Below are 50597 nucleotides of genomic sequence, written 5' to 3' on the forward strand. Positions count from 1 at the left end.
AAAGTTCCAGCATGTGTCTCCACAGTAAGCTGAATTATAAAATGTGTGAATAGAGTTTCTAGGTGAAAGTATTTTTTTGACGTGCCATAGAGCTGCCATTGAGCCCCATTATAAATTTCTCAAATTTGAAAACTATATTTCTAAAACTATGAAACATTTCAAAGATTTATTTTCAGGCAAACCGTGTCCACCGTAAGATGAACCTAAATAGGTTTAAATGGGGTTTCTAGGTGTAAGTATGTAGGACTAGTAGCATGCCAAAGTTTGTGCTATTGCCATTGATAATGCATTGGGCGTTTAAGTTAAATATTTTGACAGCAGAAACTGCCTGTCATAATTTCCCTCCCTATTCCAAAGCCCCCCCAGGTACATTATATATTTAAACTATTTTCAGCAATGGTACACTTATTTTTTCAGTGGGTAGATCTTGTTGAGCTGGTCATTTTGAAAGTAGATCTCACGTCATAAATGTGTGGGCACCCCTGATCTACACTAATAGCTGAATATAGGAGGGGCAAGCCAAAAAAAAGAAGAGATTGTATGCCTTCACCACCAAGGGAATGGACTTATTGTTGACCAAAGTATGGGGCCACTGTGTACTGACCACCAGTGGTCCTTGAGGGGGTTCCAGGTGGTCCCCAGCTAAATGATGGCGAGTTGGTAACCAAATGGACCCTTATAGCTCTTCAACTCTTGAGAGCGTAAGATGAAACCAAATGGACCCGTACGGGTCTATTTGTTTTCATTTTACTCTCTCAAGAGTTCAATTATTGTTCTGAATTGCTTAATTTACAAGAAATCTGTACAATTACAGAATGTAGAAGAACTGTTATTTTGATCGTTTGCCTATTATCTCTCCTAATGGTACCAACATCAATACAGCATGGAATTGTGGACAAAATAACAAAATATTCTTTAGTGTTTGGTCTGAGAGGCTAAATGGTCCGTGGCTCAAATGCTGAACACATAATGGACCATGATGTGAAAAAGGGTTGAAAACCACTGTATTAGATTATTAGTACACACAATGCACCGTCTGTTGATGTAAAAGGCCAATCCCCTAGCGTTTGTTTTCCGTCCTCTTGCGGTGCAGATGAAAACACTTTAAACAGCTGGGATATGAAAGCGAGCATCTTCCAGGACATTTCTGAGTGGGTTTACCGTTGCTCCCACCGCAGCGTTGTGAGTGTGCATCATCTGGACGGGGGAGGGGGTACATGTTTTTGTCTTCAGGGTGGCTTGTAGGTTGCCCAGCAAGCCAAATTACATCATGATGACGTCCTCCGGTGACGTTCAGGATATTATGGGGATGATACAAGCTCACACATGTGTCACATCACGACACATTGTGAGCTTGTATTTCGGCTATTTTTAAATTGCCAAAATGTATATAGGGTGAAGTGACTAACTAACATTTTCAAATAAAGTACAATATTTGTACTCTGAGAAGTAGTGGAGTAGAAGTAAAAGTGGTGGAAATTGGAATTACTCAAGTAAAGTACAAATACCTCAAAATTGTACTTAAGTACATGTACTTTCTACCACTAGATTTGAACTGGAAAAGTGTTGACGGCGATACATTTTCCAGCTGGATGTGTGTCAGTTTTGTCAGCCAACACTGTACCACTAGTACCACCATGCTTGAGTTTGCCCCCATGCTGATCTTTGAGCTTCTGCTCAGCAGGGGTCTCTTCTGCTGGCAGAAATTCACACCTCCCACAGGAAGGGTGAGGGGTGAGGGAGGGATGCAATAAACCAGCTGTAATTGGCTGTGATCAGCCAGACCCATACAAGGATTTGGCTGATATACCGGCCATTATGTTACCTTTTGACTAAATCGGTACTGGCAATTATGTAGCCAAAAATACTATCCATCATTATGGACATTATTTGTTTGCTTACTTTAGGCTAAATAGAAACTATAGAAAGTGTTTTAATTACAGCGTTTTGACCGGTCTAGGCAATTACGTTACTTACAGTAACGTAATTGCACCCAAAATCTGGCATTCCTCCAGTTGTTGGGCATATACATTTAGAATAACCACTAAATATATCTGGGCAGAAGACATTTGCAGATAGTCTCTTCACTTTAAGCACAGCTGGCAACAACACAGCTGTTCAAAAGGTGAAAAATAAAAGTGCTTTCTGCTTTACCGCCTGGTCTCACAGCAAAGATATATTAGAAATGTACCTCCTCAGCTGAGGATGCATGAAAGCACCACTTAAAACATCATCAAAGATCATTTAGTGCATGGTTTCATCAACACCCCAATCCATCCAACAGGCAAGCAGAGCACAGAAGCAGCAGCTAAACTGCTTCCAGAATGCAGATACTGCCCTCTACTGCCCATTAGTAGAATTCACATCATAGAGCCAAGCAGCAAAAAATGTGTAGGCCTATATTGGTAGCCTGTCTAATAAGCCAGACTCAAATCACACTGTCGTGTGGTATTTGAGTCTGGAGATGCTGTGTATGGATCTTGTTTCCCGGGGGGCGGGTTCAAACATTTTCTCTTTGAAGCAATTGGTCAGAGCTACTGTCAGTCAAAGGTCTCAAGCATTGAACGTCACTGTACCAAAGCCCGCCCATATTGCATACCGTGTGCCGATTGGCCACAACACTTCTCTGGTGTAGGAAATGGGCGTACAATTGAGCCTCTCCAGACCGTAATCCGCCGGCAGGCAATTTTTTTTTTTGCCAACGGCTGATTCGGTCTGGCTTATTAGCCAGGCTACTATATTGGTACATTGGTGTGTCAGTGGTTGGAAAAAGTACCAATACTGCAATATAGAACTACTACGTTACAAGTAAAAGTCCAGAATTCAAAATGTACTGGAGTAAAAAGTATATTTATGTACTTCAAGTACGAATAGTCAAAGTACTCATTGTGCAGAATGTCCCATTTCAGGTTTTCAAATGCCTAGAAAACATTTCGGCCATTTGAAAATAGGCGATCTACAAGCTCACAATGCGCCACGATTGTGAGCTTATAAATCGGCTATTTTCAAATGGCCGAAATGTATACAAGGCTGAAGTGGTTAATGTATGTTTTGTAGTAATAATCAAAATGAACTAGTAACTAAAGTTTTCAAATAATTGTAGTAAAAGTACAATATTTGGATATTGGATGTAGTGGAGTTGAAGTAAAAAAAATTGTATATCACTCAAGTAAAGTACAAATGCTTTAGTGTAATTAAGTACAGTACTTGAAAATGTACTTAGTTACTTTCCACCACGGTGTGGTAGTAATCAAGAAAAAGGTATTGACCTGTACTTTTGTTTTACATGTACCCATTCTACATACTGTGAATAACATTTTCAATCAAACAATCAATCTACCGAGCAGATTATGAATTTGAATAATATTGTATGAATCCATGACAACCATGAACTAACCCATGGGTTCCCAAAGTGGGGTCCGGGGACCCCTAGGGGTACTTGACGGAGTTCCAGGGGGAACCAAATGGACCCTTATGGGTCTGTAACTCAGAGTGTACAAATGAAAACAAATGTCCATTTGTACACTCTCAGAGTTAAATTAACAGTGGTTTTACAATATAAATTGGGGTACCAGAGATAGAAATGCCATTAAATCGGGGATCCGTAGCCTAATGCGTGTGTAACTGGGGGTCCAGAGCTGTAAAAATCCTCCCTTATCGGGGTCACTGGCCTAATAAATGTTGATTTAGGGGTCCTTGACACAAAAAAGTTTGGGAACCACTGAACTCACCAATTGCGGTGCCACTGCCCTCCTGGGCTATGGAATCCAGACTGCTGTGGCGGCTCGTCGTCATCTTTCGGTGGATTTGATTGGCCCTTGGGAGTGTACACGGTGGGAAACGGGTGGATTTGATTGGTCCTTGGAGTGTACATCTGATGAGAAACAGGTGGGTTAGGAGGCTACTTCTGTCAGGTTTTAAACTGTTAAATGCATGCGGCCTCCAGTGGCAGTGGTACATCATTTCTAGGGCAAATAGAAGCATCCATATGGCAAATATGCCTTTTACACTTTTGAACTAAACCGTTGCTATTTTGGCCGTTGCTATTTTGTGCATGTCAACAGAGGGCAATGAGTGTGCCATGACATCATCTCTCGAACAGCACCAGAGAGAATTCATACAAAAGAGAAACCCTACCACTGTGTCCACTGTGGCAGTGTGGCACAATGTTCAGCCTGAGCACTTGAGCAGTACTCTCAAATAGCACCAGAGAATGCATTAGTTAGTTGAAGAGTTTGTATGTGAATGCAGCGATAACAGACACTTTGAACAGGCATAACTCATGCCTCGTGTGGCCAAAAGCCATGGAACTTGTTTACACATGTGCCTTGACTCATGTGGAACACGTCACTTTGTATGTGAAGAAATTTGAAGAAAAAAAATATATATATTATTAATAATAATAATAAGGGTAATACTAATAATAATAATAATAATGGAAAGAAAATTCCACTGCCGTACGTGGGCTTCCGACTTTAGTAAATAAACAAAGCTCTTGTTGTAGTGTAGTTGCTTCCTAATGTTTAAACCAGTGGTTCTCAAACATTTTCAAGTCAAGGACCCCCTTAATGTGTATGTTTGTGGACTGCCCCCCCCATCTGAAAAATATTTTATGCCCAGCCAGGGAGGCAGGGATTTGTGTTGTTAAAATGTTTCAAAATAGTAATGTTAAAGCCAAGGGCTCGCTTCTTTTGGGCTTGTTTTCATAGACCTGGTTGCATGTTTTCTCTCGCAAAACCTGGCAACACTGCCACACTGAGTCATTGTCCTGCACTGCAGATGTAGAAAGAAAGGGGAGATGCCATAAGTGGGCCCCATCAAGCCAGCAAATATAACACTTCCTGTTTACTTCCTGGTTGCGAGCTAAGTTGCGAGCTAGCAAATATAAGCACTTCAGAATAAGATCTCGTAATACTTTTTTAAACATTCATACATTTATTTAAAAAAATATATATGTATCTGAAAACATTATAGGGTAGAAATAAGCCACATAGCAGTAAACTGGTACAGCTGGCCGACTATCTGACTTGTAAACAAACACACTCCATGCGTCCTGTATACTGTGTAGCATAGCTACCGTCCCATCGCCTGAAGGGATGCGACGCTCTGATTGGTTCAGAAATGTCAGAGCCAGCGTTTCAAGCTGAAACTTCTAAATAAAATGCCCACCGTTTCCGTTTCACTACACCTTTAATGCAAAGAAGGAAAAAGATGCACATCCCACAGTTTCTAAATATGGTGCTGGACCCCCAAAAATATCAAATGTGTGGTCAGAGGTGAGGTCAAAAATTAGCGTCCACTATAGTCCGGAAACAGCACTTTTTTTTTTTTTTTTACCTCTGACCACACTAGACAGTCCGCCACGTTTTATTTTACACCTTTCCCACTTAGTGGAGAGTGTCAGTGGTGTTGTAAAGGAGGTCTCTCCGAACACATGCGTACATGTCAGACCAGTTGATAGAACCGATTTTTGTCCAGCGTATGATGATAATAACTAATAGAACTACTATGGTTGATTCGCTGCTATGCCACCAAAATGTGGAACGCCCTACCAACAGTCATTAAGACATGCAAATCCCTTGACTCCTTCAAAACCGCCCTCAAAGGGCACCTACGGACACCCACCCCTTTTTCCCCTCACTGTATGTTTCTTTTCCCTTTTTACCTCTATGATGAGTTCTAATTGTTTTGATGAATTGAAAATGGTGGGCCCTATTGTAAACAAGTGTAATGCTTTATGGTGTCGTCCACTCACAGTTAAAACTCTTAGCCTGCCGCCATTAATTAATCCCTCGATTGCGTATTGCCATGGTTTAATCACGCGTGACACTTACTTTGAAGAGCCAAATATCCGTATCGCATTTTACTATGAAACCATTCCGTGTGTGTTGACGAAGCTGGTGCTCGTTCTCTCGGTCGGTGGTGGAAAAAGTGGACCGCGAGTATCACAGCGCCTGCTACAGGCCGTTGAAAACGCTTGTCTGGGACAAAGCGTCCTCTGCAATGTCGCTTCTGTGAGATAAAGCCGTCTGAAAACAGAGCCGGCAATGTTAGTGGATGCACGCGCATTTTCAAAATGGCCGCGCCCATTGTGTTTTTTGATTGATTGATTGAAGAATGTATTAACAGTTTGCAGAATTACAGTACATTTCAAGCACAAACTCAATACAAAGGTTGTTAACTGTGAGTGGACGACCCAATTAAGCATTACACTTGTTTCCAACAGGGTCCACCATGTTCAAATCATCAAAACATTTAGAGACGTACAAATAGACACTTCTATAGACAGAACAGGAATTCATCAAAAAGGAGGTAAAAAGGGAAAAGAAATATATACAGTGAGGGGAAAGAAGGGGGGGGCGGGGGGGGGGGGATTCAGATTTTACGGGGGCCAGTTTCGAATTGCAGCCATCCGTAGGTGCCCTTTGAGAGCGGTTTTGAAGGAGTCAAGGGATTCGCATGTCTTAATGACAGTTGGTAGGGCGTTCCACATTTTGGTGGCATAGGAGCGAAAAGAATTTAGTCCCTTGTTTGTGCCGAATCTGGGTTGTACATGGTTCGTTGCACTCCCTCTGGTGTTGTGGGTGTGGACTTCGTTAACATTAAGGAAGTATCTAGACAGGTACATGGGTATCTTGGTGGTGTATCGAATCTTGTGGACCAGACCCATTGCAAGATGCTGTACTCTGTCGTCGACCCTAAGCCATTCCAGCCTGTCGAAGTGGGCAGGGGTGAGGTGGGTTCGGGGGGCTAGATCAAGTAGGAGCCTGACCAGTTTGTTTTGGGAAGTCTGGAGCCTGGTTTTAAGGGCCTTTGAGGTGCTGTGGTACCAGGAGGTGCATGCATAGTCAAAGAAACCCTGTACAAGGGCTCCTGTTAAGGTCTTCAAGGTGTTTTTGTTGACCAGTGAGGAGATCCTGTAGAGGAATCTTGTTCTATGGTTGACTTTTTTGATTACGTTGGTGGCCATTTTATCACCGGAAAGATTAGCCTCCAGGATGGAACCTAGGTAGGTAATTTCATCTTTACGTGTGATAACATTGTCACCCACTCTAACCAAGAAGCCATTTGCCTTGCTGAGATTACAGAAGCATAACAAAGCTAACGGACGGTAGATTTCGATACGATCGTATTAAAACATGCATTAATGAATACATCGCTGTTAAAACGGCTTTTCCGTTTGTGGCAGGCTACAAGATTCTACGTGTTAATATTCCTATGTTCCTGGCGGGTAAACGATTAACAGTTGTTGTATTGAGTTGTACTTGAAATGTACTGTAATTCTGCAAACTGTTAATAAATCAATCAATCAAAATTCAGTAGCATACATAGGACTATGATAACTATAATAGAATGAAAACACTTACCAATACATACCAACCAACCAACAATATAACTGGACAATAAATACCAACCAACAATACAACTGGACAATACACCTACCAATAAGGAACCAATAAAGAAATGTTTACTTTATCAATCAATTTTTTTGTAATATCAGAGTCTGGAAGTATGACTGAGAGCTTATTGCCACAGTCTTCTCATCTGTATGACGTGTGTAACGTGTTGCACTGTGTGGTAAACACTAGTTATTTCAGTAGCCCCAATATGTTCCGTAGGGACTGATGGAACATAATGGCACGGGGCTAGTTATTTCAGCTGCACTGTTACCTTATCAGCGTTGGAATCTTGTTTTGGTTTTGGTATGAACGTGCCCATGCACCGTGAAGCCTCCTTTTGAGCAACACGTTGTTTGTGACGTGAGTCTCGCATTGTCTGCGTCACTTCACGTCGTATTCACCTGTTTGAGAAATGACTATCAGAAACGCCTTGCACTGCAGCTTCACCCACGGATAAATAGTTTCCCAGTCCTGCATTTCCTTTTCTTTGCCATAGTCCTATTTTCTTCCCTTTCCTAGTTCCTACCTCCTGTTTCATTCACATTCATCATAATTTTCGCTAGGATGCTAACTTGCTAACAACTCGTGCTGTATTTCGTGTGTTGTTTTGGTGGGCGTTCACTAAACCAGCTGCGCAAAAGCGCGCATTGATTTCCCCCCTCTCTGTGCCCGGCTGTTTGATTGGCAGCCAAATGAGCCAGTCCTAATTTCGTTTTTGTTTTGAAAAAGAAACAATGTGTGTTGTAGAGCATCGTTTAAATGCTTAATTTATAGTTTTAATGTGCAAATGATTCATGAATAGTTTTTTCAATGGATTCAGTTAACCCTAGGGTACTCTTATTTTGAAGAGATCGTCCACCGGACGTACTTTATTTGCTAGCTAATATTTTTGGCAGCTAAACACAGGCATATAATTGTTCCAGAATCCTCGTTGAAGTTGAACTCTCCACTTTCCAGGTACAAAACGAGAATGTATGTTCTTGAATGGTTGAATACATTGTTATGATGTCTTGTTTGCGTTTCGATTAACATTCTGGCCGAATATTGAGTTGTTTAAAATAAATGTTATTGTGTTAGCTAGCGACTATAGCTAACAATGGACTGACTGGTCAGCTATCGCAAGATTCAAGAAACTATACGGTGGTGCATTCACACGGGCAGATGAGACGATGCAAAGACGCGTTTTGAGTAATAGAGTCCATAATATAGCCCTCTCATGGAGAAACCCGACAGGGATGCCCCCTTGGTCAGTTGGTCCAGGGACTATAACACAAACGCAAGCACAACCACCAAACGGGGGAGGAGAGGGGGGACGTACCTAACCAGATGATAAGAAAACAAAAAGAAAGCTACCTGACATACTGGAAAGAGACTACCAAAAATCATAGCAAAATGGAATGCTATCTATCACAAAAACGAGAAAAAAAACTGCCATGAAATGAAATGAAATGAAATCTATATTTTACCCAGGGTATCTGGGCTAAGCTCAAGAACTTGTTTCCAGCCAGGCCCTGCTCATAGAACACATTTCATCGTAGTGGTTGATGCCTTGTTCAAGGGCATTTCAGCGGTGGTAATTTTAACGTGTCGGACGGCTGGTTCGAACTGGGAACCTTCCGGTATCTAGACCGCGCCGCTATCCGTTCGGCCACCGCTGCCACAAATACCATTTGCAAATACCATTTGCCATACCTATTGGGAGAAATACAATAATGCAAACAGAGCAGCAATATGTTTGAACTGTTGCGACAAAAGAAGGTTAGCCAATGGAATACAACCACCCTAAGTGTGTGTGTGTGCGTGTGTGCGTGTGCCGTGCACTGTACAAAGCAGATGTCTACCAGTGAATCCTACAAATCGGCTGCCCTGAGGGAAGACCTGAGCTCTGCTGCCCCCTGGAGGACTGCTGCCTGCATGACTCCCATCTTCACCCTTGAGGATAACAACTACTGCACTGACACTGAGCCAGGCTGTGAGAGAGAGACACACACACACACACACACACACACACACACACACACACACACACACACACACACACACACACACACACAGCTGCTGTGTAAGGTTACAGGCACCCAGGCATTTATTTTTTTCATCTACATCTATAATTGCTCGTCAAATATTCCTTTATTTTTAATAATCAAATATGAATGTGGAATATTCGTTGACAGCCTTAGTCGGTACAGCACACACACACACTCTTAACCACTTTCATTTTCAAATGGTCTTGTTTTGTTTTTCATAGGACAAATGTCAGATCTATAAGCTTAAGCTATACGCTTGTAGATAGTAGCTAGTTTTGCTACTTGTGTGAGACATAATACAAAAAAACAAAACTTTTCTGCACAACAGCAACAATATGAACAGTAAACAATAATACAAACATACACGAAGTGTCACTTGACAAGAATGTAAAAATACATTACAATAATCAATACAAAACAATAAATCCTCTTGGCCAGTTCCCACTTGTAAAAGACTCTGTCTCAATGTGTTTTTACTGGTTAAATAAAAAAGGGAAAAAAAAGAAAATACATGTTTTGTTCTATGCTGATGTTACCTCCTCTCTTCTCCTTGTAGATCTCACACACATTCCTTGTAAAGAAGAGGTTTCCCCTGAACAGCGGGAGACGAGTCCCATTCTGGTCCAGGTGAAACTAGAAAATCCACAGATTAAAGATGAACGGTGGGAGATCAGTCCCAGTCTGGCCCAGGTGAAACTAGAACCTCCACAGATCAAAGAGGAACAGGAGGAGGAGTTACTTCAAAGACCAGAGGAAGCTGCAGGTCCATCGTTTGCACTACTAGTAGTAGTGAAAAGTGAAGATGATGATGATGATTATGATGAAAACAGACAGACAGAGCCTCTAGCCAGCACCTCAATTCAAGCTTGTTCAGTTTGTAAAATAGGACTTAGCGGATCTCAAGATCTGAAAATACACATGAGGACCCATATAGGGGAAAATCTATTTGCTTGTTCAGTTTGTTGCAAAAGCTTTACCCTTTCTCAGCGTCTGAAAACACACATGAGGACACATACAGGGGAAAGGCCATTTGCATGTTCAGTTTGTAAAAAGGGCTTTAGTCTATCTCAAACTCTCAAAACACATATGAGGACCCACACAGGGGAAAGGCCATTTGCTTGTTCAGTTTGTGGCAAAAGCTTCAATCAATCTGAACATCTGAAAGTACACATGAGAACTCATACAGGGGACAGGCCTTTTGCCTGTACAGTTTGTAGAAAAAGCTTTAATAAATCTACAAATTTGAAAAGACACATGAGGACTCATACAGGGGACAAGCTATTTGCTTGTTCAGTTTGTAGCAAAAACTTTAGTCTACCTAAAGATCTGAAAAGGCACATGAAGACCCATACAGTGGACAAGCCATTTTCTTGTTCAGTTTGTAGCAGAAGCTTCCGTCTATCTAAAAATCTGAAAACGCACATGATGACCCACTCAGGGGACAAGCCATTTGCTTGTTCGATTTGTAGCAAAAACTTCAATCAATCTCAATATCTGAAAACACACATGATGATCCATACAGGGGAAAGACCATTTGCTTGTTCAGTTTGTAGCAAAAGCTTTCGTCTATCAAAAAGTCTGAAAACGCACATGATGACCCATACAGGGGACAAGCCATTTGCTTGTTCGATTTGTAACAACAACTTTAATCAATCTCAACATTTGAAAACACACATGAGGACTCATACAGGGGACAAACCCTTTGCGTGTTCTGTTTGTAGCAAAAGCTTTAGTCTATCTAAAAATCTGAAAACACACATGAGGACACATACAGGGGACAAGCCCTTTCCATGTTCAGTTTGTAGCAAAAGCTTTCGCCATTCTCATCATCTGAAATCACACATGAGGATTCATACAAGGGAAAAGCCATTTGCGTGTTGAGTTTGTAGCAAAACGACCACACATGATGATTCATGATGATCCATACATGCTAGTAGTGAACATACTACTATATATGTCTTTAATAATGAGACACGGCTGTATAGTCCCTTTTAATTGAACAAACAAAATCTATATAACCATGTCATTTCCGTTGCTACTGCCAATTCTGACACTGACGAAGGCCTGCGCGCCGAAACGCGTTTGTCTGTCTGGTATGACTGCTGTTGCGGAGCACTATCGTCATTAAACAAAGACTCTTACTCGACTGAGAGTGCAGATTTTATTCATTTTCTATTGGTACCATATGCATCCATCACATTTTACAGCCATTCATTCACACCTTACTGCATGTGTACATTGAGTTCTCATTTGAAGGTGATGACAGTTGGCACCTGTATTCAATCTCGCACTTGATGGACTTGATTGTATCATATATACACACACACACCTCACTTCCTGTTATCTTGTCACAACACTGAGGAAGGCCCATCAGGCCAAAATGTGTCAGTTGTCCGTCAGAGGTGAATATACCATGTGAAAACCAGAGTAATGTAGTAAGAGAGTGGTGACACGCTTTGATCTCGCCGCAAAGCGGGTGCCTATGGGCTATAGTTCCAAACATTGCTCCTATGGCTGGAACTATTCCATTGAGTTAGAATGAGCACTTCCGCATTCCATTGTTACAATGAGAGTCAACGGGAGTGTCATTACTCTCTTACTAGATTACTCTGGTGAAAACTTAAGGACATTCCTTGTGTGCTGCATGGCTATTCCTTTATTCCCATTTCTACCTTTGAGACTTGCACCTATGAGACTTGTCTTCTAATTTGGAGTGTTGCAGATTTGCTGCCTTTGCACTTTCTGCATCACCTGAGTTTTTTTTTTTAAATCTTTTGTGATCATTCGCAGTCTTTTGCGGTTATTTGCCTTTTTTGGGCCTATTCGTGTGGTGGTTGGTCATGATTGTGTGGTGGCCCACCACACAATAATGGGATATACGGGAAACACTGCGGTATTTAATTTTAGATCTGATATTCATTTGATCTTGGCATAAAAATTGAGGTATGACACATTTTAACCGCACAGCTTCAGAAAGTAATTACATTTTTACCTGCCGTCCTTTCAAACAGCCCTGAAAATCCACCTTTCAGCATGGAAAAATTAAAAAAAGCCAATCTACAAGCTTGAGCTTGTAGATCTGCTATTTTCGCCAAATGTTAACCTGTATTATCCCAAGATCTGTTTGTGGTTCATGTGGTTTCATGGTTTTAACTGAGACTAGCTGAGTTCCATGTTATGTGGCACAATAGCACCACACAGTGGCTGTGGTCTGTTCATAGATAAGATCACAATTTCTGTCAATTCACTCTAGCCTCAAAACTCACAAAAATAAGTACATATGATCTCATGTGATCAAGATGTATGAGTCAAAGAAAAACCTAAATCATGCCATTAACATTATATCCCCAACATTATGGTCTCGATTATTATTTTATTAAAAAAATGATTTTGTAGGTAACATTCCAATTTGGCTTTATATAAATGCCTTCCAAATAGAGGGTATGCGCGTGACATCATCATCAAACCCGGAAGTTATGCAGGAACGCCTACTGAGTGGCAAAAAAATATTTTCTGGCCTTGAAAGCCCATACATCCAAACAGAAAAGTCCAATCTGATTGCATTAAACAACATTAAACAATGTTAAACTCACTTTGCATGTTGCTTTGCCACTCGATTTTCCACTCGATGTGCCATTCACTTTAAGCATGCGCATACCCTCTATAGTTATTCGATTGTCACGCGCAAAAAATATTCAAACAATCACCTCTGATTTAAGGTATACAACTTGGTTTGATCGGTCTGATGTTTTGGTTTAAAACAAAGATGAGATTAATAAACAACTTTATTCAAGGTTACGGTTTTGCCAACATGTTATTAAAGGCCAATTCATACTTCATCCGTTCGTGGGACGGCGTCTTGCGCTGAGAATAGCAGACCTATACAAGCTCACAATTAACCTTGAGCATATAGGTTTGCTATTTTTGGCACGCCGGTCCTGCTTAACTCTCCAATGTGTGCCCACTATGTCCAAACGAGAACACGTGTCAGGCAGGCCACACGGAGTATGGAGCAGCACACAACACTGGTTTCCCATCTCCTTTAGGATAGAGCAGTGCTTCTCAACCTTTTCAGGCTGTGGCCCCCCAAAATAATCACATTTGAACTGGGGACCCCCCCACCCTGACAAGCACATCATAGTAAATGTCGCTGTCGCAATTAAGACCATATGGAGATCCCTGATGTCATCAATATTAATAGTATTGGATATAAACCTGTTCTGACATTCCATATGTTGATCCTTCCCCATCCATCCTTCCTCTTCGATTTCTCCCTTTTGACTGATAGCCCCCGCTGCCACCCTAGATCTCCATATATATGGAGCTGACCTGTTCTGACATTCCATATGTTGATCTGACCTGTGCCCTCATCAAACCCTGTACACGCTCCATATATGGCCAGTGCACGTAAAGGGCGAGGTCGCTTCTCACCCCCAGGTGTCTTACTGGTGTTATTTATATATATTAAAAAGGTTACAAACTTAAAGTAATCCAAAGTACAAATCAGTGTGTGTTTTCTTTTTAAAACTTTAGACATTTTCTAAAAATGTCTAAAAAAAGGTAAATACATTTCCAAATTTTTCATAAATAGTGAAAGTATTAGCTGGTATACAAGCTCAGAATACACGAGAATTTGAGCTTGTAGATATTATAGGCTATTAAAATAATGGGTGGACGCTGGATGTCACAAACGTATATCAAAAACATGAATTCATTGTGGATATAATATAATATAATAATTGCGATTTCAATAAGGCTTAATTTGCACTACTCTGTGCAGTGCTCGGGTCCTATTGCAGCCACACACACACACACACACACACACACACACACAATGTAGGCCTATATATCTCTGATCTCTGCTGCTCTTAATCCCGCATCTATAATCTTGTGATGCGCGGCGGCTGGCTGGATGTTTCCCATAATTCCACCGGGCACCGGCGTGACGCAGTGAGACCTAGGAGTGAGACACACACCGCTATGCTGAGCAGCAGAAATACACCCTGTCTGACGTTCTGATGCGGAGCGACAGACACCTGCACGCGACGGATCACACAAGGTAAAATAATGTGCCCATGCTATTGTTTTTGAGAGAGAGGGAGAGAGAGCGCGCATAACGGACCATCTTTGTTATTATTTCTGTACTGAGTCATCCTCAGTGTTAACGCAACTCCTAGTCTGAGATTGTAAAAATGGAAGCAAACGGACCTGTACGGTATTGCAGAGTTTAATTGGACCCCCCCTATAATGTTAGATCATTCTACCATCTACCACCGGCGGTCTGCAGACGCGACGTTGAGAGGGTGATTTAAAGATAAGGTGAGTGAGTGTGAGAGAGGGGGAGAGAGACGTGGTGAAAATAGAAACGATGGAGGACTTTATATTAATTATTATTTCATAATGAATAGTGCTTGTTACGTTTTAAATGGAGTGTGTGTGTCGTGTCCCTGACTGACGTGTCTCGCCGCTCGCGTGATGTGTTGTCGACTCGCCACGCCACGCCACGCCCGGCCCCGGCGGCCCGGCCCGGCTCCGTCCGTTCTCCCGCTGCAGTGACGCTGCATTCAACCGGCACGCTGTCACACCGATATGTGTGACTCTGTTACTACCCCAAGCAAAAATCGCAGAGGGGGAGGGTGTTGCACCGAAAATTGTGACCCGCCGCCCCGGGACGGTTGCATGGAGGAGAATCGCGTGACTTCCACAGAGAGATGCGGAGAAAGTGAAGGAGGGATGCATGCATTTCACCGTTATGTGAAGCTATTAGTGCCATAGTGGTATAGGCCTATAGCAGCCTAGGATCGACTTATGACCTATAGGATAAGACGTTATGAATGTTTATCACGAAGTGTGTGTGTGTGTGTGTGTGTGTGTGTGTGTGTGTGTGTGTGTGTGTGTGTGTGTGTGTGTGTGTGTGTGTGTGTGTGTGTGTGTGTGTGTGTGTGTGTGTGTGTGTGTGTGTGTGTGTGAGAGAGCGAGAGAGAGAGAGAGAGATTTGGCCCACATCAGCGCAATAGGAACAGATTACATTGGGTCCCCCTCTAATCTGTCTGTAGTCTGTCTGAGACTGCATGTCTGTCTGTGTCGTCGGCATGACAAGACATATACTATATCTATCTATCTATCTATCTATCTATCTATCTATCTATCTATCTATCTATCTATCTATCTATCTATCTATCTATCTATCTATCTATCTATCTATCTATCTATCTATCTATCTAAGTATCTATCTATCTATCTATCTATCTATCTATGCTTCTAGTTTAACAGATGTTGACTGAACTGCAAGGGAAGGGTCACACCAGGCCACGGCAACATACTGTACTGATGAAAGTACACCTCTGGATTAATCTTGTAGAAGTAGCCTATATACAGTATGTAGGCCTATACTCGAGTATTTATCAAACCTGATTTATACTTAGTTAAGTTAGTTGTACGCTTGTGGTTCGGCACTAAAAAAATACAATATGAAGTATAGGCTACTGCTTTAACGCATTTAGGATTGAGGCAGATTCTAAAAACGCCGCAGCCTTCTCAATCCTGACCTACATTTTCTGAAAAACTTCAAATATGAATTCAAAAATTACAAAAATGTATATGTTGCTATTATATGAATGGGTTCCCGTCTTGAAGCGTAAGAACCCGGGGTTCCCAAACTTCCCATATTTATTTTTTCATTCTTTAAAAACCTTTTTTTCCCGGTCACATAAAAAAGTCACGAAATCCAACAACATTGTAGGCTACACGTACACGTTAGGCCATATACTATAGGCTCTATGCACATATTGTGGAAATAACTCTTCCTTCTTCCAGGCTCTTCTGACTCTTACCGGTGATACTAATTAAGGCTCTGTTCCATTTAGTGTACAGTGGTCCAAGGACCATTTTGACAGGAAAAGACTCGCTCACCGTATAGAAAATAGAAGTAAAACTCCTTAAACTGAGACTTAGGAAAATATGTTTTCTTTATTTTAACATGCTCATAAAGTGCTCGTGCTCAAAGTGCAATTTAAGTAGCAAACGTTTCGGTCTATATCTGGATATAGCACAAGGTCCTAGGACCGAAACGTTTGCTTTTTAATTGCACTTTGAGCATGAGCACTTTATGAGCATGTTAAAATAAAGAAAAAATATTTTCCTAAGTATTTTCTATACGGTGAGCGAGTCTTTTCCTGTCAAAGTTTCCCGTATGTTTTTGAGACCACCGCTATTGTAGTCAAGTTTGGAAAGAAAAAGGACGAAGAAAGGCGCAACAGTTTTCTCAGTGCTTCAATTTTCAAGGACCCCCATAACTCTGAGAGTGTACAAATGGAACCAAATGGACCCGTACGCTCTCATAGTTACACACCCGTACAGGGCCATTTGGAACCCACTGGTGTATAGTGTTTCCAGTGTTTGACCAGAATGGAACAGATCGGTAACACCTGTAAGGAAGTTGGAAGAGCAAGGAAGCTCTTTCTGAAGGATCAAAGTCTATTTATGAACGATTGCAACCTTTGTCAGTTGCAGGAATATAAAAGAAGACACATATCATGTGTTGTTTTCTAATCACTTGCTTTTCGAGGTGCACAATACATAATTTGATTGAGGATATAAACATTGGCACTATAGGTGTCGATTCTATCTAGTTGGTAACTTGGTATTGCAACATTTGGTTGCTAGATTTTGGTTACAATACTTGGCATGCTCTTTAGAAAAGCAGTTATCTTTCCGAGGTCAACTTGGTGCAGGAATACACATAACGATTAGTACTATAGTCTACTTAACGTGGTGGTATTGCATTTGCCACCACCCTCCTGTCAAAGCATGCTCACCAATCTTGCTATATTCACACATCGTTCATGCAGATGTGCCATCTGGGAGTCTCTCTCTCTCTCTCTCTCTCTCTCTCTCTCTCTCTCAGCTTATGGGGTCAATGGGCTGTTGCCACAGCAACACATGGGTCAGAGTGATGATGCTGTCAGTACAGAGAGTTAGATCTGCATCTAATCCATAAATCCAACCTTGCTGCTGCTCACTCCCTATTGCAGAAAGGACAGGACGGAAGAATGATGTATACATATATATGTATGTATGTATGTGTGTGTGTGTGTGTGTGTGTGTGTGTGTGTGTGTGTGTGTGTGTGTGTGTGTGTGTGTGTGTGTGTGTGTGTGTGTGTGTGTGTGTGTGTGTGTGTGTGTGTGTGTGTGTGTGTGTGTGTGTGTGTGTGTGTGTGTGTGTGTGTGTGTATGTATGTATGTATGTGTATATATATATATATATATATATATATATATATATAATGAACCGGTAGGGAAAGGTCACACCAGGTCACAGCAAACGCCTTTGGTTTAATCTGGTAGAAGTACTCATATGTGTACTCGGATTTATCAAGCCTGATTTATACTTAGTTGCACACTTTTGGTGCGGCACTCGAAAAATACATACAAGCAGAAAACTCTATTTATCGTTTTTGTTTGTTTCTTTTTTCATTCTTTAAAACACTATTTTATACTTTTTATAGCTATCCAACAAAACCACACAATTCTTAATTTGCTGACCGGGGTCAGGTGATAAGAAGCGGCCTGCTCACTCCTCATGCTCAGGAAGCATGAGCTCAGTCCAGGGCTCTCCCCAGGTTGGCAGAAGGAGAGTAGCGCCCAGGATTTCACCTTAAGTAATTGGTACCGGGTGAAAAACTGGCGTACAAAATTGTGGGATAAAAATTTAAGGTAAAATAAAATGGATCCTGAGGCGCAGTGGTAAAGTGCCTGGCCACCACCGCGGAGGCTGTGGGTTCAAATCCACCGTGGAGCTGAGCATCCAGCTTTGCCGAGCGTCTATACAAACCCAATCGGCCCATGTTCGGGTCAATTGTCCGGGCATTGCGTCTTCACGGTGGGGCCTGAGTCCTCACTGGTAGGTTAGTCAGTTGGATACAGCAGCGACAACACAGAAATGTGTGTGGGGAGGAATCATTTGGCATAGCAACAAGGCGGTAAAATGTTTTATAAAACCATCAATCCATGCCCTCTGTATGCTTCAAACACAAAAGCCTAGATCTACAAGCTCACCTTGTAGATCTGCTATTTTCACTGCGTTGTATGACAAAGTATGAATCGGTGTGTTCCTTTGTGTCTCTTTTAGGTGAATCGCCATGACAACAGAGCTCGGCGAACCGCAGGAGGCCAGCCACGCCACGCCCACAGAGGCGGAGTGTTTTCCTGAAGCTGCCGCTCATTCCACGCCCAAACAGGTAGAAATCATTCATACATACATACATACATACATACATACATATATACATACATACTAGTGGTGTCAAAAAATATCGATATGAATCGATAATCGATTTTAACATTAACGATACGACTACATCGATGCACGTGTGTCTGGATCGGTCAAATTAGCGTCTGGATCGGACGTTGGATCGATCCTAAAGTTGTGAATCGATATAATTCAACTAACTGCGGGAAAAACACAGATGTACAAGCCCACAGCGCTGTGCATTGCGACGGGTAGATAACTTGTAGATCTGCTACTTCCAGCGCAGGAAGGGCGCATGCTTATGACGCTCTTTAACTTTGCACCAGCGACAGTCACAACACACGAGCAGCAGACGGGGTGCACAGGCAGATCCGACACAACTTTATTGCACACATCTGTGCTTTCATCCACGCTTCCATAGCCTTTTAAATCTTATTTCCCATCCACGGGCACAAGCAGTGATATCAACAGCTTCCACCCGATCTGTGGTGGTGTTCTGTTGTCTGACGAGGGAAGCTACTAGCTAGTAGCTAGCATGGGAGCTAACGTTAGTTTAACTTCCATATAGTTAGAAGGAGTCCTCCTTAATAACACTATACTTTCCATCCGTTCCCCAACCCCTCACACTCGCTGCTGCGTTTACACGGGCAGACACAAAGACGAATGGGAATATCATTTGGAGCTTTAACAATGAATGATAGACTGTATCGTTGCGTCTGCCCGTGTTTAATGGTCAGGGTTTCACTGTCCACAGCAGGCAGTCAGACCTGTCAAACTATGCACTTCCAAAACTCAGAGACATGCCACCACCTATAAATTCAAACCCACCTCTGGAATATTGCTATAGCTTTCATTTATTTTATTCCATAGTCTTAGTTTTTCTCTAATAAAGTTGTTTTTATTTGTTTTCTCATGTTCCCCTTGAAAAGTGTCTTTAAGTACTCAGAGAAGCATATAAATAATATTATTATCACTATTATTATTACTACTTGTTTTATTGCCTATGCTTATGTAGTCACTATTCATTGATTCACTCATATCCAAATCCATTTGAAAAAAAAGCTCACTGCTCAGGTCAAATAGGCCTATTGATATGCGATTAAAATGTTGAGATTAATTAATCAATCACAACGCCTCCAATTAATTAGATGTTTTTTAATTAAGTCCCAACCCTATTCTTTATAGATCTAGCTTCAAATAAAAAATCTATAGAAGGTTAAATGTGTCAGATCGCAACGTATCGTATCGAATCGAATCGCATCGCATCAAATTCCATGAAGTTCCACAAAATCGAAATCGTATCGATTTGGACTGAATCGAATCGAATCGAATCGTTCTGTATATAAAATGTATCGACCCCGAATCGCATCGTAGCCCATGCGTATCGATACGTATCGAATCGTCTTGTAAGGGAGAGATGCACACCCCTAATACATACATACATACATACATAGTATGTACATACATACATACATACATACATACATACATACATACATACATACATACATACATACATGAGTGTCGCGCCTGTCACAGACATGCACAGAGCTAGCTCACATCCACATGATCCACTTATCAATTCAAATCACACACTCATTCCTTTCTCAGACCGTCTATCAGTCAGGACAGAGCATTTTAAGCAGTGACTGATATTATCAGTCTGTAAGTGACACATTTCAGCAGGTCTCTTATTTCGCCGTAACACCGACATGCTAGAGGACAGAGGACAGAGGAGGAGGCAGAAATTTGAGTGTTGGAATTTGCGTTACTGACTTTGACTTTCACCCATTTTCAGGGTTATAAACATATTGATTATAAGATGGCACCATTTCTGCCAACTCACTCTTTAAAGGGCTCCATTTTCGTCACCGCTAAACCCCTTATCCCTAAACTTCTTTGCCTTTTTTTTACTATTTGAAAAACATTTTTGAATAGTTCAACTAGCCAATCTACATTGACACATTGTGAGCTTGTAGACTGGCCATTTTAACTATTCAAAAATGTTTAGCAAAATAGAAAATAAAGGCAAAGAAGTTTAGGGATAAGGGGTTTAGCGGTGACGAAAATGGAGCCCTTTGTCTCAGAGGAGAGCTGTGGACAGTTCAGAAACCTGCCTACCAGTGACATCATCGCCGTCGGTAGGCTAGGCAGCTTTGGTAATATCAAATTCGATTTCACAATGGCTCTCTATTTCATCACGTTAACGTTCCAAGATAAAGGCTGTATAGTTTCTTTTGGCATGGGACAACAACGTTCACAGAAAGGGCATTTACAACATTAAAATACATGAACAAAATATGAATTTAATACCAGTGAAATATGACTCTTCCTCCTTTTGCACTTTCAGACTGGTGAGGGCAGGGCATCCTACAGCTATGGGCAAAGCTCATTGGCCGAGGACACTGGCAGTCATCTGTCGTCCACGAGTCGCATCGCTCGGTCTCCGGGCAGAACTCCTCTAATGTTCAGGACAGTACAAGTTAAAGTCACTCTGCTGGACCATACTTTATATTGCTGTACTGTAGAGGTACTACTACTACTACTACTACTACTACTACTACTACTACTACTACTACTACTACTACTACTACTACTACTACTGAATACTTTTATATACTACTGGATAATTTATGATGGTCATAATGTATTTGCAATAAATAATTCAAGTGTGTGTGTGTGTGTGTGTGTGTGTGTGTGTGTGTGTGTGTGTGTGTGTGTGTGTGTGTGTGTGTGTGTGTGGTGCGTGCCTGCGTGCGCAGAAGCGAGACAGAGGTTATGTATTATTTCTGAAGGTGTGTGATTACCTGAACTTGTTGGAGAAAGATTACTTTGCTATAAGCTTCAGAGATGCAGACAATAACAAGGTATCTATCTATCTGTCTGTCTGTCTGTCTGTCTGTCTGTCTGTCTGTCTGTCTGTCTGTCTGTCTGTCTGTCTGTCTGTCTGTCTGTCTGTCTGTCTGCCTGCCTGCCTGCCTGTCTGTCTGTCTGTCTGTCTGTCTGTCTGTCTGTCTGTCTGTCTGTCTGTCTGTCTGTCTGTCTGTCTGTCTGTCTGCCTGCCTGACTGACTGACTGACTGACTGACTGACTGACTGACTGACTGACTGACTGACTGACTGATTGACTGACTGACTGATATCGAGATGTTAATGATTGACTGACGTGTTGTCCTACAGATCTGGTTGGATCCCGTCAAGGAAATGAAGAGACAACTCCGAGGTTAGACACACACACACACACACACACACACACACACACACACACACACACACACACACACACACACACACACACACACACACACACACACACACACACACCGCCAACGCTCTTACCCATTCTAAAAGTTATGTTAAACCACAGACTTGCATGGCTTATTGCTTTTCTAAAATCTTTCCCAAATATGCATGAAATATTTTCTACAAGAAAGTAGTCCCTGTCACTGCTAGGATAAACCAGGTAGTTGCAGTGCAAATGCATGGAAGGTACCACATGATGTATCAAGCGGTACGTGTCTTGGTATCTTGTTTTAAAGTGATTTGTAAAACCTTGCACATGACTAAAAGGAACACTCATCTTACCACAAATGTTAATACATCCATGGAACGGTACAGTGAATATTGTAAACAAGACGTCGGCACAGTAGTGATGGCACTGGCACTGTACTGGTAGTTACAGACTACTAGTTAACTGTACTGGTAGTTATAGGCTACTAGAATAGGCTAGTTAGTTAGTTATTAGTTAGTTAGTTATTAGTTAACCGTGTTGAACTGTTTCTCTGTGTGTGTTTGTCTGTCAGGCGTTCCCTGGATCTTTACCTTTAATGTGAAGTTTTATCCTGACCCCGCCCACCTGTCTGAAGACATCACCAGGTAGCCCCACCAGTCAACCACAGCCAAACTATTATGAAAGGAATCGATTAACTTAATGGAAGTTCTGTTCGTATTAGTAGGCCTACTGCTAACTAACTACATGACATAGCCAGACCTAGGGTAAACGTGTGTGTGTGTGTGTGTGTGTGTGTGTGTGTGTGTGTGTGTGTGTGTGTGTGTGTGTGTGGGTGTGTGTGTGTGTGTGTGTGTGTCTGTGCGTGCGTGCGTGTGTGCGTGCATGTGTGTTTAGGTATTATTTATGTCTACAGATAAGGCAAGACATCGTTTCGGGTCGACTTCCTTGTTCGTTAGCCACTCACACCATCCTGGGTGCCTACACTGCCCAATCAGAGCTGGGAGATTACGATCTAGGTAACAATACTACTATGATGAATGTATGGGAATGTTGAACGGGATGAGTAGAATGGAGGCACTACGTTCTTCCAGAGGGGGCTCCTCACTGGCATGTGAGCCAGAAAGGTACAACAGCAGTCGCAATCAGTGGGAAGAGTTAATAGGCATAACATGACTTACAGTAATTGCGAGAAATAGAATTTCAGCTGTTATTTGGGGCTAGTCCCACTGCCACGTCCCACTTGGAGGAGACCCCCGGGCAGACCAAGGACCAGATGGGGGGATTACATCTCCACACTGGCCTGGGAACGCCTCGGGATCCCCCAGGAGGAAGTTGCTAATGTTGCTCTGGAGAGGGAAGGCTGGAAATCTATGCTGGAACTGTTGCCTCCACGACCCGACTCTGGATAAGCGGTTGAAGATGGATGGATGGATTTGGGGCTAGTGCACTAGCGTCACAGCGCTAAGGAAAAGCTTGGCCACATAGAAAGTGCATTAAAGATGTATGAATCGGGCGCCACTATTGGCTACTCTAAAACCAGGACCCCCAAATTTGTGTATATGGCCACAGACCTACATCTGAAAATATTTCAAGCGGGTGCTATGACAACGGGTATTGCATACTAGGTTCCCAACTTGCATTGTTCCAAAGTAGGTCTAGTTTGTATAAAAGAAAGATGTGAAAATAGCCAGGCTGGAACCCCCTCAAGGGTCACTGGGGGTCCCCAGACTACACTTTGGGAACCAGATTGTTTGTATTGTTTCAGAGGAGTCATCAGAGGGGTCAAACTACCTCAGTGAACTTCAGTTTGCTCCAAACCAAAGCAAAGAACTGGAAGACAAGATCATGGAGTTACACAAGAACTGCAAGTTAGTACACACGCACTCACACATGCACGCACTCACATAAAGACGCAGTTTAAAAAGTTACAAATCAACATGTATCATATGACTACTGTGTGTGTGTGTGTGTGTGTGTGTGTGTGTGTGTGTGTGTGTGTGTGTGTGTGTGCGTGCGTGTGCGTGTGCGTGCATGTGTGGGCGAGTAGAGGAATGTCTCCTGCCGAAGCTGAACTTCTCTTCTTGGCAAACGTTAAGAAACTTTCCATGTATGGAGTGGATCTACATCATGCCAAGGTACACGCACGCACACACGTACAGACAGACAGACAGACACACAGACCCCTTTTTTTGAAGACCCCTGCTCTACACAATAAGGGCATATTCACACACCTGTAGTTCGATATACTCGTGCGATTCGCGGGAGAGGGTGCAACATTGTTGCATTTTTATTTTTTATTTTTTTCATTGTGGTAGGTATATTTATTATTATATTTTGGACTAATGGACCTGGACTAATAGAAACTCTTTTATTGTGGTTCAGATTGTTAATGAGGTAACTTCAGGCTTAACAGTTCTGACCCTGTTTCAGGGTCTGCAAGTCGGTCGACAGTCGTTCACAACGGATCGCGTCCAGGCGTGTTGTGAGCTTGTAGATTGGCTATTTTCGGCGTGCGACCCCGGCAGTTATCAAGCTTTACCGGGATACGCAGCAGACACAGCTGCAGGTGCTGGGTGGGGTATATTTCCTAATCAGAGGAGAGAGAGAGAGGTCTGCGGGTGCGCTTCTACGGTAGCACTGTGACAGGACGTTACCTTTTAGCACCGTGAACTTTCCTATACTCCTTATTCGCGTGTGCGTCTTTGACCAACAAACCTGAAACCACACACCCCATATGGGTCTGTTACTGAGTGCCATCATAAATGGGGGGATATGCCTATTTTTTAAGTAAATGCTACAGCCTTTTTGTTATTATCGAGAATGCGCCGTGGACCATGCAATGTATTTGCCGTGGACCATGCAATGTATTTGCCGTGGACCATGCAATGTATTTGCCGTGGACCATGCAATGTATTTGCCGTGGACCATGCAATGTATTTGGGCCACTGGGCGCATTTTTAAATTGTTCATAGGCTAGGTTTATGAGCCAACAATAATATTGTTTGCCCAAAAACAGGCTTATAATATAAGCCTGTTTTTTTACGCATTAACAAAGCGTTATTTTGCAAGCAGTCATGCATTTGGCAGCAGCAAATTATTCCTATTTGGTTAATATCATCATCATCCGTTAAAAAATAATAATGAATACATTCATTCATATTTATGCACTACTATAATCATTATTATCAAGTATATTTTGGTTCACTTGCTGTGTACATACATGCATGCACGTGCGTGTGTGTGTGTGTGTGTGTGTGTGTGTGTGTGTGTGTGTGTGTGTGTGTGTGTGTGTGTGTGTGTGTGTGCGTGCGTGCGTGCGTGCGTGTGTTTGCAGGACTCAGAGTGTGTGGCCATCATGCTGGGGGTCTGTTCCAGTGGGTTGTTGATCTACAGAGACAGGCTGAGGATCAATAGGTTCTCTTGGCCCAAAATCTTGAAAATCTCCTACAAGAGAAACAACTTTTATATCAAGATCACACCGGGAGAGGTAATTTATGCACGGCACGCGTGAGTTATGCAGAGTTATGCAGTGTCTGGGTCACTTTAGTTTAGCTGGTTGTAAAATGTTGGTCTCTCTCTCTCTCTCTCTCTCTCTCTCTCTCTCTCTGTCTCTCTCTCTCTCTCTCTCTCTCTCTGTCTCTCTCTCTGTCTCTCTCTCTGTCTCTCTCTCTGTCTCTCTCTCTGTCTCTCTCTCTCTCTCTCTCTCTCTCTCTCTCTCTCTGTCTCTCTCTCTGTCTCTCTCTCTCTCTCTCTCTCTCTCTCTCTCTCTCTAGTTTGAACAGTTTCAGTCTACTATTGGCTTTAAGCTGCAGAACCACAGATCTGCCAAACGACTTTGGAAAATTTGCGTGGAAAACCACACATTCTTCAGGTAAGTGCGTGCGGCGTGCATGCGTATACTGTATATCTTACTGACAGACTGTGGTCTGAATAGCCTCAAAAAGTGGTCCACGGGCAAACTGATTTGCCTTCCGGACGGTGAGAATCAAGATGTGTACACACGTTCTTGTAGAAACATCAGCATGCATCATGATACAAATAGCGAAAATAGCTGATCTCATTATGACACGTTGATCTTGTAGTTCTGCTACTTTTTTACCAGCTGCTTCGTAGAAGCGGCAGGTTAGTGTTTACCTGGGAAACTTGCGACCGGTAGACGGACACCGCTAGTCTTTCTGCTGAGTGTTGCCAAGTCTGCATATTTCCAGGCTAACGTGGATTCATTCACAGTTGCTTGCCTGGTTTGGTTTTTGGAGTCTGCTTAGCTTATTTCTGTCACGACAGTTGCCACCACTGGCAACAACCCATAACATCCCATCGTCTGCACGGCATGGCTAGTCGAGCAGTTCTGATTGGCTCCCTCGTCTCCAGCCATGTTGCCTCAGAATTCTTTAGGGTCACTAATTTGAGCATAACAGCGGAGCGCAGCTAAAAAGTGGCATAACGTCAGCAGCAGACCCACAGATAATAATAATGCAGCTGGTAATTAATTGATTTAATACATTTGGGCTTGTTTTACTTAAAAAAACAAAACAAACATTCAACGTGCATGACAAGCTTGAAAGTCATGATCTTGTGAAACAGAAAAGACCTCACAGACCCCCAGGGATCTTTGGTGCCCCCCGTCCAACGTTGGGAAACACTGGTTTATAGAACTCTCCAGGAACTGATCTGTGTGTCTGTCTGTCCGTCCGTCTGTCAGGTCGATCGCTCCAGAAGAACCTCCCAAACGGTTCCTGAACCTGGGCTCAAAGTTCCGCTACAGTGGGAGGACTCACATGCAATCACGCCGCGCCAGCTCCCAGATCCACAGGCCCGCCCCCCACTTCCAGCGCTCCACCAGCAAGAGCCGCAGTTTAGATGGAGGTACTAGTACTACAACTACTATGAATACTAGAACCAAGGACGGGTCCTTCCCATGAATCTATCATAGTTAAAATGGAGTTTGAAGTTACAATGGGTTTGCATAGGAAGGGGACAATGAATATCAAATATCTAAATACTTAATCAAGCAACTTAAAAACTGTCTGAGGTGCACACAAAAGCCAGGGTGCCAAGTGAAACTCTACTATGAGTTATTCCTGATTGGTCCAGAGACAAAGAGTTAGTCCAGGTTGTTGTTTATTTGATTCTATTTTTTCCTACTTGGTGACCGGACATTTTGATTGGTTCCCAGCTCGGAGGATCAGGCCTGAGAGGCCCACTGACATTCAGATTGGCTCTCCGGCCATCACAGGTACACACGGAGCATGCCCAAAGCATTGCAGCTCTTAAAGGGACAGAGTGACATATTTAATGGTAATCTTATTGATGAGCTATATTGTCGGGCCGGCTGACCTACAGTAACTACATTTTAGCCTATGCTTAGTATGGGCGTATTATTAGCATTGTTGTGTTCCATTAGCCAACATGCACATGCTATTGTTTTGTTTATTTATGAAAAATGGTTGACAGGCCAATATATAAATTTTATATGCACAGACTTACAGAACACTTTCAGTCTTAATGCTTCTCCCTAGCTTTCTCTCTCTCTCTCTCTCTCTCTCTCTCTCTCTCTCTCTCTCTCTCTCTCTCTCTCTCTCTATCTCTATCTCTATCTCTCTCTCTCTCTCTCTCTCTCTCTCTCTCTCTCACTCTCTCTATATAGATGCACCGAAAGGAAAATTATTGGCCGATACCGAATATAGGAAACAGTTGGCCGAAAACCAAATACAGAATAGCCGAATATGATTCATTTTATATATCTGTTTATTTTTTACATGGTGTAGGCCTACCATTGCTGTCATGGCCGTACCTTAAAGCTACCTGATTATGGCAAAAGTTAACTTAAATAATAATCACTATGTGCTTGTAGCCACATTTTGATCATGTCATCACAACAAAACATTAGGTTATGTAGGTATAACCCCGTGTTTTCGGAGATGTCATTACTAAATTCACCGATCGCTGTCTGTCGGTGTGTCTGTCCTATTCCGGGTCACCAGTGAAATGCATGTTGGGACGGACACAGATTAATACTGGGACACACTTTTCCGCGTAACAGACCCACACAGGGAAATTCCGCGTAACAGACCCACACGGGGAAAACAACTCGGACGGGGCATGTTAACGTGAACACACGCGCTGTTTCGACACCACACTGAACATCATTTGCTGTTCATATATTCATAACGGGTAAGGACTAGTTTATATTATGGACCAAACCAAACAGAAAAAAAAAAGTAGGCCTATGTTTCACCCACATACTGTAATGCAAAACAATTAGTTTAGTCTCACTGGTCGCGCTGATGTGTGAATAAAAGATGGATATGCCAAACAATTATTATACCAAAAGAAACAAAACAATTGCACCAAAAAATATAAACGGAGGTGCACGGCACACTTGGTTCCAGCCGTGGGTTCTGGCCATTATTTCCGCTACAGACTGGATTAGAAAACTGATCCCATAGCCAGGGATTCTCTTTTTTTGGGGGATATTTACATTTAGGCAGATGGACACCTGATATTATTGACTTAATTGTTAAAGGACCACTTCACCACTTTTCAACCTATCTTCATATAATAGGTCCTCACTAATAATCATGAATAAATGGTGCAATTTTTTGTGTCTGTGTCTCATAGGAGGGCTGTGGGCAGTTCAGAAACCGATGGGGAATACAAGCTAATAGAAACTGCAGACTTTCTAGTCCTGAAAAGTTGCAATGCGAAAATGGAAGCCATCGTTCTCACGATAATGAAAATCTAAATATCTTTGTAAAACAATATTGTTTAAAAAAAAATCTGCCTAATGATGATGTCACTGGAAGACGGTTTCTAAACTGCCCACAACCCTCCTATGAGACACAGACAGAAAAAAATCGTGCCATTTTTTCATGATTATTAGTGAGGACCTATTATATGAAGAAAGGTTGAAAAGTGGTGAAGTGGTCCTTTAATATATGTAATGACATGTCAATATCCTTAATGATTCCAGAGTGAAATACACAGAAAGGAGCATTTTTTTGCATTTATTGTGAAATTGTCACACTGTCTTTAAGAGGACTGTCTGCAAATACCTAACACCTGCGAATACCTCTCACACACACACACACACACACACACACACACACACACACACACACACACACACACACACACACACACACACACACACACACACACACACACACACACACACACACACACACACTGCTTAGTGGCTGCCAGCCTACGGTGCATGTGCTCAGTGCTGATTGGCTGATTGGTCACCCTATGCTGAGCTCTGATTGGCTGGACCTGCCGTTGCCGTGGCAATGTGGCGTTGTGGTGCTTTGTGTAAAGGCTAAGGCCCAAAACATACTGGTTGTGGATGTGGAGTACTGGTGTTAAATCTAACCTCATCTTCATTTAATTTCTCATTGCTGATGCTCATTCTGATGTGGAACCATTTCTGTCTGTTCACACTGTGTCACTGTTTCCACACCTAAGCGCAAAACGGTCGACAGCCGCGCACGTCTTAAGCTGTGCGCAGCTTATTTTCCGAGTTTTTAGACAGCTGGTGGATGGAAATTAAGCTCCACCTCCGCGGAAGACTTGCGCGGAGGAGAGCGTTCCCGGGAATCTGGCCGTCGCGCAAGTCTTCCGCGGAGGTGGAGCTTAATTGACATCCACCAGCTGTCTAAAAACTCGGAAAATACGCTGCGCACAGCTTAAGACGTGCGCGGCTCTTTAGATAGTGTGGCAGCACCTTGTCTCAGTGGGCTGTGGACCGTTCAGAGAGAGCTATGCCTACCAGTTACATCAATCGCAACGAAATTCGAGCGGGCGCTCGTATTTGACATTCCGTTTCTCTCCAAAGTCGAATTCTGTCACTAGGCCTGTATACATGTACTGTTGGAGCAGCCATAAACTACACAGGTTAATCTCGATGGTCTGGGTATCTTTGTAAAGTTAATGTTAGTAAAAAGCAGGTAAAAGAGCAACGTTTGAGCAGACAAACATCAGTTTACTTTCCCATTCACTGTAGTAGAAGAGCTGACTAGTGTGTACACGGCAGATGTCTTGTCTCCGCCTACAGGAAATCCCTGGGCTGCGACCAGGGCACCCGTCTGTGGATTTGTCTATTCCAGGAGGACAGCACTTTGGCTTTGCTCCGTGGTGGGACACATTACTCAGTGTTGGCATTGCCTTGGGGGGGTAATAATTTACTATTCTGTGCCTATTGGGTTGCAACTCGAACAGGGCTGAGTCGGCTCTAGCAAACGTTGCAACGTTTGACACGGCAACCCGCTCTTGTGGCTCAAGTTTGCTAGAGACAGCGCCCCTCCATCGTGGTCTAAAACTATACTTTAAAAAGATAGTTGCGGTTGTTGGAAAAAGTAGTGGCAGCAGCTGGGTTCAAACCCAGGAGGTGTGGATCTGCAGTCTAATGACTAGACCAGCATGCTACTAGTTGGCTGGCAGAATTGGTTTCTAGGCTGTGTTAGTTGGGCTGCCTCCATTTGCTTTTGCGGTGGGGTTTGAAAGCAGGCTTCCGCCACAGGTCCTCTTGCTGGCGGCTCCTCACTGGCAGGTCATTGGTACAAGACTATACGCATGGATGTGTGGGGGATTGGGGAACTGGCAGTACAGCGACTTGGGGAGACATCATGTCAAAATGGACGTAGGCTTTGCTCCAATACCTCTATAAGAGCATGAACACGACAACTCCACTCTCCACATCCAGTGTTTTTGCCATGATACAGTGACAGACAGACAGACAGACAGACAGACAGACAGACAGACAGACAGACAGACAGACAGACAGACAGACAGACAGACAGACAGACAGACAGACAGACAGATAGATAGATAGATAGATAGATAGATAGATAAATAAGCATAAACTCATAGTGTGTGTGTGTGTGTGTGTGTGTGTGTGTGTGTGTGTGTGTGTGTGTGTGTGTGTGTGTGTGTGTGTGTGTGTGTGTGTGTGTGTGTGTGTGTTTCAGACTTTGGTTTGGGGTTGTATGCTTCCTCTAGGGCCATCACCCTTAGCGACGTAATCACCGTCGTTACACCCGAGAAACAGTTGGAGCCAGGTAACTGTATTTGACATTACACTAACTAGGTTACTACATTATGAAAGAGAGCAGTCACTGATGACTTCTTACTTTAGTTATTATCTTCTTTTTATGTTTTAAATGTAATACACAGTTCTTCAGTATTGATGTTTCATGGGAGTGAGGTAGCAATGCAAAAAAAATGCATATATTATTGTCTCCCTTTCATTGTTTTCAAGGTAAAAAAAAAAGCTAAACTTTGTCAGTCTATCTATGTCTAAGTGCTAAGTCAGGGGTTCTCAACGTTTTTGGCCGGGGACCCCCGGAAATGCTTTGGCAATGTCTCGGGACCCCTGCCCCGCCCCCTCCCGACCCCCAATATAAATTGACTGCTACAATAACCTTTAACCATTTTGGGCGGGAACCCCTTTTGGTGTTTTAAGCATTGTTATAATTTAGCTATTGAAAAATAGCAGATCTACAAGCTCATAGCGCGCCACCGAGTGGCGCGCTACGAGCTTGTAGGTCTGCTATTTTTGAAAAATCGTGAAAATAAAATTTAAAAAAAAATCTTTTTTTTTTTTTTTTTTTTTTTGAAAATAATTTGGGGACCCCCTAAAATAATTTGGCGACCCCCCCGAGGGGTCGCGACCCACGGGTTGAGAACCCCTGTGCTAAGTGATATGCTATCCCACAAATTGTGCTGTCCCTTATCTGCTTCCATGGGACACTACCTGACGTGGCAACGTTGCAAGCTCATCAATTAGGATTAACTTGAAAGTGTCATAATTTCTTGAATGTTTGACGCAACAAGTTAATTTACATTAAGTAATTGCATAATTTCCCTTGTCAAGCCAACACAAATGTTTACATTTTATGCGGAAAGATGCGAGTACTATAAAATAAATGTATCCTTGCAAAATCTGCGCCATTCCGCCGATTATGCATTGAATTATGCAATCTAATATGGATATGAAGCATCGACTGGCGGTGGAAAAGTACTCATTTAACCAAAGAGTATAGGGCGCCACAGCGTCCTCTATGGGCCACTTATGGAACTTGTCTGTTTGTGTGCAGATGAGGAGCTGCTGATTTTGACAGCGGAGCGGGACGAGAGAATCAGACTGAGAGACAAAGAGAAAGACGAGGAGGAAGAGGAGAGACAGAAGAAGCTGAGAGAGAAAGCGAGAGAAAAGCAGAGAGAGAGGGAGAGAGAGAAAGAGAGAGCGAAGGAGAGAGAGAAAGAGAGAGAGGAAGAGAGAGAGAAAGAGAGAGAGGAAGAGAGAGAGAAAGAGAGAGAGGAAGAGAGAGAGCGAGAGAGAGAGGAGGAGGAGAGGAGAGCTCTGGAGGTCTCACAACACAGCCCCCCCTCGCCAGTCCAGCATGACACCAAGGTACACACACACACACACACACACACACACACACACACACACACACACACACACACACACACACACACACACACACACACACACACACACACACACACACACACACTTCCAGACAGACCAATGTGTGCCCTTTGTTCTAATCTGTCTGTCTGTCTGTCTGTCTGTCTGTCTGTCAGACTGAGCTCACAGATACAGCTATAGATCTGTCAGAGGTAAAACATTATTATTATTATTTATCATCATTATTAATATTTTATATCCATCATGTACATTACTACCAATTGTACCAAATAATTGTGTGTGCTTGTGTGTGTGTGTGTGTGTGTGTGTGTGTGTGTGTGTGTGTGTGTGTGTGTGTGTGTGTGTGTGTGTGTGTGTGTGTGTGTGTGTGTGTGTGTGTGTGCGTGTGTGGCGTGCCTGTCTGTCTGTCTACCAGTCTGATGAAGACTCAGACTTGAAGACACAGGTAAGTCTAGTTTAATGCATGGTTTTCTAGTTCCGGGGTCTTCATTCAACATCGGAAAGCTGCATCACACTGTGAGCTTATAGATTGGCAATGTTTAGCTAATGTTTCCCTCTGTCACGGTGCAGGGCAGAGAAGGTGTAGGACCCTAGCCTGGCTAATAAGCCAGACCGAATCAGCCGTTGAAAAAAATTGCCTGCCGGCGGATTACGGTCTGGAGAGGCTCAATTGTACGCCCATTTCCTACACCAGAGAACTGGTGTGGCCAATCGGGACACGGTATGCAATATGGGCGGGCTTTGGTACAGTGACGTTCAATGCTTGAGACCTTTGACTGACAGTAGCTCTGACCAATTGTGTCAAAGAGAAAATGTTTGAACCCGCCCCCCGGGAAACAAGGTCCATACACAGGATCTCCAGACTCAAATACCACACGACAGTGTGATTTGAGTCTGGCTTATTAGCCAGGCTAGTAGGACCCAAGTGCAGACAGTAGAAGCAGAGGCAGGAGTCACAAGATCCAGGTTTTATTAACAACGCAGGGAAACAGGCACGAGGAAACACTAGGAAATAGGAATACAAGCTCTAGGATTCAAAAACAAGACTGAACAGTGACTACAAACAACGACTCAACAGAGAACCAAAACCACAAGGGCATATAAATAGACAAGAGCTAACTAGACACAGGTGAACACAACTGATAATCTGATAATCAACACAGGGATAGGCTGGGGAACTAAGGGGACACAGGTGGAAACACTGGCAATCACAGGACTAGTGAGACAAGACAGGAAGGACAGGAAGGCTACAAAACAAGACTACAAAATAAAGGTACACAGTGTAAAGCAAAACTGAAACTGCAACAAGGAATCAAGGACAATACAATACTACAAAATCACAGTAAAACAATTAGTTAAAACACTAACTAACTAAAAACCAAGGAACACATGAAAATCCAAAACATGTCACGGAACGGCAAGGGATCAAGTGGTGACTCTTACTAAATAAAACACACAGACATTTGGCCCACAGTTTGGTGGTTCTCAAAGTAGGGTCCGGAGACCCACAGAGGGTCCTTGACTCCTTGAGGGGGTTAGTTGGTTCAAATTAGCTATAGCAAAATCAGTTTAACCACTTTAATGCTGGCTATTTGAAAATAGCCAATCTACAAGCTCAAAACGTGTCGAGATGCGAAGCATTGCGAGCTTGTACAAAAAATGTGCTTTAGTTGCTATGTAATTAATTATTAGTTTTGAGGTGCTCAGGTGGCGCAGTGGTAAAGTCCCTGATCACCACCACTGCATCCACCGTGGTGCATCCGGCTTTGTCAGGCATCTATACGGACACAATTGGCTCCTTTGATAGCCTTGTGCCAACAATAGCCAACCAGGCACTCCATTCAGGAGTGGTGGATTATAATGGCCCTCCTAAAGGCCTCACCGAGGTTTGTTGGGCTTCCTCCTCACGGAGGACACAGGCTGGGGCGCTAACCTTAGAGTATAGCCTAAATGAATAGAGGCGGCACCAGGAGGAAACCCTGAGGAGAAATGGACATAGTGGCCGGATTTGGTATTGCAGCGTGGGCCCAAACACATGAACAAGCTGGTCCATTGACTATCATTGTGCACGTTCACGGTGACACGTGAATGCTGTTTCATACGTGAACACACGTGAACGCGTGCAATGATAGTCAACGGCAGCGCGTTCATGTGTTTGGGGCAAATCCATCCCAGAATGCACTCTGTTCCTACCCGGAAGGAGGAGTGAAATCGCCTCATGCGCTTTAGAGCAACTTAATGCAAGTGGATGGGAGGAGAACTCGGGTTCCGTCTCTATTCATATATACTCTAAGGCGCTAACCCATACTGCTCACCCGGGTGAGCAGTATCCTTATATAATAATACCTGATGATCATGTTTTAGGGTGGAAAAAAATGACAGAACTATACTGTACATCTTTAAATAATTCAGGTGTTAGTGAGTGAATTAGTGGATATTATGTTAATTAGTTCAAAATAACTGATGTATCCATTTGATTTCAGGAACAGGAAGCAGGCGGAGCTACCGAGGAAGCGGAGGTGATAGCTGTGGAGGTTGACAGCTCCATCTACGCTTTGCGCCGCAACTTCCTGGAGGGCGTAGGTGTGTGTGTGTGTGTGTGTGTGTGTGTGTGTGTGTGTGTGTGTGTGTTGTTCTGAGGTAATTTATTATTTTTTATCAGGGCTGTCTCCGTGCTGTGATTTGCCCTTAAGCGTAAATGGAATAGAAGGTTTGATATGGGTCTGATATTATATAAGTTATTGTTATCTAGGTTGGGTTTATTCAGTAATGGTTTTATGACGGCTGTTTTGAATGCCTCTGGACAGACTCCTGTTGTTATGAATGTATTAACACACCCCCCGCCTTTGGTATTTGAATTAATCTTGGCGTAGATTAAAGGGACACTTCACTCTTTTTGTAAAAAAAATTAAAAAATATATGATTCTGGTTTCAGTATTTATTTCTGATGTATTTTAGCGGTCAATTTGTATGTGTGTGTGTGTGTGTGTGTGACAATAAATTGTTATTGTAATTGCAGGAGGAGGGCGAGGAGGGATGACGGAGTGGGACATACGAATGTCCTGCTCTCCTGTTTTCACGCCCATGATAGAGCCTCTGGAACCTCAGGAGGTAACTACGTACTTTTACTCACATACTTTACTCAAAGGAGCACTATACCCCTTTTTCATCCTATCTTCATAGGTCCTCACTATACTGTTCATCATTATTCTGTGGTACCTTTTCCGTCTACTCACTCTGTGTCTCAGAGCAGGGCTGTGGACAGTTTAGAAACCTGTCTACTCACTCTGTGTCTCAGAGCAGGGCTGTGGACAGTTTAGAAACCTGTCTACTCACTCTGTGTCTCAGAGCAGGGCTGTGGACAGTTTAGAACACTGTCTACTCACTCTGTGTCTCAGAGCAGGGCTGTGGACAGTTTAGAAACCTGTCTACTCACTCTGTGTCTCAGAGCAGGGCTGTGGACAGTTTAGAAACCTGTCTACTCACTCTGTGTCTCAGAGCAGGGCTGTGGACAGTTTAGAAACCTGTCTACTCACTCTGTGTCTCAGAGCAGGGCTGTGGACAGTTTAGAAACCTGTCTACTCACTCTGTGTCTCAGAGCAGGGCTGTGGACAGTTTAGAAACCTGTCTACTCACTCTGTGTCTCAGAGCAGGGCTGTGGACAGTTTAGAACACTGTCTACTCACTCTGTGTCTCAGAGCAGGGCTGTGGACAGTTTAGAACACTGTCTACTCACTCTGTGTCTCAGAGCAGGGCTGTGGACAGTTTAGAAACCTGTCTACTCACTCTGTGTCTCAGAGCAGGGCTGTGGACAGTTTAGAAACCTGTCTACTCACTCTGTGTCTCAGAGCAGGGCTGTGGACAGTTTAGAAACCTGTCTACTCCCTCTGTGTCTCAGAGCAGGGCTGTGGACAGTTTAGAAACCTCCCTACCGGTGACATCATTGGTAGACTGGATTGGACATTTTCAAACAAGATTTAAAAAAAATAGCATCATACTTTTTCATTTAATAAAAATCACCACTTGTGTGCAGTACTTTTACTTGTAATAGAGTATATCTACAACCAGTTGAAGTATTTATTCCGCCACTGCACTGTATTGGTTTATGTTCTTTGTGTCTTTCTGAACAGCCAACGACATCAGATCTTGAGACTCAGCCCCTCCCATTGGACAGCATACCAGCTGAGGTAGGTCAACCAGGCTGTCAATCAAATGTAAATATTCAACTTCTATTGCAATCTGTTCTATATTCTATCCTACGATATATACGTATAATAATAATACTTTCGTGAAATGCACATCATGTTTATAGACTTTTAACCAACGACTGAAAGCATAGTAGTTAGTATTCATGAAAATGTTCACTATAATGAAAGTGTAAAGTCCGGTCAAATAAAGTCTGGTCAAATACCCATTCACTTGAATGGAGTGTTAATCCTTCTGCAACCAGCAGGCGTGGAAATAGCAACACCTTCTAGGCCATTTATGACAACTGCAGTTCTAATCGACCTCCTCATTGGCTTAATCTTTAAAAACCGGGTCAATGCCACCTGCTACCAACAAGCGAGCCCACACTGTCTCTTCAGGAACAGTATTTTCTAGTTATAATAAATAATGAATGATTATAGTATTCTGTGGTATACAGTATATACATTCTGTCTGTGCTGCAGGATGCCTGGCTGTTAGTTAGCCACGCCCCTCCTCAGCCAGACAGCCAGTCGCGTTACGGTGGCACCCGTCCTCAGCCAATCAGAGAGAAGAGCTACAAACTGGGGCGGAGCTATGACACGCTTTCCGGAATGGTGGTCACCATGACGTCTCAGGACGCCGACGTCACCCTGACGAGTGTTGACAAAATGGCCGCAGAGGAGATGCTGGCGGGCACGGTCGTCTCTGTGACCCTGGCAGATGACGTCATCAATGATGTCATCCGTGCGGGACTGCCATTAGTTACCATCTGCGAGGTGATGACGCCCAGCTCTCCGCTGTCTCCTAGCAACGCCTGGCCTCCCAGTACAACGACAGCGAGTACCACAACAGATAGTACTACTACTACTACAGTTAGTACTACTACTATGGCTAGTATTGCCGCTATAGCTAGCACTACTACCACTCCTGCTAGCAGTATTACAATGTGGACGGCAGGAAGTCAGGTTCACCTCATCTCTGGCCCGGCGGCGGCCAGTGATTACGACATCAGCGGTGATGTCATCAACGCTCACCACAGTCGGCTGATTCTGTTGAGACCCGATGACCTCCTGACGAATGCCGGCCTGCCCCTCCTCTCTCCTGTGTCCCCGGGTCAACTGAGCGGAAGGACGTCTCCGTCCCTGGCCAGTGTGGTATGCTGATCCGGCAAGCTGATTGGTTGATTAAATGTTGGCATGGAAACCAAGCACACGCTCCGCTTACAAGCCTGAGGATGTCTGCCGACATCCCCGCACACAGTGTGTGTGTGTGTGTGCACGCTTGCGCGTGAGCTGCCTCTGATTTATTTTGACTCCCCCTGCCTTCGCTGCTGTGCCATTCTGAGCCTTCTACACTGAAACCAAAATGGCCGACGGGAATGGAAGCCTGTTGGTTAGAAGCTGATACTTCTGATACTGCCACTAACAAAACAGAAATGTGCTTGTTAGCAACGCTAACCTGCACTACCTCACTAACCTCTTCTTTCATTTTCTTAACACTAACGAAAGGGACTGGAATGCCATTCGCTAGCCGCTTCTGTCTGTCATCAACGAAAATGAAAGGATGGTTTGTTAGGTTTCTCTCAGGACACAACACTAACCAGTAGCGCAACATCATGGTGATAGGCCCCGGTGCAGATATTTTGTTTAGCCCCACCAAACTCAAAAAGTGACACGTGGGACGGACAGAGGAACGCGTTTCAGCATGTAGATCGGCTTTAGCCGTTTGATTTTTCCTAATGTTGGTGCAACATAGCATTTACATTCAATGCTAGACTGGGCGGGGAGGGACTTGGCTCATATATTCGTCGATATTTACGCCACTGACACTAACACCTAGTTCACACACCATGACATGGTATTCTGCTTCCAAGCTGAACTAGGTGTGAACTAGGATTCCACGCAAAAGTGACATGGAAGTTTGGGACTTCCATGTTCCAGTTCACACACACACACACACACACACACACACACACACACACACACACACACACACACACACACACACACACACACACACACACACACACACACACACACACACACACACATGCACACATGCACACACTCAGCCCTGGACCAATCAGAGGACTCTAATCATCTTTTGCAGATGGTGTTGGATGAATATCAGTTTATGTTTATTTAAATTAGGTTAAGATGCAGGTTTCATGCTCAATTTGAGGCTCTATTAAGTCTCAGGTTCTGAGAGTTTATGCTTCCATTCCAGTTCATAAATTCAGTGATAACACATTTGTGAACTCACATTAATGCAACTCCATGTACACTGTACTGTACATGGAGTTGTATTAATGTGAGCATACTTTTGTTTATAAATGTGTTATACTATACATTGTACAGTATATTAACATTTTTAAAGACCATGAAAAGGTTGTTAAAATAACAATGGGCTCAACATTAGAAACTGCTATGTTTGTTTGTTTAAGTAAACTACACTCACAGGAGCCACCCATGTCTCTTTAGCTTCATCCCCCTGCATGGCTACAGCTGTCTGTCTGCACCACCGTTTGTGTGTGTGTGTGTGTATTTGTGTGTATTTACATATGTATTTGTATTTATGTGTGTAGCCCAAGCCGACATTCGATGACATGTCTCCAAAATTGACTGCTCTGCTCCAGTCGGCATCAAGAGGGTGCACTTCTACAGAACATCAAGACAGCCATATAAAGGTCTGTCTGTCTGTCTGTCTGTCTGTCTGTCTGTCTGTCTGTCTGTCTGTCTGTCTGTCTGTCTGTCTGTCTGTCTGTCTGTCTGTCTGTCTGTCTGTCTGTCTGTCTGTCTGTCTGTCTGTCTGCCTGCCATTAAAACGTCATCATCACATTACTGTCTTCATCCATACAAACTGTTAGTACGCTGGCTGTACTAACGCCTCTCAGTAACTAGCAGCTATATCTTGCTAACCCTAACCCTTAGCCCTTATCCCTAAACCTATTTACCATGTTTGACTATTTAAAAAAAGTTCAAATAGCTGATCTACAACTCAGAACGTGCCGATGTAGATTGGCTAGTTGAACTATTTTAAAATGTTTTAAAATAGTAAAAAATTGCAAATAAGTTTAGGGATAAGGGGTAAAGTTGCAAAATATGTGGAAAGTTGTGTAATATGCGACATTTCTTAAACCGTTGTTGCTTTCCAAAATAATCGGACCCTAGCTAAAACACTACTATGACTTTCAAGTTGTGCTTTCTTTGCTTCCTGTTTCAGACATCGGAGAGTGTTGATTCCGTTGTCACAACGTCAGAGTCGCATGTCCAGAACCAGCCAATGGTGGACGAGCATAAGGTACACACATGGCTGAGGGAAGTAGGGGTGCTGGGGGGGCTGTAGCACCCCCTCCCCCCAGGCACAGCCCCCCCTCGAACAGGAGGGGAAGAAAAAAAAAAGATACAAAATATGCTGTATCACAGTATTGGCACCTTATCCTGGTTAATTGCCTGTGTCAGTTCGTTCATATAACTTGCGTGTGGAGAGGGAAAGTAAAGGCCACGTTTGCGCGTGAAAATGCGCAAAAATGCACGTGCATGATGCGCGTGCACGCGCATTTTTGCGGCGCGCGCTATGCGCGCGCACCCCCTACTAGACGCTCAGCCCCTGCGAGTGTAAAGTACTTCCCGCGGGCCTGGGTACACACTGGATATCTGGGCCACTAGAAATACCCCGCCCCGCCCCTCACGACCTGTGTGACACCAGGGTTCCCCTATAGGCTCTATGCACTCAGAATAGAGGGTATGCTCGTGACATCATCATCAAACCCGGAAGTTATGCAGGAACGCCTACTGAGTGGCAAAAAACTACTTTCTGGCCTTGACAGCCCATACATCCAAACAGAAAAGTCCTATTTGATTGTATTAAACAACATTAAACAATGTTAAACTCACTTTGCCTGTTGCTTTGCCACTCGATGTGCCACTCGATGTGCTTTAAGCATGCGCATACCCTCCTCCTTCCAGGCCCCTTCCATACTTCCTTCACAGGTGTTACTGATGATACTAATGAAGGCTCTGTTCCATTTAGTGTACAGTGGTTCTCAAACATTTTAATTTCAAGGACCAGATAAATCTGAGAGTGTCCATTTTGGTTCCATTTGTACACTCTAAGAGTGACCATGATCACGTCATTAAATGTGTCCGTGTGTATTGTATGTGTACGCGCATGTGTGTTTTAACCCATTTTGGGGCGGGAACCCCTTTTGGTGTTAGCATTATGTTATGCTTTAGCTATTGAAAAATAGCACATCTACAAGCTCATAGCGCGCCACCGAGTGGCGCGCTATGAGCTTGTAGGTCTGCTATTTTTGAAAAACCGAAGAACGACTGACATAGAAACATAGCTTTTTCAGAAAACTGTCAGGATGTAGAAGATTTTTTTTAAATGTAGAAGATTTTTAGAATCTGATCTCAGGTCAAAATGGGTTAAACGTTTCATATAGGGGCTTATTGTTTCTTTCTGTCTTTTTTCCTCAATGTTTTTCCACTAGGACGTTGCAGCCCTGGTGAAGGCTTTTGAAGCTCCACGGGTGAGAAAACATGTTCATTTAGTCGTGTTCACATTTACAAGAAATACTTGAACAAAAACAATAGTAGATGCACAAACTCAGCAACACGGTTTTCAGGATACAGATCACGGATACAGGAAGCATCACCTCCTCCATATATGGCGACTCCCAATAATTATCACAGACAATGAACAGAATTTAGCCAATGCACGCATGCACCACGCACGCACGCACGCACACACACACACTAACACATGCACGCATACGTGCGCGCACACATGCGCGCACGCACGCACGCACGCACGCACACACACACACACACACAGACATTTTGTGGTGTGTAATCTACGCCTACATGGCATGAATCATCATCAATATGTCCTCAGGTGGTGAAAAGAGAGATGTCAGCCACTAGGATTGAGAAGAGAATAGTTATAACTGGAGAAACTACTGACCATGATGACCAGGTACTTACATACTTTCTTTCTTTCTTTTCTCTTCTTTCTAAAATGGCTATAGTCCCATTCCTTGATTCTGATTGTCTGGTTTCCATTTAGTAGTAACATTAAAAGATAAAAGGTAAACTGCAACCTCTTGTGGCTTCTTATTGCTTGATTAACCCATTTTGGGTGGGAACCCTTTTTGGTGTTTTAAACATTATGTTATAATTTAGCTATTGAAAAATAGCAGATCTACAAGCTCATAGCGCGCCACCGAGTGGCGCGCTGCGAGCTTGTAGGTCTGCTATTTTTGAAAAATCGAAGAACGACTGACATAGAAACATAGCTTTTTCAGAAAACTGTCAGGATGTAGAAGACATTTTTAGAATCTGATCTCAGGTCAAAATGGGTTCACCCATTCTAAGTAACAGGGGGCAGTGCCTCAGAGAGTCTCATGCACACTCCAGTTTTTAGGTGATATCCTACTCACAGCAGGTGTTGGGAAAACTACAACATGACGTCACGCCGCGGTAATAGGCGAGTCACTGCTCACCCCAGCACATATTATCTCTGTTTTTACTAGACACCAAAAAGGTGAGTATCATCTAAAACTGGAGTATGCGTGGGCCTTACTCATATCAGGAACACCTTGATGCATTGCTGAGGCCTGGAATCGAACCTGGGGCCTTTGGCTTCCCAGACGGGCTCTCTAACCATTCAGCTATGGCTGGCTGGCTGGCTGGCTGGCTGGCTGGCTGGCTGTCTGTCTGTCTGTCTGTCTGTCTGTCTGTCTGGCTGGCTGTCTGTCTGTCTGTCTGTCTGTCTGTCTGTCTGTCTGTCTGTCTGTCTGTCTGTCTGTCTGTCTGTCTGTCTGTCTATCGTCCATCCAATCTAATCTTCTGCTGTCTTTGTTTCAGGAGTGACACTGGTGCATTGTGGGAGATGTAGTTCACACCCAGGAGACAGTAAAGACTGTCTATATCCACCCAATGGATGGACAAGCACAAACACAGACGCACGCACACACACACACACACACACACACACACACACACACACACACACACACACACACACATACACACACATACACACACACAGAGACTATACGCATAGTATACACATGCATGCATGGACACACATGAATACATACAGTACATATCTGTGTAGCCTATATACATATATTGTATGCATATATATATAGACAGAGACATATATTCTCTCACAAATGTGCAAAACGCGTGCGCAGCCGCGCACACACACACACACACACACACACACACACAGAAAACAGAACCGGCAAAATTCACCTGTCTGTCTTTTTTATTTATGTAATAATAATAATCATAATAATAATAATAAGAGAGCTGAAAAGTCATTTGCCACATTGCAATACTCTGTAACTTCCACTTGTTACTTAGTCCCGCCTCCAAGCAAGGAGGCATGTATTTGATGCTGGTCCGGAGGAATGGAGCAGGTTGGCCTGATAGCAACATTGCAAAACTCACATTTCTGCCTAGTCACCTGCTCCTCCTGCATGTCCTGTTGTATATTGGACAACGTATCAAGCGGGACCATGTAAATCATCATTACTTGCGCAAGCAGAGCGTGCAAGTACTGCGATCGGCTGGGTATGTATGTTGGTGTTGTCCGCCGTATGTCGGTGTTGTATGTCGGTTAGCAAGAGTTTATAGCAACTGTTAGCAAGGACAAAGGGCAAAGGTATATGTATAGAAAAGGCAGCTGGAGTTAGAGGGGATGCTTTTACTATTATTATTTCAGTTAAACATGTTAAATAACATATTGATGTCAGTCGGGATACCAATTTGTATCCTATCTGCAGAAAGAACTCATACAGCATATAGCATAAACAAGTGACATTGGAAGTGATTAAACAAGAACACAAGCATATATTGTAAATGGAACACATTTTATGCTTAATGGAGTTATCTCTCCTGATTGGATAACATTGATATCTCAACCTGAAAATGCAAAAGGTTGTTTGATAAAGAACTGAAGAGCTCAGCCAGACCCCTGTTACTGAACAACAATCCATTACAACAATTTTACTGTCACCATATAGAGCTATTAAAAGTCCCATTGCACACGTCCAATGTGTGGTTTAAATCCTCCATTAAAGGAAAAAAAAATCTCTGATAAATAAATACATGGACATGACAAATATCTTACCACCCAAAAAACATCCCCAAAGTAGCTTTACATGAACTCATTTGGTATTCTTTTTGTTTGTATTATGCATACATTTGTTCCACAAAAACAAAACATAATAAGAGAATATACACCAAGATAGATTCCAGCTTACTTACATACATGACTTCTCAGCTCTCTTATCAGGAACAATAACAACTGTACATTATAACAGTTATTTATTTATTTATTTATTTATTTATTTATTTATTTATTTATTTATTTATTTATTTGTTTATTCATTCATGCATTCATTCATTCATTCATTTCTTGAACTGTTGCATTTGTTGATTTACCGGTATTTCTATATGAATGTACTGTATTTCTGAGTTATTAGATCTAGCTGTCAATGTCAACCCTGAGCGTTGTGTAAAACAGTGGTTCTCAACCTGTGGGTCGGGACCCCCAGGGGTTCCCACATGATTGTTGGGGGGTCCCCAGCTGACAGTGTAGTGACAATTTCGGGACTTTTAAGACCTTTTTCATATAAAATAAATAAATAAAAAAACATTACTGCATCAAAGTAATCAACAAACTACTATAGGCCTACTATAAACACAGGTCAAAAGTAATATAAGAAAGATGCACAAGTTGTAAATGTAGATCAGCTATTTTCACAATATTTATCTGTATTTTATTTTATTTTATTTTATTTATTTATTTTGGGGGGGGGGGTCCAGTTCAGGGGGGTCACGGTCTGAAAAGGTGAAGAACAACTGCTGTAAATGTCCTGTTTTTTTGCCTGTGAAATACATTGAGCTTTTGTACTGGTGTAAACAACTGTACTGGTGTAAACAACTGTTCTCCTAGCTAGCAACAACACACTGTTGACATCGTCTCCTAGCAATGATATATTGCACTGACTAGTTTAGGGATTCACCCCTTACCTTCAAGTTGAAATCCCACAATGTTAGACCACTCCTCCTAGTATCAGATGACATGATGATCACTTCCACTATAGTATCAGATTACATACACTCCTGACTCCCCCATAGGTTTGACTTTTCAGATCACATCCTGAGTTGAGTGTAAGCATTAATGGAAGAGAGAGCGTTTGTTTGTGTCCAATGTCTATCCCAATGTTGGAGAGATCTAGATCTCTGTATGTATTTATAATTGTATTTGACCAATGGCACGGTGGTGGCCGTGCATGGGCCCTGAATGCCTCTGGGCCCCAACGCAGTTGCATTGTCTGCGTCACGCTAGTTACGGCCCTGAATTCCATGATAGGCCTCACTCAGACCTTTACTGCATTGCTGTATGCTTGTTGGATGAATGTTGTGTAGTGTCATGGCCGCCCCAATGCATTTCCAATGGAAGTCACATGGTTTGTAGTCCACATTTTGGACTACAAACTGTTGTATGGCTTTCGGCTGTGTTTCGACTGCGCCCCTCCCCCTCATACAACACAAATGTTGTGTCAAACCATGTGACTCCCATTGGAAATGCATTGGGGCGGCCATGACACTACACAACATTCATCCAACAAGCATACAGCAATGCAGTAAAGGTCTGAGTGAGGCCCTAGTGTCGCGACGTTGGGAGCTTGTAGAGCCGCTTATAGAACATTTGGAAGCCTTTTTATATAATATGATGACATGCACTAAATAATTGGATGTGGCAAAAATAAAGGCCATTCTGTTATCTATAATCTAGCCCCGATCATATGGCCTGATCACATGACCAGTTGAGAGTGGAGACCAGCATAGGGAGAGTTTGTTGTGGAGCCTATAAACAAGACAATGGGCTATATGCATACACGCCATTTTGGAAAGAATTTGGGGAGGCATACTATGGTCCGACGGAGCATTGGTTCGACATGCGTCCGCACCTCGGACTAGCGCCTGCTCCCGTGCTTGCGGTTATGGTTAGGTTAGGGTTTGAGGTGGGTTGTCGTGTTTCGGACCAATGACTAGTCGGACCAAACACATGCACCCAAGACTTTGGACCACTTCCCTACATCCCTACTTCCTTCACAGGTGTTAAGGCTCTGTTCCACTCTGGTAAACAGAGTCAGGGTGCTGGTATTGTGCGTGTTGGCTCACTGGAAACACTCTACACCAGTGGGTCTCAATGTGTCCTTGAGTGGTTCCAAATGGCCCTGTACGGGTGTGTAACTCTGAGAGTGTACACATTTGTACACTAGCTCTCAGTTATGGGGGTCCTTGATAAAAAACGTTTGAGAACCACTGCACACTAAATGGAACAGAGCCTTAATTAGTATCATCGGTAACATCTGTGAAGGAAGTAGGGGAGCGGCCCGGAAGTAGGAAGTTATTCTGTTATTCTGTGTGCATAGAGCCTATTGGTCGATTGGTCCTCATGTGCCATTTTCTTTTGATTGGGTGACATTCATTACTGTCTGTTAAACATGTTGTAAACTCTGCCGACCCAAAATGAACCATGTCATCAACGATCTGTCTGCCTATTGGTTCATATTCCAATAAAACAATCAGCAATCTCATTAGTCATTAGTGCTTCATATTTCAATTGTCACCAACAATCTGATTGTCTATTGGTCCATATGTACTTCAATGATGTCACATCAACCTTGTGTCTGTCTATTGATCAATATTTCAGAAACCTGCACACCCGTATACTACTCAGAGGTAGACATATACAGCAGAAAGCCTCGAAGTGGGATGTCAGTTAGCAAGCCAGAGCTAGTCTTTGACTGCTACACTGCTGAAAACACAGCCCTGGCCGCCGGCCACTTCAGCTGTCTTTTCCTCAGGCACGATTTACAGCACACCCATCAAATTTCCATTTTGGAAAATGTGGGCAAAAATTCGGCCCGGACATTTTTGCGGAATTTGGCCCAGACTGGCCCACCACAACCAATACTGTGGTGGGCCACAGTATTGGTTTGGACTTGGACTTGGACTTTTCGGGTCGAGGCCCATACAAATACTTGAAATACAAGCCCTTAACACCACCACATTTACAGTACAACATAAATGATACACAACCAACAGACAACTAATGTAACATTTGGCCCAGACCGGCCCACCAGAGGGTCGGCCCACCGGGCATATGCCTGGCACGTCCTGTGGCCAATCCACCCCTGGCAAAGAGTAATATGTTGATACTTTTTCAAGATTCAAACATTCAAACAAACGAGTCTCTTTGTTCCTATATTTAGCTATAGTGTAGATTTTAAATGCCATTGACAATGGAGAATTTACGTCATATGTGGACGAGCAAATCTGTATTTTTGTCCTACACATTACATTCCCATTGACAATGAATGGAGAATGTACATCATAGAAAATCGATATGTTACATCATGATGATGTACGATGAAAACATCACACGGGTGTGATTTTTTCCTAGACTTTCTGCACGTCCCTGTGTGTGTGTAAATAGGAGGTTACACCTGAAGAGGAGTGGAGGTCCAGTCTGGTGCAGGAGGAACCACAACCTCCACATATTAAAGAGGGACAAGAGGAGCTACTTCAAAGACCAGAAGAGGGTGGTGGGTCAACGTTGACATTACAAGCAGTGCATAGTGAAGATGATTATGCAAACAGAGAGACAGAGCCTGTAGCCAGCACCTGAACTGAGGAACATCACAACCAACTAGTGATCCAGCTCTTCTCTTCACACTGTTCTGAATCTGACAATGAAGACAGTGATGACTGAGTGGGAGGAGACTAGGGCAGATCAGTCAGCTTTAACCCATTTTGACCTGAGATCAGATTCTAAAAATGTCTTCTACATCCTGACAGTTTTCTGAAAAAGCTATGTTTCTATGTCAGTCGTTCTTAAAATTTTCAAAAATAGCAGACCTACAAGCTCATAGCGCGCCACTCGGTGGCTAGATCTGCTATTTTTCAATAGCTAAAGCATAACATAATGCTAACACACTGAAATCACAAAACACAAAATGTGGGAGGCCCAGGACCTAAAATCATCGAAACAATAAACTCACTCCATGAGGAGTCACACAGGGGAGAAAAGCTTTAGTTGTACTGATTGTGGCAAAGTGTTTAATCACAAGGGACTAAAAACACACGAGGGAGGGTTCATATAGGCCAAATCCCTTTGCTTGTACCGTTTGTCGTAAAGGCTTTTCTTGTACCGTTTGTCATAAAGGCTTTACTCACACAGGGCCAGGAGCATTGTCTCACAGAACTGCAGTATTATTACGACCTTATATGGGGTCTTGGCTCCAAAGGAGTAATATATGTGTGGATGAGTTGCTTAAAGTAACTTTGTCTAACTAGTAACTTAGTTTGACTAGTAAGTAATTCTGTCTGACTGGTAGTTTCACTGGGAAAACAGGGTCTCAGCAGCAAGTGGTGTTTTTACAATGGCAAAAGAGGCTTGTGGGCTGTTCTCTCTCCTTTTATACTGGCTGGTGATGAGGCCCAGGTGTGTCCCAATCTCCATGCCACTCCTCCAATCTCTACTGCCACTCCCACCATCCATCATCATTCAGCACTGAAAAACACTAACAGTGGATTACACACAAACCAAAACAACACTAGGGCCACATACACTGACACCACGCTAGACAGGAACGCCCATAAACGTCACATCCGGTTTTAGCCTGGGGTAAGAATTTTCTATGGCTGCCAATGCAACTTGGTCCAATCCTTAATCACATACGGACAAACATCTATGCCGATGCTATCTAACTTGCGGAGGTAGCGCGCCTTGTCCACGGGCAACAGATCTTTCAACGTATGGCATTGCAAATACGTTTGATAATCGCTACTCTGCTCAATATTGTTTTGAAAATGCCGCAAATTGCATTGCAGTGAACGAGCGCAAATCACAACTTCCCCTGGGGGTGGGCGGAGTCACAGTTTGAGGCGCTGATTACGTGCCGTGGTGTCAGTGTATAGGGCCGTAACAGTGATCTTCAGTTTTATGTTAGTGTAAGATCTAAGTCTATTTCCCTACCCAAGCTTTCTATCAGATGCATAGCATCGAGCTACAAAGCTCACTTAAGTTAAGATTTAGTTATTCAATATGTTTTATTTTACTCTCCAATTGCAGACAAACTGCTTGTGAGATACTGGTGCTGTGGCTTAGTTGTTTAAAGTGCCTGACTAGTAAACAGGAGATCCTATAGGTTCAACTCCCAGCAGTGCCTGGTAGCCCACCCTATTGTACTATGCAAGTTGGCAGAATAAAAAAAAAAGCGCAAAGCAACCCCTTTTTCCTTCTTCAGTCGCATCTCAAAGAATATGTCAAAAAAATGAGGCGAAAAACTAAAAACGAGGTCGCTCTGGTGTCCTTTTAACGCCTGGAAATTTGGCCCATTTTTGGTTTTTCTTCTGACTTTTTTTTTTTTAAATGTTTTTTTGTGGCTTTTGCCTTTATTTTATATATTTTATGGAGGGACAGACAGTAGGCTGACAGGAAATGGGGAGAGAGATGGGTGGAAGACATGCAGTAAGGGCTGTCGGGATCGGGAGTCGAACCCGCGGCACACTGCCAGACTGGATTACCAGCCAAGGTGCCTGGACCATTGAGCCATGGCCCAGGCTTTCTTCTGACTTTTAATTTGAAGATAAAAACGAGTTATATGTTAGTACCTGGACCATTCCATTCCAACAAATTATTCAGGGCAAAACATTAGAAATTGGAAAGTGAGTAGTCATTATCGGCCAGGGGACCTTAGTATAATTGCCTTATTTGAATCTGAATCCAACATATAAAAAACATATTTGTGATTTTTGTTCGTTTAATTTGCTAGTTTTTCCTTTTTTTGTTCAGAATTGAAAAATGGGAAAACGCTAAACGAAAAATCACAAAAACTGGTCAAGGGTTCACGGTTTCACGTCAACTCCATGTTAAATCACCCAATTACCCCCCAACGGACACTAGCCATAACCCTAACCCTAACCCTAACCCTAGTTGTCTGGTACCAGATTGGTTACCATATAGTACCAGAACAAAACAAACAAGAAAGCAGTGTGAATTGTCTGGAACCAGTGGCGCAGTGTGTTAGAACGCTCCCGCATGATCGGGAGATGATGAGTTCAAACCCCACTCAAGTCTTTACTTTCAAGACCGATTTCAGAAGAAGAAAACCAACAAAAAAGCAGTTGAATTGTCTGGAACCAGTGGCGCAGTGTTTTATGACACTGCCACATGATCTGGAGATGGTGAGTTCAAACCCCACTCAAGTCTTTACTTTCAAGACCGATTTCAGATGAAGAAAACCAACAAAAAAGCAGTGTGAATTGTCTGGAACCAGTGGCGCATTGTGATAGAATCCTCCCACATGATCGGGAGATGGTGAGTTAAAAACCCCACTCAAGTCTTTACTTTCAAGACCGATTTCAGAAGAAGAAAACCAACAAAAAAGCACTGTGAATTGTGTGTTAGGACGCTGCCACATGATCAGGAGATGGTGGCTTCAAACCCCACTCAAGTTCAAACAAGAAAATAAAGGTCCAGGGTGCAATCCCACCCCAGTCTTTACTGTGACACTTTGCTTTCCACACTGACATCAAGTAGCACAGAAAAGCTGTGTTGTAGTAACCATCAGTTAGCTCAGTGTGATGAGAGGCTGTCCTTGGCAGCCACAGGTCCAGGGTTCAAATCCCACATTAGGCATAACTGTGACACTTTGCTTTGCACACTGATTTCCTGAAGGACAACTTTAAAGCAGCCCAGAAATTCACCATGATTGTGTGCCGGTAAGTGGCCCAGCGGATAAGTCAGATGATATCCGTAGTATACCTAGTAGAAGTGTGCCGGTTCAAACCCGACATACTCCTAGTAGGCGGTGATGGTTCAAATCACTGACACCTAGAGTACGAGTGGCCCTGTGGATAAATCAGATGATATCCGTAGAATACCTAGTAGAAGTATGCCGGCCGACATACTCCTACTAGGATGGTGCTAGTTCAAATCATCAACACCTACAGTAAGTAGGAGTGTGGCGA

The 50597-nt window shown here is 43.1% G+C and overlaps 1 protein-coding gene and 1 long non-coding RNA gene across 2 annotated transcripts; both read left to right on the top strand.

Moving 5' to 3' along the window:
• Positions 1-8196: 8196 nt before the first annotated feature.
• On the top strand, positions 8197-11573 carry LOC306917327. Its single transcript, XR_013789146.1, has 3 exons — positions 8197-8357; positions 9234-9372; positions 9984-11573. It is a non-coding gene; the product is annotated as an uncharacterized lncRNA (long non-coding RNA).
• Positions 11574-18567: 6994 nt separating this feature from the next.
• On the top strand, positions 18568-42407 carry LOC306917119 (band 4.1-like protein 3; the record flags this gene model as incomplete). Its single annotated transcript, XM_079495252.1, has 20 exons — positions 18568-18666; positions 21028-21207; positions 21440-21544; positions 21857-21899; positions 22480-22552; positions 22803-22924; positions 23674-23776; positions 23956-24043; positions 25243-25395; positions 25682-25779; positions 26611-26774; positions 27085-27144; positions 32306-32322; positions 32759-32788; positions 34827-34926; positions 35363-35454; positions 39116-39217; positions 39754-39831; positions 41027-41065; positions 42402-42407. 20 exons carry the CDS (start codon positions 18568-18570, stop codon positions 42405-42407), a joined length of 1752 nt encoding a protein of 583 aa, XP_079351378.1.
• Between the last annotated feature and the right edge of the window lie 8190 nt (positions 42408-50597).

Source organism: Electrona antarctica (genome assembly GCF_951216825.1).
Source record: "Electrona antarctica genome assembly, chromosome: 24".
Taxonomy (NCBI): Eukaryota; Metazoa; Chordata; class Actinopteri; order Myctophiformes; family Myctophidae; genus Electrona; species Electrona antarctica.